This window comes from Tachypleus tridentatus, chromosome 1 (genome assembly GCF_004210375.1).
Source record: "Tachypleus tridentatus isolate NWPU-2018 chromosome 1, ASM421037v1, whole genome shotgun sequence".
In the NCBI taxonomy this organism is placed as follows: domain Eukaryota; kingdom Metazoa; phylum Arthropoda; class Merostomata; order Xiphosura; family Limulidae; genus Tachypleus; species Tachypleus tridentatus.
In genome coordinates, this window is record NC_134825.1 from 8,131,357 (window position 1) to 8,203,445 (window position 72,089).

The window sequence follows — 72,089 nt, forward strand, 5'->3', positions numbered from 1 at the left end:
GGCTGGATAGGGATAGGTTTGTAGGGTTCCCAAACTAAAATTTGGAATACAATTCAGTGTTTCTGACCCTCATTAGGATTCCAGGAGTGTTACTTTTGCAACTAACTAGCAGGACTGAACTTATCATGTATGGGTATTGTAGTGAATTTATGTTTTTGGATATGGACACCCATTGGAGAACCTATAGAAGAGATAACACAGGAGCTTCATTAGTGTAGTTGGGGGCTGTAAACACCATGAGAATCCTGCAGATTAAACAGGGAATATTGTATTAACAGATAATGAAAGGGTGTAGCAGTGTTAGAGGACAAGACAAAATGTTAATATTGCTAAGGTGATTTTCATAATGCAGTAGTATTAGACCAACTATCTCATAAGTGATGGTAGCAGCTTTATGGGTTTGAATTCATTCTGATCTGTTCATTTCTCTAACAATTTGAGTGATTATTTGGTGACACTTACACCTGCCTGGGAGTACTGACAGTGAAATATTGGTTCATTTATAATTCAAGTAAAATATACAACCTAAGAGAAAAAAAATGTCTATGGTTTCTTCTGGTGCAACTGTTTAATTAATAATAAATAATGGATGAAATTTCATTTTATGTAAAAGGCAGTAATTTATCACACTATTAACAAGGTTAAACATCTTTGAGTTAGTGTAGAATGCTTACTAATTAAAGCTGTGATAGTTCTTATAAAAATAATCTTAACTCTAGAAAACATTGTTAATGCAGATGTTAAACATATAATAATTTTTTAATTTTTGGTAAAGCAAAATATTTATGTAATCTGATGGTTTTAATGCTGTGTTACCCAAAACTAGTAATCATTTTAAGATAGAAAACCATTACAATGTCACCTCATGAAAAAAAACACACAAAACATTGTATAAAACTACTAGGTGTTTGTGGTTTATATTTCTTTTTACTTTCTATTGTGAACAGGATGAAGAATTCCATGAAATTATTTTCAGTGCTCACAAGATAGAGTTTTTGTATGGACACATGTGTGATGTTACTATTGTTAATGATGACATTGTTAAAGCCACAGAAGAGCTTATTGCTATAACAAAACGGGTTGAAATGGAACCACAGTGGGTTCCCGCAAGTTGGGTGGCTTCCAGTTAGTGATGGAAAGAGCAATATTTTTTCTAGCCACAATACTTACTGACCGACATGGATCAGTGAAGGGGTCATTTCCAGGATTTTAAAAGTATTTTAATATATATATATATATGTATGTATATATATCACTACCCTATGATTTAGTTTTAATTGTTAAGAATTAGGTTTATTTTGAACATATTAAAATAATTATTGTATATCAGTTTTCTTATATTTTTGTATATTCAGACTTCCTCTTGTGTCAATCTGAACGATTTTAAAAATCACTTTTTCAGTTTAATCATGGTGAAATTTCATACTGTTTAACTTTGATGTGATATCATTTGTTTATGTACAAAAGTCCAGATAATTTTTCATGAAACAAGTAAATGTGTCGTCATTATTAGTGTTATTCTGCACATAATTCAAAACAAACCACAAGTCCTATAAATAAACAGGGGAGTTTTCTAGTAAGATTATGTTTCCATTTATATAGTTTGTACCACTATAGTTACTAAATATAAAGCAACAATATAACATTAAGTTTGCTTAGTGACACTTTTGGTTTTCAAAGCACATATTGACTTTGTTGTAAGATATTTAACTTGAGAAGTGAATGATATTAATAAATTAGGTGAATAATAACTGCATTAGAGGCAGGTATAAAAAACATGAAGAAATGAAAAATTATTTGGCCCAAACATTGATTTGTTTTTACTAATTTTAATTGGTAGTAATTTTTCTGAAGTTATTTCCATGTGTCTTTTGAAGCACTTCATTGTTTACATATCAAAGATTCTCTTTAGGTATGTACAACAATTTGACAATCAACAAAGAAAATCACTCAGAGCTCCCTCTGGTGTTGAAATTTGAATTAAACATCTTTAGAAAATAAATTATTTCCAGACACATGAAAATCACTTTAACAGAAGCTCAAAAGTTGTTATTCATAATACAACAGTAAAGTCTGTCTAAAGTCTCATCCAATGCTTACTTAATTGTGAAATGAAACATTTCTTACACAACTTGAACTGTAAATACCTTTATGAGGTTGTTGATGTTAAAATCATTTTTGATTAGAAATTCTCTTTTTCTTAGTATTTTACATTACTGGTAATTAGTATGGCTTTTAGTATTTTTCACATCTAAACTTCATGGTCATGCTGTAGCCAGATGGTTAATATTAGTTAGGTGTACATCTTCTAATGTATTCTTTTCTTTAGTATTTACAATGATATGTTTGTTTCTGCAACATCATTTAATGTGCATGTTAACTGGACGTATGATGTTTATAGTGTTAAAAAACTAAACTGTGAAAGGTTAAGCTGTTCTATAAATTGTACAAACCTCTATCTGAGCAAGACAGTCCTGACGATGGAATAGTTGACCAAAGCAAAACCTAACAAGTTAGTACTACTACTTAGGTGTTCAGACAAAGTTCTGAAAGAAAAGGGTTTTATCCCAATAAGCCTTAGAGAGTTAAAAAAAACAACCTTCATTCTGAAGGGCTGTTTGTTTCTCTGAATGACACTGCCAAGCCATCTTACATGTGTTTTGTTTATATTTGTCTACTCTGGCCAAAATGGTCTCTGCTAGGTTACTCCCAAATTAATTCTTGCTATTAAAGTTATGTTTATCAGAATAACATATCCAGTATTTAAAATGATGTGAACTGACTGTTTATAAAATTTCCTTCTCAATGTTGAGATCAATTTTTAAACAAGTTTGATTGCTAGGCCATTTTTAATACCCAGTCTACAATCAGCGAGACATTTCTGATTGGTTGGTCTACAAACAAACCTTTCCGATACATTCTTTTTAGGTTCTGGAACTTTCTGTGATATCTGAAGTGTTCACTGGTGTAGCCAAGTTTGCACTAGTTTTCAGGACACAAGAGTAGAACATGATCTCCATCTAACAACTCATCACAATGAGATTTAGTTACTAATTCTATAATGCCATTTGTTTCCATAATTTTTGAGACATCTGTTAATTGACAGGAAGTCTCAGTGGAACTTATTGCTGTAAAACAAATTCAACACTTACCTGAAGTGTGTGCCAAGACAAACATTACTATCTTATGTAACAGCAATAGTGATGGCCAATCCCACAAGTTCTGCATTGTGAAAATTGCAACATTGCTATGAAATTCACTGTATTCCTCAAGAATGATCTAATTCATGTATAGACTGGGTTCTTTTCTGGTACTGTGAATATTTTTTGACAAATTTGCAAGTTAAGGGTATTGATTTTATATCACTATAGTTATAGTTTTCATGACATTGAGTTCCAACAAAACTTAAATGTTTAGTTTTTGTGCCAGAAATATTCCTTGATGTTTATTTAATACTGACCCATGAATTCTATTTTCTGTATACTTATGTTTATATGTATATTGCATAATGTGCCATTTCCTATTGAAATTATTTATTATTCCTATGTAACATGGTATTTGAATTTTATCTATTTATAGTTTTTGTTTTTTTTATAGTATTGATAAAAAATATATCAGAAGAGTCACTGGAGTTTTCTGTTTCTCACACAAAGTACAGTTACAAACATTTTAAGTTTGATATTTCACTTCTATTTTGAAAATATATGCGGACCGTGTAATTTATATTGAGAATTAGAAGTGCATTAAGATATTTCAGGTGTTTCTCTGGCCTCGAAGCTACTTGATGTAAGTCACGCTCAAGCAGGTGGCCACGACTATTCCTTACCACCACCTACTGAAAAACATTAAAGATACACTTCCTATCCACCCTAGGGCTTCTCATTAATGTCTAGCAACTTGAATCACAGAAATCCATTTAATGTAAAACAAAATCTCAATCCAGCTATTTTTATTTTCTGAAGTGTTTTGTGTGCAAATTAGTCTTAGACTTACGTAGCTGTAAACCCACCCACACATCAGCCTTTTGCAAATTTTTTTCTATTATTGCTAAGAACAAAGATGATCCTGTATATGTAATACTTCTGGGACTGTAGTAGAATCCTGTATGCAGAAGTCTTTCATAGTGTTAAGAACTGACCATGAATTCAGGTGTGGTGGGGACATGTTATTCTGTTATAATTCTTAAAAGGTGTTTTTTTTCTCTCCTTTATGAATGACTAAATTACATATGTATGCAAAAGTTCAGTCCAATTTTAGTTAAGTGCAAAAAAATAACCACAGAGAATAACAATGAAGTAAAATAGGTTCAGCAACAAAACAAAACCACAGAGAATAACAATGTCTGTGACAAGGTTCACAACAAAAATCCTCCTGTTGAATACCACGAATGTCTGTGACAAGGTTACTCTAGAATCCTCCCTGTTGAATACCACGAATGTCTGTGACAAGGTTACTCTAGAATCCTCCATGTTGAATACCCAAGTACTTGAATTTCATTTTAATACAGTTAGGGGTGAATAAACATTTACTTTCATAAAGTTATTGATCTGAGTGTATTAATATTTTTCCACCAATAAATTTCATGTAAACAGTTTTTGACTGTTAAATTAGTATACTTATTAAAAGGAAGGCAGGATGAATATATGATGATGAGAAGACCCATTTGTAGAGAAAAAAATGTAAAAACAGTTGCATAAACATTATCTCAACCCACACCAGAGGAATGAACATTTAGACCTTCTGATACTGACTGAAGAGTCAAGTTTATTATGGCATGGAACATTTAGACCTTCTGATACTGACTGAAGAGTCAAGTTTATTATGGCATGGAACATTTAGACCTTCTGATACTGACTGAAGAGTCAAGTTTATTATGGCATGGAACATTTAGACCTTCTGATACTGACTGAAGAGTCAAGTTTATTATGGCATGGAACATTTAGACCTTCTGATACTGACTGAAGAGTCAAGTTTATTATGGCATGGAACATTTAGACCTTCTGATACTGACTGAAGAGTCAAGTTTATTATGGCATGGAACATTTAGACCTTCTGATACTGACTGAAGAGTCAAGTTTATTATGGCATGGAACATTTAGACCTTCTGATACTGACTGAAGAGTCAAGTTTATTATGGCATGGAAAGTGCTGGTAAATGGTACAGTGAGGTTTGTTTTTATCAATACTTCAACTGATATCAATACTTCAACTGATATCAATACTTCAAGCCCCCCTTGAAGATGGTTTAATTGTTTTTCTCTGAAGAAGTTATTCTCCTTCCTGTGACCACTATTTACAAATTTGTAAGGCAAAAATTCTGTTTTAAAGACTTAACACTCCTACGAAAAGTGGGGCCAAATAGGCCCCAGAGCAACTTGAAAGGTTATTAATATTAAGCTAATAATTTTGTATTTAAATGAAATTGCCATTTAAATCCATTAATGAATGGATTAACAAGATTCCCACTGTCCCTATCTACTATCTAGCAAAACCACAGCCAGGGGAACTGTTTGGAGAAATCAGGACTAGAAATGTCTTTTCGTAGGAGTGTTAAATGATTGTTTTATATTTGTTTCTTAAGTCTTCTTACATTACAAAGTTAACTCTAACAAGTGCATGTAGACAATCTGACAACAGTTAATGCTTGGATTCAGTTTCTTCTAAAAATAAGAGTAAATTAAGATAATATGTAGCAAAGAAAATGACCTTAATGTTTTAAGTGAACTTTATTTAATACACCAAACCACATTAACATAACCAAACTTATGGGGCTAAACAACACAAACGAAGGGGTGCTGGTACATACTGTTTTCATAACAACTTTTATCATCATCTACAAACAAAATACACATTCACTATTTCCTGTTATCACAACATATATTAATTACTGACATACAGTTTTATATACTTTATTGGTTACTTATTGCAAACCTCCACAATAATGTTTATTAACAAAGAGCAATGTTAGTCTAACACTGCAAAAGAATAAAAATCAAGACGAGGGAAAAGAGAATCAATGATTCAAGTCTACTCAAGATTGTTGTAGACAAGAAACGTTTCTTACACCAAACATGAAGATTGTCTTCAGTCTCTTCTTCTTCTCTTGGATTCCTCCTAATAGAAGAACATAATCATTAACAGAATAGCTAATTCAGCTGATAGTTAGCTTTTAGTCTGAGCAAGTGTAGATTCTGTGTTAATGTTTGTTTAAGCTTCAAGAGAAATAACATGTAAATTTATATTAAAGTGCTGTATGGAATTCAAGTTAACATGTGGAAAGTAGATTTCTGAAAACAAACATCTCTGTATGAAGGGAAAGTGTGTTAATATATGGGGTGAAGAGTTGATAAAATGGATGCAATACAAAGTTTGTACAAAAAATTCCATTTAGTAATATGCTGTCTACCAAAGATTTATCCACAGTTGTATAATTTAGTACAGTCCAAATATTTAAATATCATCTGAACTTGAAGGGTATCCAGCAATTAATAATAGGAACTCTTGTGAAAGAGTTTTCATCTAACAAATAACATGCTCACAGCTGATTCCTGCAGGAAACATTATCCAAGGCAGTTGAAGTTTAAATGGTTCTTGTTGATTAGTTTGAAAAGCCAGAAAAATTGCAATAGTTAGAGAACATTGTCTGCCATTAGTATAAACAAAGTAGGGTTAAGTGTCATTGACAGTCAACAGAAAAAGTGGACAGCTCAATTCATTATTAGAAAAGTAATTAAAATAGGAAACCTTTTATGTTACAGTTAGATTAGTTAAAATAATTATCAGGTATACTCAACAATGTGATTTATAAGGGCATGAAATATAGTTAAACTGGGTTGAAAGGGCAACAGAATAATAAAACTTTCACTAGATGTATACTGTTAAGCAATTTAGAATAAAGTGGTTTCATATTACAATTTGTAGTAGAAAACTGTAACTTAGATTTTTTGGTGGTTACGAAGTCAGTCTAACCAATAAATCTTATATTTAGGGTAGAGGAAATAAAAGAAAATAGAATGTTTCACTGAAAATAACATTTGAAAGTTAGTTAGGAGGTTCTAAGGGTTACACAAATACGACTTAAATAATTTATTTCTGAATGTGGAAATTACTTTACGCTCAAACTAGTACATAAAATAATGTATTCAGAAACAAATATTTAGTAAAAAACTTAAATCTGATTGTTTTGTGTACAGAAGAGTTGTAATGTGTACTAGAATTCTGTGAAGATACACAAGTGTATTAAAAGTTATAGGACAAATTATAACAAGTCCAAAGTGATTACAAGTATCTAATTTTTCAAGTGATGGAGTTAAAGAATTAGTTACATCTAGAACCTCAATAAAAATTAGTTTCTAATTACTACTATACAACCTCATGGGAGAATAACAGATGGGTTGAATGTAACTGATTATCCAGCCTGAAGAGATAACAGTCCAACAGGATGTGAACAGTTGCATCAATTGTTGAAGTTCACTAACGTTTATACGGTAATCTCCATCAAGAACTTTCTAATGGAGTTTATACTGAAGTTATTATAGTAAGTATAAATGAAAATACATTTTACCTGCCGAGTCAGGAGAATCATGAGTTTACGAAACACTCCCACAAAGTCAATGAACAGGTTCACAGAGTGCCTGATAAAAATGGGAAAAATGAGTTAGAAAGGGTAAATAATATGGAATGCCTTCACTGAATGTGACTACTGTCAATTATACATTAACTCAATGGTATTAGACCAATACTATATGATTAAAATAATTTAGTTACAATTTTTTAAAATGTATAAACTTGTAGAAATGTAGATACAGCACTTTTTAAGAACCATAACAACATTTTACAGTGTTATATCAACTTTGAGTATACACATAGTTAGAATAAATGACTGTCATTAAGTTTAGTTTATGACCACTAACGGCATGCTAAACACGTATAGTTCTCAGAGTCTAGTTTAACAATGTTACAGTTTTACTGTCCTGTTTTGTGACATTTACACATTAAATTCAAGGGAGATAATTATACAAACCATTCTAAAAACGTACTTTTAAATTATATTTATACACTTTCATCAAATGGACATCACACTGTTAGCAATGTTCTTGTCCATAATCCCAATAATACCTTGCATGATTCAGTCAGCTAAGGAAATTTAAGTTTGTCCTAAATCCCAATATAAGGTTAATAATGAAAAATAAAACAAAAACACACATAACAAATACAAACAAAATATGAAGTACAAACTACCGGAACGTTTTTACCAAAAAAAACAACAGTTAAATAATGTTAAGTCGCATGATATATTCAAGTTAAATGTTTACATTTTCAGGCATGACAATTCCCTATCACTTTATATTTATTAAAACTGTATTAACCAATGCAAAAGAATATTATTTATTCAAAAATACAATAACAACTTTAAAGTAGAGAAATTTAGATTTTAATGAATATATTTTAGCCCATAATATAGGTCGTCATCAGATAACAGTTACATTCGATAAAGTAGTTTGATATTCAGAGTATGATGTTTATAGGGTGAGTTAGTCAACAGTTAACAAGTAAAGCATAAATGTATAATAGAATGGGCAAGTGGGGCTTAGCAAGCATTTAATAAGAAAATATTACACTATCATTTACAATTAAAAGTAGGGTGCCTTAGTAAGCAGTTGATAAAACATATAACAAAGTAGAAATTTATTTTCTGAACTGTTCACTTAGATTAAAGTTTAAAACATCCTTGGTACACACTAACCAGATAAAGTCACGGTCTCCCATGCGACACTTTTCAATGATAAGCTGGGTATCATACAGAATAAAGCCACACATGACAGCCAGTCCTAGGTAGAGGTGCATCTGTTGAGAAATCAACATGTGCTGATGAAAACAACTTATTTCTACTAGTTAATATCCATGAGGCTTTTATAAAATATATTAGTGTAAGTTTTAGCATTGGTTAAAACCTGTTGTACTTCCCCAACCAAGCTAATTAATTTGTAATTTTTAGGAGTACAAATATTTCTCCCGAGAAACGTTTAGCACTTAATACTGTGCTTCAGCTTTGAGAAGATTCAAGTTGTACAGTGATAAATACTTATTGTTCTGTACATGCTGGTTACGACACGATCTTTCGACAATGTCTTAATTTGAAAAATGCAGCACAGATCTGAACTTAACCAATATAAAATTAAGTTTAATAGTTCAAAAATATGCAACTTAAACCAGTAACCTATTTCTCTATTAACTCTGTTGAAATTTGTACCAGTACAAGGTGTAAATTGTAACATACATGTAGAACAGACCTCACAACATTTACACAAAACCCATTTTACACTACAAAATCTCAACCTGGAGACAAAGTACAAAAAAATAACAAATTACTTTTACAGTTTAGATACACTGAACAAATACTACAAATTGTAATTACAACCAATCCTAAATACTTGGGTGGAAACATGGACAAGCACATGTTGGCAGCTTCATATTGATAAAACCAACAGAAGAGGATAGAGGCAGCAGAGACTGAACAACATTAGAAAATTGTTTGGAGACAAGAAACATGAATTAGTAAAGCCAGTTCAGGCAGCAAGGAATAACAATCAATGGATATCCATAGTCACTATTTGTTAGAACCAAAGACATCATAACTCAAGCAGGGTGTACTTATGGGGTCAAAACAAACCTTCTCTGGCCAAGTGGTTTCTTTGTTATGTATTTATTTTTGTTAAATATCATGTTCTGTACTATTACACACACATTGGTGATGTTACTGATATATATTTAAAGATTATCATGTCGCTATGCCTTAACAGGTATTTTTATTATACTGTTGTTATATTTAAAGAATCTGAACACGTATCTCAGTTTATTCAATATTTAAGTAACAAACATGAAAATATTAATTTTCAAAACATCAATGGGTATTTTTATATAAAGTGATAAAACCCTATAATGAAGGATTTCAAAAGGACCTTTAGGGACAAATTGTACACATGTCTATTTTTGCTTTGAACATTATCAAACAGGATTTCAAGGTGAGCAGGATATAAACATTTTTCTTATCATTTGTCAGTACATTAACATTTTAAACAAATAACCTGCTTCTTTCTTTAAAATTATTAGTAACAATATTTTTTATTCTAAAGGTACAGGATCCCCAAACAGACAAGATGGGATATTCCAGTCTTCATCACATGTAACATTGACTTGTAAAGAAAACGAATTACAATCAAGTAATTTTGTTACACTGATGTTACTAAAAACAAATGTTGTATGGAAGGTTTCTGTAATAAAAATTATTTATGTTAAACATTATAACCCATATGCCTACATATTACAAAACTATGCAATATTTTAATACTGGAATGTATATTTGTTTTTTGGCTCAGAAGCAAAATTTCTTCAAAAAACAAATCACAACGATTCAGCTTATGATGCACTATTTAAAGATTTGTAAATAAGTAATATTATATATCTTAAGTGTAAAGTTGTGTGGATGATTGAATATCTGAAATTAACAGTGAATACACTGGCTAACAAAACAAGACCAATTCTACTGTTAATTTAATACTGACTTTGTAGTTTTTCAGCCTTGGAATTTTTGAAGTTCAAAACTTAACAGCTGATGAATGGGACTTCAAAAGGTGTATGAATGATATTATGTAGAAGTTAGAGCAACATGAGGCTTCAAGCTTTTATAAGTATGTATTAACTACCAATCAGAACAATCTACACACTTAAGAGTAATGGTTAAAGCTGGTTAAATATATTCTTATATTTTTACTTTTAAAGATTTGAAAGTATCATCTCATCAGCTGGATATCCTCACTGTTAACAGTAATGTCAGCTATAAACCAACAAGTAACAAGCAGCTAGCTCAGTTCAAAGTAGAGTTACTGCTACCAATGAATAACTCTCTCTAATAACAAAAACAAATAAAACTATTTATGTTAAACATTCTGACCAATACTGTTAATGAATGTACATTAAATCAGAGAGAATACCTTGAATGTTGGCAAATTAAGGTGCAGTAAGAACACAATGAAATAACAACAAGTTGAAGGACTTCGTCTGTACCTTTAAACACCAAGTATGTATTACAAAGGATCATATACTAAGTTCTAACTCGAACTCTTGATATTTGTTCATTTTTTTATAAATTTGGCCTTTAAAAGAAATGTTTGCATTTTAGTGTATAATACCATAAAGCAACTTTATATCAGTAGTTGTATTCAGAGTTTGTATAAAGAAATACACAATACAACATTTTATTTAGAACTCTGATCAAATATTCTCAACCACAATTTAGTATTTGTAATTTTATAAAGTGAAATCTAAAGTATTTATTTTAGACATCAGCACATAAACAATGAAGTATTATGCAATACTTATATATCCAGGAATAGTTTACAATGTCAGGACACTAACCATAGCATTATGCTACACTACCTTCATAACCTATATGTACTCTTTGTTTGTCTTATCGTGTACTTATTAAGAACAAACAAGAAATCAATTCAGATAGCCAAAACATTTGTGTATTATTATTTTTCTTATTTATCTAAAAAAACAAATTTATAATAGTGACAGAAAATGGGAAACATGCTCTGACAGACATGTATTACTTTCAAACTGATGAAGTGAGAGAAAAATGTTTTACATGAAGTTGAGGTTCTGTTTCTGTGGTCAGCAACAGATCAAACTTGTAGTTGGAGAGAAATGATACGACATTAAATGATGTTTTGTTGAACACCTCATTTCAATTTATCTAAGTCACTGTTGTTTTTATAAGCTGCAGGATCAGCTTCTACAGACAGACATTTAAAATATGGACAGGACAATGATCCACAAAATTACCAGGTTTGGGATGAGGTCCATTATGTTGGAAACTCCTACACAGAATTTAATACAAATACCTGTCAGAGATAAATAAGCCATCTATTACAAACCACATGAGGATTTCAGAAGTGAAGGTCTTTGTGATCAGCAGTAAGCTTAACAAGTCTACATTTTGATCAACAGCATGACCCAAACAATTCCATTACTCCAATGATGAGCAGTTTAGCTTTTGGTAAACAGCATAACTTAAACAGTTACATCACAGTGATGATGAGTTGTAAACTTAGAGAGAAACCACTCTAGGTTGTTGACAAACAACCTAACTTAGTTTCTTCACTAGTGGTAAGCAGTAAACTTAAAAACAAAAATAAACACCACTCTAGGTCTTGATACACAACTTGACTTAACCATTTCACAATAGGTTTACATCATAAGCCCTTCTATGGAAGGATGCATGTGCAATAACACAGCAACTGAACTTTTTAAAGTACATTAACAAAATGTTACCAATTGTTATAAGAAATTACAAGTATTTTGTACACAAAGAATCACATTGTTTTTAACAAAATCTTTCCACTAAAAATACATTATCTATCACAGTGATTCACACTCAAACTCTGAATAGTTCTTGTGCAAAATAATTTTAATATTAAGCATTAAGATACTATTTTTCATATTAGTTTTTGAATTTCATTTGCACAATTTTTAGAACCTCCTAAATGAATATCAAAAGATAAATATTTATAATTTATTTTCTATATGATATCACTAATTGTAAACATTACCATCAACATAAAGTAGAATGAAATGTTAAAAATTAAGAAACATAAAAATGTACAAACATTAATTTTTTTGTGTAGAATAATCTTAGATTTTTTTTGGTTATATTTTGGGTATCTTTTCACAAAAAAATTAATTTTTAATGTTTTATTTTCTTTTCCCATCCTTCCCCATTATTCATCTCAATGCAAGTCAATGGTAGCTTCAGGACTTGTTACACTATCTTAGGCAGATTTTCAAGCCTCAAAAACTGAGACAAAGTTTGAGATGTAAAAAAAAATGTTTACCTTTCAAACAAACATTTTAAAACACAAACACTACATAATACTAATACATATTTAGGTAAGAAGCAACTGAAAGTGCCATCATGGACAAAGCAACTAACAATTACTATTTGTAGTTACACATATGATAACAAAAACTGTATACCCATTTTAAAATAATCATTGGAAGGTTAAACTCTTTATTATAGACACACGCATCAAATAAGAACATGTGGTTTGTAAACCTCAAGTCGAAGTACAGAAAGTAAGCAGAACACCCATCAAGGATAGCAAAATGTATATCTTGTATCCACTCAACCAAATAACTTTTGAAGATATAAGTAAATAGCATAATAAATGTAGGTTTGGACTAAGTATACATGTACAAGCACTGTTTAGTTGTATGGCTTAAGTTAGAGAATCCAAAACTTCAGATTTGTGAATGTTTGTGTGTCATGCAAGAACAAAACTGTTTTTTTAAACATTTCTTCTGCAATAAAGTTTAAACTTAGATAATATAAAACTTCAAACTATAACAGATTACAACATTAGTTTCACTGACATACATTGATAGTAAAGTTGTTCAATTAAATTCTAAATGTAACTCTTGAAGGATACAAACATGGTATTAGGGACAAACTGAATATAAACAGCAAAAAATCAATCTATCAAGTGCAACAAATATTACTGAAACTGTCAAGACAGTTTAAGAAAGAATAAGATTTTATAAAAGTAAAGATAATTTGGGCCTAAATGACCATGCAATACTATCTTACTTCAGTGATTCTAAAAAAACTCTACAAAATTCACAATTCTATCCACTACAATCCATGATTTTAAAGGACATTAATAGCTGAAGTCTGGACCAATCTGTCAAATGTTGCATGGCCTACCACACATGGATTTTGTATCATGCTGTAGATTCATCTATGCAATACAGCTGCACACATTAAAAGACTAAACAATGACTACCTGATAGATGAACACAGATCTTGCAAACAAATTCATTATACCCATCAGGAACATGACAGAAAGAGCAGACATCAAAGATCCTGAAATAAAAAAAAATTTTAATAAAACACCATCTGCTTTATTAATAATAGGATATAATTACACAAAACACATTTTAAGATTCTGAAGTCTTTATTCTAATTATTATTCTTTCTAATTACAATCAAATATAAAAAAATTCTAGCTGTAAATAAACTTTGAAATCACACTCTAAACAAGATGTCAATGCTATATTTTGGTAGAGTTTGTTTGGCCTGAAGTAGTATGTTACATGGTTGTTGGTCACCATATTTACCCCCCTACTGTAAACAAGATAGTAATGTTATATTGTGGAATTGCGTTTGGCTTGAAATAGTATGTGTAATACACAGTCGTTGGTCACCATATTTACTTCTGTAAACTACACTGTAAACAAGATAAATGTTACATTTTGGGAGTGTTTGTTTGGCCTAAAGCAGTATTTATAATACATTTTAGCTATGTCTAAATTCAGATACACACATGTAACTTACCTCCAAGGAAAAGCCAACTTCCTCGTTTGCTGAAGAATGAGCACAGAGTGAAGCTTATAAAAATGACCGACGTTGCTAGAAACGCTAAAGAGATGATGCGTGGGTTGACCATGATCACAGATTCCATAAGAACACCCAGGCTTAATCCTAAAGAATCATCACAATCATTGTTAACTTTCATTGTTAACTGTGGGTCAACAATCTATGCTAAATCTCACACATATAAAGTCAGAGCTGGAATGTTGGTCAACCATTAGCATTTATACTCAAATATCCTAACAAAATATAACTCTGCAACATATATGTTATATTATATAACTAAAAGAAATTGTACATTAATACAACTATGAAAACCTTTGACAATAAGAGATCATGTAATTAATTTAATGACAGCTTTTACTCATGCCTCTCAATATTAGTGATAATGACTTGTTTACATCACAAGATCCACTAGAAGGTACACTCAATCACATCCTTATACCAATTTTAGTTTAATGAGAATCTAGTTACACTCAATGTTCCTACATGTAACATAACTCCACCCTCAGACAAATGGGTTTTAATAATAATATTCTATCAAATAATAATGTCCATTTATTAGTTTCATTTAATATTGATAACTAAGTTACAATGTAGATAAATTATATTCAGATGAAGATAAAGTTACTCATGATTAATTAAAGCATATAATGCTTATGACTGGAAAGAAGTTTACTCTAATTGTGACAATCATTAGAGTACACAAACAGTACTAAAGCCATTTTAGTTTTTGTAAATGTAAGGTGCTACAACTGACATTACCATGTTAACATTTGTTTAAACACTTGTGCCAACGAGCGACAATGATTTTTAGGTGATATTAAGCAACTTGCAATAGTAACAATCATTAAGAACCAAACACGACTTAATTTATGTTTCCTTTATATTTCTTAACGATATGATGGCCATCTAATGTGTTATCATGAATGAAATAATGCAGAATAATATACGGTAAAAGTAAGACATTATCAACCAATATATCTCTCTTCACACAAAGCAAGGAGACTCAAAATGACACATTTAGTTCAAACTGATAATTACACAGGCATACACAATCATGCAACATGCATCTACCAAGTGTTTTGATTATTCAATTACAAATATTTTGGTTCAGCACCTTATAATAATTAAATAAAAATTAGTTTATAGGTAACTTAAATAGCATCTTAATCAAATCACTCAAAAAGATTTAAACCACACTGTCCACATACATCTATCTGATACCTTGATAGGAGAAGTGTTTAACATCTTGGTAACAGGAGAATTGAGTGTAACACTTTGGTAAAATGAAGTACAAACAATTTTAACATCTTGTTTAAAGAAAAGTTAAATATTTGATATGTTTATAACAGCAGTATTATGCATTTAATATATAGTTTAATAAAAGAGGGTTAAGTGTCTATATTTGGCATTATGAGGGTTATGTGATGTGTTAATAAGATTTTAGTTTTTGAGGCCTTGCTAACAGGAGATTTAAATGTTAAGTGTCTGTATTATGTTTAGACACAATCCTTGGAACATTTTGACTTTAGTTCACGATAATAAACCAACAAGTACTTGAAGTTGCTGGAGTTGCAAACCACATGAATGAATTTCATCTCAAAATAGTCTTTACGAAACAGTGTAAGAAACTAAACATTTCTGAAAGTATATCTTTGATAAAAATGTTACTTGCATACTATTGCATGTGGCTCAAAGTACGTTCAATAACCTATATTTAATTAATATAAACGACTCTCAACATTTTAAGTTTCTTTAATCTCACTCTCAATTTCTCTCAAGAGTCAAATTCCAAATTTACGATGTCTCAAATCTGTATTTAACTCTCTCAACATGGGTTCAGTCTACATGACCATCCAACTGATCTCTGTACTTGTTTAAAGTCATTTTAGATTTAATACTCCAAACTTTCAATATAGTCTGTATATCTTCACAAAATTTGGTATTATTTAATATTATAAGTCCTTACACAACATACAAAAAAATTATGTTTCTTAGTGAAATATTTTTAATAAAGTATAGTATAAATTTGTTCACAAATATATTGAGTATTTGTTTTGAAAAGCCAAAAGTAAATTTCATGTGAGAATTAAAAATATTTTTCCTCGTCTCAAAAATCTCAAACTTCCTTTGTGTAATCCATAACACCTAAATACATAATCATTAAATCTGACTGGCCTTGCATCCACAGAACAAGCAACTAAATTACTTTACTTTCTAGAATGACTTCATATTGAATTTGAAACCATTCATCCTAACTGCCTCCAAGTTTGTAGACATCTATTTATAATTAAATTTTATTATTTTAATGTCCTTTGAACAGTGACTAACTAATTTCCAAGCCTTTATAAATCAAATCTCTTGGGCTTGTGTAGCTCGCATCTTGGTAATGAATTACGCTACTCACAAGCTACTGTGTACAAGTACAAGCAGCTCATGTATGCCTAATGAAATATTTATTATATTGTTCTTTATTTTACTGAATCCAATCTTAAATAACCTAAAACATCCTAATTTTTACATTTTAGTTGCTTTTATAATTATACATAGAGAGAGAATAAAAATTAAAAACAAGAAGTTAGATCCTTGTCAATCTCCTTTTTTCTTGGCCTTGGCTGTTGAAAAGGCTTAACTAATTTTTATATTACTTGTATTATTCAATCAATTTTTATTTGATTAAATAATTGTTTTGTTTATTTTTGAATTTTGCACAAAGCTACATGAAGGCTATCTGTGCTAGCCTCTCTAATTTAGCAGTGTAAGACTAGAGGGAAGGCAACTAGTCATCACCACCCACCTCCAACTCTTGAGCTACTTTTTTGCCAGCAAATAGTGGGATTGGCCATCACATTATAATGACTCCATGGCTGAAAGGGTGAGCACATTTGGTACAAGGGGGATTCAAACCCGTGACCCTCGGATTACATGTAGAACGCCTTAACCCACCTGACCATGCCGAACCTTAATTAAATAATGCTACAAACAATATGCAAAATGCAGACAAATTCCCTTACCCCTAAATATTTTCTGGTTTTCTAACTTTGTGACAGCAATTATTACAAATTCATACAAGCTAACTGTTAACTTTCTCGCTGGAACGCTGTTGGTACTCTGAATGAAAGTGACATTTAACGTTCAGAACATAACATTATACAACATGTCATTTGATAGATGAAAGCCTCAAGTTTATATTACTTATAAATAATATATATTTAAAAATAAGAATGAACTGTTCACAATTCTGAAGAATAGGATGTGACAAGTGGGCATGGCAGGAAGGGTCTGATTTTCTATTTGACAGCTCTGTAACCAAACAGGGTTGAAGGCCAATAAATGTGGCTTATTTGACCAATGACAATTTTTATAGAGAGTAATTTAAGTTTAATTTTATACTTTTTCAAGGGGTGGTGGATAAAATAGGGATGAGAATATGCTAAGAGAAAATGTGCGATACACTAAGAGAAAATGTGCGACACACTAGAAGAAATTCAAGCCTTTTTCAAATATTACTTTGTAAAATTAAGAACTTAAAACTTGTATATTATTAAAATATAGATTAGCAAAGATTTTATGCTATTCTAATTGGTATAACAAACAAACAAAAAGTTTAATAACATTTTGAATGTAAGACAAACTTTGTTATGTGTAGCAAAGAATACCAGGGGGTGACAGGGTGAAGGACATAGTGAAGAACAAAGCTGTTGCAAGTAGCCAGATGAATCACATGTTTACAAGTTACAGAACATACAAAGTATACACGCATTATTGTTAGCGAGTTACAAGATACTTGCATTGTTGTTGGCAAGTTAGAGAATATACAAATCACCCTATATGGTTTTCAAAAGATAACATCTCTGTTGATCTAATGGGTGCAAAAATATAAAGGCTTTAGCCACTGTTGGTAGATTAAGAGAATGCAAAACTATGACTTATGTCACTAACACTTTCAGTAAACTATAAATTAGTTTTATCAGAACTAGTCTAAAAATATTCAAAAACATTAATAATTACATAAAATCATGTGAAAACAACAATCACCTGTAGCAAAAGCAAATCCTACCAGGTAGCTCAAACGTTTTGAAGTATTTTTACCATCATGAGGAGTGAACATTAGAAGAACCAAGAAAACAAGACCAGCAAGTCCACTGAGGAGTCCTCCCTGAAAATCACAGTTTTAATTACATTTACTGATTATTTTAAATGAAAGAATTCATTCATCATCAAAACCAGTATTACAATATTTAACAAAACCATACAGCAGAAAATGTATCAATTAAGATATTGTTGAAGCTCTAAGATATGCAAGTTGTCTTTTAAAATCCAACAGGAGACATATCAGGTCAGTCCAATATTTATAAGAGTAGTTATTTTTAATATCATGCCAATGAAAAAGAATGTTGCAAGCCATAGGAAAGTTATTTTGATGAAGTTATTGAGTATTCATATTTTTTTGTCATTAACTTTCATGATTAAACCCACCTGATTAAATAGCACAAGTCTTCCATATTTGGAAAGACTGAAAGATGTACTTATATATTTTATATTTTGTTCTAAATCTAAATAGTCTATAATATCTGTTGTCTTCAAAAATTCACAATACATTACAAAGTACTGGTTATTACCTTCATTTCTTACACTATTACACAAAAAGTTACTAAATAAAACAGAATCTACCAAAAATCCACACACAGTCTCAAAATATCCACTAGTTCTTATACCTTTCACTGGCAGAGTTTTAAACTCAAATATCAAATTCAATAAAATAATCAAAACATGTTACCCATAATTTAAGCTATGTTTAGTATTTACATCAACATTTAGAATTAAACATGTTTAAAATCAAAGATGTTCTACCCATTCATGTGCTTGTGGTAGCTACATAACTACATATAATAGTAAAACTACACATCACCTAAAGATATGTGCATACAAGCACAAGGGAATTTCAGCAAGAAGCAGATATATGCTAAGTAACTCACCCAAGTTTTGTACTCAATCGTACAGTGAAAATAACAACCACCACACACTTCTAGAAAACTTTAAAATTCAGTCCTTGGAACCACAGATGAACTCTTTATTAAAGAAAGTTTCAATGATCACTCAAAACTAAATAATATTAATTCCTTCTTGTTGTCACTAATGTAATAAATTCCAGGTCCAAAGTGTTTTTTGTTATATATTTATTAGTGTTTACATTTAAGCCTCTCTACAAAAGTTTCTCTTAACAAAGTTATTAAACATGTGTAGGTTGCACATTCTATAATCATCATTTTAATCTGTTCTTTCCAAACTTCCAATTAAAACACACTTGATGCTAATGCTTTTTTTATTTGGAATATTATGAACTAACCTTGAAATATTAACACTGATTAAGTTTAAAGAACTTCTGAAACGTCCATAAAGTTTATTTGGTATTACTGCATTTTTAATATTTATTATATGACTCAGTGATGTCGAGAATACCCACTTGTAGAGAAATATATATGCAAAAACGGCTCGTTTGGGTTGATCTCAACCCAAATGAGCCGTTTTTGCATATATATTTATCATACGACTGTTTTCTACCTGTAGATGAAAGACTAAATAGAGCTTATGAAAATCAAAAGCTTTTATCATTTTAGCCTTAAAGCATTTAGTTTGTTCTTTATACTAAAATGAATTAATTATATTCAGTGGATTAATAAGGTACTTTTTGATAATATTACAGCATTTGTTTAAATGTTCTTCAATGTATTTCAAATCATTACCTACTATAATTAACCAAACTTCAACTGTAGCACCAGCAATAAAACTTGTATGGTGTTTTATACAGTTTGGAAATCCAAAATAATTTTAGTACACCATTGCATTTGCAGTTGTACAGTTGACAATATGGTGTTTGTGTGATATTGTTTCTATCTGTAGTGATATACATCTCATTACTTGAAAGTTTGTGTGTCCAAAGTAAATGTTAGTTCTTTGTTAAAAGTTTTATATTACAACAAAGTTACTTAGTTTGTCAGCTGGTGTATCTGCTACTTAAAGAACATAAACACTCAGTATCTACTTTTGTATTCAGAACTTGTTTAATGTTGTTATTGACTAAAGTATCTGATGTGTTTATGGACTATATATAAAACTTATTTTGCCATTTGTTGGGTTTGAGTCATTCAATTACTTCTAGCTTGGCAAAGTACATTTTGGATTCTCAAATTTTAAGACTTTTTCATTAAATTCAGCACACCATCATTAATTACAATATATTTAATATGAAATGACATTTCTCATTCTTCATGTTACCTAAAATGTTAATGCTATAAAAAATCCTTATGCCAGTAGCTTTTTTCCTGGAGTATCTAACAGTAGGGTGTTGAATTTTACAAATGTTAGGAAATAAATCCTATACAAAACAGTATCTAAATTCAAACATAACTAACCGGTGACCTTTGTCAGTTTGTGGAACTAAGATAAATCTAATATTTACATTCATTATCACTTGTTTAAGGTGTAACTGATAACAAATAGTAAGTAACAGCTGGTATACATAGCTAAAACTCCATCGTATTTGTATTCATGTTTGACTGAATAAATGCATTCCAGGCCTCAAAGTTCCCCACTGGTTATTGGAGAGTTTTGAAAAACTTATTAAAATCCTATGGCTTCATGACATGTATAGAGATTTTTTCTTTTTTGTAAAAAGAATGTTTGGAGTTTGGAAACTCTTGGCATTTTGAAAGAGGTCTTATTATATCTGCACTTTACTAAAATACATTTAGAATAACAGTGCACTTTAAATTTTCCTGCTTATATAATACAGAATTGATACCATACTGTAATGCGATATTCTTTAATTATATAGAGGTAACAGCTATTTAAACTTTCAATAAAACTTCATGACAATGTTATATTAAAAAAAGATGTTTGGTATAACAGGATTCACAAAAATGTGGTAGATGAAATTCAACAACTTCTTCAAAAGACAACAGTTTTCAAGGATATTAATTTTATCATCACATATGAAAAGCTGTAACAAATAACATTTCAAAACAAACAGTACTTGGCTATTTTTCATAGTTCTTAAGTGTTTTTTTTTAATCCTTTTTAAAAAGACTCAGGAAAGGTTCAAGGGACATGGAATGTAGTATTTTACTTTCAATTAAGGTTTAAAACTTTAGGTTCAGGGTGTGCAAAAATGTCTTTAAAAACAAAAAGCCAAAGATGAAACATTCACACAGACTGGCAGTTTAACTGCAGTATTTGTAAGACAAAGGACTTGTATTTGCTGTTCCTCTCCAAATAAGAAAACCTAAAGAGAAAAATATCTTTGTCAATGACAAATTCAAAACAACTATTATGAAATTTCTGGAAAAAATTCATTTTGATTTACTATGATTCTCTTCACACACCGTTTATCTCGGTTGTTTTTTTCAAAAAGCTTTTCTAAAATAATACAATTTGTTTTTCCTATCTTGCTAATTTCTTGACAAACATCACCTGATTCAGCCTTTCTTCCTCTGATTTCTGGAAACATTTCCATTTCATTGTATCTTGCTTATAAGATCTTTTAATATCAGCTTTCTTTACATTCACAAATTTCCTGAAATAGATCAATTTCATTTTTGAAGATCTTATGTATAATGTTGTAATGAAGCTTATTTTCTTCTAGTGATAACCTGAAACTTGTTTGATATTTTCCTTTCTAAACACTTGTCCAAACTCAGGTTTCATTGCTTTTGAGTATTTCATGAAACAGTTTTAAGGATCCATTCTCATAGTTTAAGGTTTTTCTGTTTCTGTAGACTTTTGTTTCCTCCTGCAAGAGCTCAATTCTTCCTTCAGTATTCTCTTCTTCAGTTCTACGATTGCTTGCCCACATGCTCATATCTTCGTTGAGAAGACTTGCAAATCAGAATCATGTTTGGGGTAATGTGTACATTCCCTATTCCTCCAGCTTTTGTGACTGTATCCTGGATTAGTTCTGAAAGATGCATGATGCCTTTCTTGTTAACCTCAATGAAATTTTAAATTACAGAAAATCTTCTTTCAACAATAGCTTATCAATGTGAAAGTACCAGCACCAGCTTCATAAAGAACTGCAGTTCCCTGCACTTTTCCTTCCAGTCATTCAGCAAAAAACAGGCATCAGATGCTACATTCTAACAGAAATGAATGTCATAATTAAGAAAGATTCTCTGTTTGCTGTAACATCATCTTTAAAAAGTGTTTGAATTACCTTTATACATCACACCTCTGTTCAGGGAAGTCCTTTAACCTAAAGTATGACTTTTTTTTTTTTTTTTTAGGAACTCTTCTAGGTTCTTTGCCATGGTAGGTATATTGTGGAAAGAATGTTTCACAAAACTGATGTCAATAGAAGTATTTTCCAATAAACTCTTCAGCAGATGAACAATGCATTTCCTTGTCTCCCCATGAAACTCTACAATTTGTCTCAGATTTTCTTGAGAAGCAGCAAACATTTCACAAATTTGTTGAAAAGCCAACATCCAGTATGTTAAAACTGAGTAGATACTCGTATTCCACTTCATACTTTAACTTTCAATGTGCCAGAAAATGGCTTGATAACTTCTAGTTTGGGAATTTTTTTCATAATCTCCTTTATCATATTTTATCAGTAAGTTGATATGGATGGTTTCACTGGGTCATTTGTTTCTTACTTTTCCAAATAGTCTGATGCAAATTGTTTGCTACAAATATAATTATCAACAAAAACATTGCATCTTTACAGGAAGGGAGAAATTCTCACATTTCTTTGACTAAAACAAATATTCTGCATTTGAGATTGTGAAACTTTTCACTTTTTCACAGAAGTGACAAGTCAATAAACCAAAGGCTCTAGTTGCTACAGGAATGTTCTCTACCCATCTACCCTGGAGCTTGTTTTCCAAGTTACGTTTCTGTCAATACACTAAGGAGGAAGAGAATCTTCTGCTGTATAATGACACAAAATGGCTGAATCATGTAATTGGTACCACCTTGTTTGAGAGACTATCCAGGAGTTGGATGGACAAATCAAATCTGCTTTAACTTCACTTGTTTAAAAAATCCAAATAATAGAAAATAACTCATTTGTGTATTTTGTCCAAAGGAAAATGATGGTCTTATCCCATATTTTGTTTAACTACGTATGATTATTTTCTCTGTCTCTCCATAGGTATAAAAGCAAGCAATTGCACTGTCATAAAACATTAGTTGGAAAAATTTAGAATTATCCTCTACACTTTTAAACTAGTAGTTGGAGGTGATGTTTTTGTCTCCACAATATTTCTGCACTTCATGTATTACTGTTCACTGTCCATGATGTAATGTCATTTGCTTGAAAAGTAGGTGGTTGTTTGAGAAAATGAAAAGAACTCCATTAATATATTTCATTAATTAAAATGGATGTATATATAAAGCTGATCCAAAAATTACATTACATATTTTTATTGTAAGAAAACATCAAGTATATATAAAATGTGAATTTGTCCAGACTTTGACACAAATACAAACTGTCTAAATTTGGGTTGTAGTACACTACAATATTACCAGACCTGAGAGAGGAATACAAACTGTAGTATTAACCTGGGTCTTGGTAGACTACAACATTACTAGACCTGAGAGAGGAATACAAACTGTAGTATTAACCTGGATCTTGGTAGACTACAACATTACCTGTTATTTAGTTCATCACACAGTTAAGGGAAATACTTTTAATCATTAGAAAGAGGTGAGGGCTCTTATAGTAAATGACCAAAACCTTTAAAACAAATAACACAACATAACTGTAATAACCTTTATGTAAATATAGTTTTAAATTAGCACAACTTAAAACCATACACAGAACCCAAGACATAACAAAGATAAATACTATATAAAAGTCAACAATTCAAACTCAAACATTTACTTATTACATTTACAAGATCAAAACATATGAGTAACAAAAAGCACTAGATGACAGTACAATAAAAATCACTCCTGATTTTTGTTAAGTGCACACTGTTGCATATACAATACTTATGAGTAACATCAATAATGACAGAGCAAACAAAATATATTTTACAAAACGTCTAACCAATATTTTCTTCAACTAAACCTTTGGCTTTGTTCTCAGTGTACAGATAATGTATAGTGTAGGTTATCAAAAGCCACCAAGACAAAAATTTCTTAGATATAGATACATGAAAATTTAACACATTACTGCACAGAACTATTTTTATATAAATTCAAACATTTCATTTATAGAGATAGACCACATTTTAATGTTTTTTTAACTTGGTATTCACCCTAAGTTACCAGAAAAGATGTGTTAGCCACTTTAATGTTCACTAGACACTTTAGTCCCTATACAGATTTATCTTTGGTAAACCTGTAGTTTCATCTAATCTCCATTGACAAATTCAGCACATACTTTGAACTTTTCTTGTACAAATTATATGTTAAGGTCTGTCCTCTTGATAACTAGTTCTAAACACAAATAGCCTCATGTGAAATGTTTCATTACACAGTTTTACTGCCATATTAGCCTTTGGTTGAGTCGTGGACACAAGAAAAAATAAAAGCTTGCCTGTTTAGTCTGTGTTGTGGTAGTTTATTGTGCTGCAGTAGAAGTTGTTGAAATGAAACCTCCTATGGAACTTTCTGCACTTCTCATTAAATATTTATGTTTTGCAGACTTCACGTGGTTTGAGTATCACTCTTCGATACTCCTGATGTCAGTCTTGTACACATTTTGCCAACCAGCAAACAAATGCATTTCCTGCCATGTAGCATTGAATTTACACTTTCCTAGTATTTCCTGTTTAAATAGGCCTATTTCTTTATTATTTTAATAAAATCAATGCACTAAAAATAGTAAAGAAAGTGTTTTACTCCTGAAACTTAGTTTATGCAAAAACAAAGCAAGCATTTAGCTGTTATTTGAAACAATACATTGATTATCATGCAGCTGGTTTATTTTGCATGAAAACGCTGAATGTAGTTTTCTGTAACAATTTGTAATTTTATACTACATGCTGTTAGAATGTGAAACAGTTCTTCCTAGTGAATTCTTCTACTGGAGAAAACAATGTTATGTAGTAACCAATGCTGCATAATTTTATACAGACTATAGCAGGCCTCTAAGTCTAAAGTACCAGTTTGCCATGGCAACTAAAATTTTCATTATGGCACCTAGTACTTTCTCCCATATTAATGTTTCACCAAGTTTTCTTCTCTTGTTTCAACCAATCTGTGCACAGGTTTAGGCTCAGACAGGACCAAAGACAGTTGATTCTGGCAATATTATCAAGCAGTTGTTGATATGTGATCCATTTGCATACAAGTGGGTTTTCTCGTCATCACTAAATATAGCCCTAGTTCCCATTAAAAGCAGGAGTGAAGTTAGATCAGACATTAAAACCTTTGCTCCTCATTGTGGTATTATAGTGATAAGCAGATTAGATCTACTCTGAAACATATTGGCATACTGATGTCATAGCAATTATTTTTATTTCACTTGCATTCATTGCACAAGTCCTCATAAGTTTGTTATTTAGTCTAATATTGCAATGACTGCACATAGTGATGTTTAATGTATGTTCTATAATAAAGTTTAATATTAATATTTTTTTAGTGCAAACTGTACGTCTCCTACCATAACCAGACAAATGATTCAAAAGATGTTTCATAACTTTTCTATACCACACGTAGCTCCTAGATCTACAAATTTTTGTTGAGGCCTGGACAACAGATGTGAGAATAGAATGAGTAGTAATGTATGACAGTAAATTTATAAATTTACTATTTATGATAGTTTGTAAAAATTTTGGTCAAACCTTTTTTCAAAGACTTTTCTGGACCTTTCCTAGAAAATCTTTGATTTTTCTGGTTTTCTAGTACTTAAATGTAATCAAACCAAATTAAAGGACTTTAAGGACCTGTGTTGACTAATTTTGAAAACTGATATTACCGGTCATTATATTAAACATAAAATTATGGCATAGTTGCACCTCCAACCTTGATGTTCTCAGAATCCTAGAGATAAACCATAAACTGGTTCTTCATTTTATGTAACTCTCACTTAATAAATAACGTGCTCTTAAATTATCTTCTATTCAGCAAATAATCTCTTAAAGCAAAGCCTTATTTTCAGACTAATATTTATTTTATATATTTGCTTTTATCACTAGGTTATTTTTTTATGATGCAAGACTTTGCAGTTAGTTTAACTGTTAAGACTAAACTATAATTTTAAAAACTAGTCTGTTTAATTTCAATTAGAAATATTAAATCACGTGTTGCTCTTACATTAAAAATTCTGTCTTGAGATAAAGTAGTTCAAGTATTTGGGTTACTTTTACAATACCTTCTGTATAACTCTATAGTTATTCACTTATCACATTTTATTAGTGCACTGTAAATGCCAAAGGAAAAAAAACACAGGTGACAATCAAAACCATTTTTTATGAAAAGTCAGAATAAGTGCTATTCTATGTGTAACTGCAGATAGAAATAAATTACCACTGTGTCATATTAAACAGAAAAAACATTGCCAAAAGAAAAGTTTATAAAAGATGTTATAATTTGTTCACAGAAAAATGCATGGAAGACAGACTTAATGAAATGTGAATGGGAACATTGGCCTGATACATTATTAAAGCAATGGAACATGCTTGTAATTTATGCATTTTATGGCCATCTATCCAATAAAATCAAGAGCAGGTTAAGAAACAAAAACAGTGATCTGGTGATAATTCCCTGCAGAATGGCACGTCAGTTGCAACCTCTTGATGTGTTTGTTAACAAGTCATTCAAAGATTGTATCATTATGATGCTTAGCTGAATAAAGACAATCATTCTTTGACACCAAGTGGCAAAATAAAATGTGCATCAGCATTAACAATAGTGGAGAGGATTTCAAAAGACAACATTATTGGAAAGTCATTTTTAAAATGTTGTTTATCCAATGCTGAAGATGGAAAGCAAGATGACCTTTGAGACAATAGTGAATCAAGTGAGGAAGATGTTTCAGCTTCAGAATATAACAGTCAGAAGCAACATTGGAGTAGCAATTTTATTAAACAAAGAAAGCAGGAAGAAACATTTATTATATTTCATTTTAAATACATTAACATTTTTAGTTCATTAATAAAAACTCTTAAAAAGATATTTACTCCTAATTATCATCCAATTTTTTTCCCCTGAAAATCCTTTTTTAAAAGTGGGGGTACATCTTAAATTCGAAGTAATAAGGTATCGAACTACACTCCCATTGAAATTCAAATTATAACCCTTTCTTCTAATTGAAAATGTGAAATACGCAAATTATATGCAAAAATTATATGGAATAAAGGTTTTCCGTGGAAACGTTTAACAATCCACTTTTCTAAACAGAAATCGTTTAGTCAAATAGAACAAGTTTTAAAATATGTTGTAGTGGTCTTACCCCCTTTTTATTTTTGTATAATTTAATGAATAATCAAATAATTGTTTATTAAATACAAAGTTAAGATAAAACAGCAGTTAGCTGCTTACATAATTTTGTTAACATTTTTTTATCAAAGAAACAACAAAAGTTAGATTTCACTTAACAGACAAGGGTACATCTACATATTTACAAGTATTATGCATTTTTGAATTGAATATGCCATATATTGGTTCAATCAATATTTTCTTGCATTTCATTTTGTGAAACATTCTAATTGAAAGCCTTACAATGCAAACTTCTTCACAATTACAGTTGTTTTTTTGGGGTCTTTTTTTGTAGAGCAAGGTTCATAGTATAACAAACCTGAAAGTACATACACTGGAGAACTTATGGGGTAACACTACTCACCAGAGTGAAACAAAACATAATAAACACTTGGTGTTGGGCTACAAAATGTTGAGAAGTGCATAGTTATTACTTTCTTAGTTATTTAACAATTATATTATAAAATAAAACTTTGGACCCTCCCGAGTACATGCATGTGTGTGTAGTTAAGGCTAAAGTTTATTATTAATAAATAAAACTGACATAAAAACTTACATGTTCCCTGCAACAACTCAGGAAAGATTTAGGTCTCACACTAGGTTGACTATTACTAGACGTTGCAGAGTAAGTTATGGGCAGTGTACTTAGGAAAACAGTTATAAATGTAACATACAAAATCACCACTATAACTAAATAATACTTAGTAATGTCAAACCTCAGTTTGGGATATACATATCTGTCAGATTTAAAGTAATAAAATAACATCACTCAACCAGTAATGCAGGATTGTGTGGAAATTTATTAGAAAGTTACCAATTACACAACTCACAATTCCACACACACACAATCATATTGTAATTATGAACAGTAGATAAACTATATACCAAACCAAAGATTTATTGGTGATACCAAATGAAGTATTCAAACAATTTTAAAATAATTACTTGTTTTTTTAATAGTTGTTTGTTAATTGTCTCATATTACATCTCACAAACTTTAAATGTAATTATAAATAGCCTACTAATAAAAACAATGGGATACTTGTTTAATTATAAATAGCCTACTAATAAAAACAATGGGATACTTGTTTAATTATAAATAGCCTACTAATAAAAACAATGGGATACTTGTTTAATTATAAATAGCCTACTAATAAAAACAATGGGATACTTGTTTAATTATAAATAGCCTACTAATAAAAACAATGGGATACTTGTTTTTTCAAACACATTTGCCAGTTTTAAAATAAACTAAAAACAGGCTATTTCATTTTATCAATTATAATTTTATAGTCACAACTAAATTTGTTTCATAGTAAAATCTGAGAACAATGCAAGACGGATGACACCGAGGCATACATACATGGTCACACAGTTGAAATTAATTCTTCAATGGCATTATTTAGGATAATCAACCATAATATACAGGATTTTTTCTTCAATATGCATTTCTAATACAAGTCATCCTATTTTCTTTAGCAAAAGAAAGTGCTTGTTATAAAATGTTATGTTTGAGATAAACAAGGTTCAATTGCAACAATTTGTTTTAGCATTTTCTAAAATTGTACTTAGAAAGTTATATAAAAATTATGTAACATGGAAACTGACTATCAATAAACAAACATATCTGTTGGAAAGTAAAGTTTAATGAATTACATTAAAAACAAGAGAAAATTAGCGTTATATGCACATACAGACTTCATTTAAAAGACGTGTCCTTTTGGAAATGCATATTTAATGTCCACTAAGTTTTAACGTCATACCTGAAATATGTTGGTAAAGAGATGAACATAACCACCTGCTGCTGCTGCTAAAGTTGAAATAGCCACACAGCTGTACACATTCTTCAAATGTTTTCTTACAGGTTCCTCACTATATAAGAAAATATTTTATTTCTATTGTTTACCCATAAGTAACTCAGAAACAGGTTAAATGACAAAGTTCTTTACTTCATCAAGGTCATCTTCCTTGAATAAAATATATAAGAATCCAACTAACTGCACTTCATGATAATGAGAAACCCTTTTTAAGTAAAAATGTATTCTCAACACAGCTGGTATGGGTATTAAATCTTTAATTAAAATAAAGTACAGAACAACATTTAGGCCTTAAGTCATCTTCAGGTTTAACAAAGAGTGCAACTAACTGTTGCTGGGCATGTCTTAGAGACAAGTGTATATGGGTACAAGACTGTAGGAGACATTACAATTTGATATTAAGTTAGTAATTAATATAGATATAAAGGTGTTCCCTTACAATGGTCAAATTTTGGTTTAAGTTTTTGAAGAGGTAGGGTTTCTTGATTTTGTATTTGTTTCCCTTCTTAGTATGTTGGTGTTTTCTATTTTAACTTGTCCCCATTTGATCTGCTTCGTTTAACTGGCTTGCTGTATTCAACCAGACATTTATGGACTTGTATACACAAAACAATCTAGTCAAAATTGAGAAGGACGTGAGAAATAAGATCCGCCACCACAAAAAAAAAACTAGATCAACTGAGGTGTCAACATGATGAACCACCAGCCAACTGACCTCTTGATTAACAAATACACCCAACAATTAACCACTGAAGAAATGCATCTGCTTAACAAATGAAAACTTTGCAGTAACACCAAGAAGTATTCCATCCATCAAAATGAAAACCTATCTGGAAGACTTAGCCAGAAGACAAGTGATCCATTCTGCAAATATTGATAAACACTAACAAAACAATAGAAGACAGCCACCAGAAAGAAGATAACTTCAACAATCCATCTTCCCAGGTAGAACTGAAAACATCTACTTCACCAAAACACATCAAACAGCATTTCAAGCAACTTTCTCAAAAGAATCCTCATACAAAACCATTAACATGATTTCACAGAAAGCTAAAAAATAACCTTACACAGAAAGATATTAATTCTATAAAAAAAAAACCTAAAATGGACAATATCAAAATCCTAAAAGCTGATAAAAGCAACACAACAGTAATAATGAACACAAATGAGTAAATTCAAAAACTGAGTAACATCTTATCAGATACAAATAAATTTAAGCCAATACACACAAATCCAACAAAAGCACATGAAAACCAACTAAACAAAATGCTGCTACTAATAAAAAAGAAACCAATACAATTTCAGCAAACCTTTATTCCTATCTAAAGACTGACTCATGCATACTACAATTATATGGCATCTCCACACTTCAAAAACCAGATTGTCCACAACGATCCATAATGTAAACCTATGAATCACTGAACCACAACCTCAGAAAATACACAGAGTGGACATTTTCCAAATATGCAACATTAGCCGCTCCTTTTTCAAAGACTTTTAACTTGATCAACTAAACCATAAAGCCTTAATGGCCAGTTTTGATGTAATCTCTCTCTTCACAGAAGAAGTCTTAACCACTGAAGCTTGCAAGACAGCTTTAAAACTTTATCCAAGACCCCATCCCATTGATACACACCCCCAGCAACTAGTTAGTAACCTTAAATAATTCATTACTGCCAACACTATGTTCAATGACCAAAACTACCTACAAAACTAACTTAAGTATGGGGAATCCCATGTCACCAGTTCTATCCAACATTTTTATAACACAGATTGAATCTCAAGTGATCAGTTCAGCCTTACACCCCCCACTATACTGGTACAGGTATGTTGACAATATAATTACTGAATTCACATCTACAGAATAGTTTTTTCAACCACATTAACTCTATACACCCCAACATTAGTAAAATTTGAAACAACAGTTCTTTTCATGCTCTACACAGTGGAATTTGATCCAGAAGCATTTTTTATTTGATAACAAACAAAACTTCAAAACTAAATACTTTTTTAGCCATTGAATTTGTAGAAACAAAGCCACACAATAACTGTGTAGTATGTATCACACAAAGCATAAAACAATATAGGTGTCCAAATCTAACCAAACCATTGTATCATCTATTTATCATTTCTTGACATGCTGTTAAGCAGCACATTGTAGCTTAGTTTGCTTCAAAACTAATGCAAGTACAATCTCTTTCCTTTACTTACATAGGTACAGATGTATGTTCATACTTGATTTTTAACTTTTGGTTGTTCACAGTTTTCTTGTTACTTATCAATATAATATGAATTCGTGGGTGCAAGTTTTCACATGATGTATTTTATTAAGACTACATTTTACCTCACCTTGTCAACAGGTTTCACACTGTTTCAGGTTATCAGGTAAATCAATTTTATAACAATCACAAACTACTACTCTCACAAGGTAGCCAAATGCCTTGGCATCTACTTAATGATGCACATAAATGGATTAACAAGATTCATGGTGTCCCCATCTACCATCTAGCAAATCATCACTAATTTAAGTGATAAGACTTCATACAAGGCAGCTAGTCAATACCAACCACAAACTCTGGAGTTACTTTTTACCAATGAAGAGCAGAAATAACCATCACATAATGCCTCCAGGACTGACAGAACAAACAGGTAATATGACAGGTTTTAATACCATAATCCCAACATTGCAAACTGACTGTTCCAACCACCAGGCCCCCTGTCCTCCAAATAAGGAACTAAAATTTCATTTCTCTTTATCTCCACATATAGCAAAATGAACCTAATTATGGAAGCTATTCTTCTCCAGTTTTAGCTTTAGGAACCATGTTTTCATAAGGATCAATGATAAGTCTAAAAAACACAACATATCTACTGATGATGACCAAACTTGTTTGAAATATTGTACATTTGTTAATAAAAGTTTCTTTCCTTGTCCATCTCCAAACTTTACTTTATAAAAGTGTATTCCACATTAAATTTCAGATAGTGTACTAGCATCTTTATGTATAATTTAAGTATTAAATACTTATTAGATCTTTGAAGGCACAACTGAAGAAAAAAGATGTTGAAGAGTTAAACTCTTACAGATTTCTGTATATTAATACTACAATTTGTAGTCATTTGGATTAAAAATGTAACAGTATAGTAAGATTGGTAAATAAAAGGAAGATGGTAAGAGTTCTAAATTAAATCTTAGATGTAAATTTTATGACAGTGTTATAGGCTTGGTACATGTAATGCCCATGTTACTTTAGACTTTGGTATATTTCAACTTTCTGATAAATCATAAAACAGAATAAATGCATTGTTTTATTTAATAAAATAATGTATTCATTGTCTCTTGGTTTTTCAATAACAAGCATGTTTACTTGAACTTAGATTAATTAGTTTAAAATTCAGATTACAGTAAAAGGTAGGTTATAAAATAAATCAGGCTAAAGACATTTTATTACTGTTACATATACTTAGTTTAGTATACTATAATGTCCTATTTCTAAGTTATAATTAAAGAATCTTTAGTGTGAATACAAAGTAGTCATCAAAAAATACAGATGGTTGTATTAGACTTAACAGTAACAGTGTTGACAACAGGTAAGTGGTATATTTATTTTCAAGCTATAAATACAATAATTAAGACTAGTGTTCAAGTTAAGCATTCATAGTTTGTTAGGCATAACAGGTGCAATACGTAGGTCTTATTTGGGAACTCAAGTCTGGGATGCACTTTTAAAGGAATCCAATAATGAAGATGTAAATTTTTATGTAGAACTTGGAGGTTATTATAATTAAAGTAGAGATAACAGATAAAAAGTGTAGATTGTGTAAGTTGGTAGTAGGATTTCACGAAGAGCATAAAAACTTTTATATACAAGGAATACATCAGTTAACAATGACATTCAGGAAGTTAGAAAGAATAATATTAGAGTTAAAACGTGGTGAATTTTGTTATTATGAAACTATTCTACTGAGTAACAAATATTAGCTCTTGACTTCTGCAGATGAGGAACTACTTGAGGGAAAGAAAACAAAAGGATGACACAGATGATAATGATGTCATAGTTACAGGCAATTTCTTGACAAGGTATGTAGACAGGATAGTCTGTGGGGTAAAGAATTATGTTACCCTACCCAGGGACACAGGTGAAGAATATAAATGATAGAGTAGGGAATGTATAAGCAGGCTAGCAGAGATGTAGTTTTTATGGTGCATGTTGAAGCTAATGATGTAGGGAAAGTTAGGTCAGAGGAGCTAATTAACAAGTACAATGGGTTGATAAAGGAATTTAAAGTAAAATTAAGTTTGTCAAAAATACCACCTAGAACTAACTGAGGAATAAGTTACAAATGGGTCACTAGAGTTAAATGTTTGTGTTTTCCTTATTGCAATGTGAGGGCCTAGAAAACTACATGCAAAAAGAATAAGCAAACAAAAATTTAACATAGGAAATGAGTACAGTAGTAGTTATAAAGATAGGCTTAATTGTTACTATTGTAATGCTAGAAGGATAAGAAAGAAAAGATGACTTTAGATCATTGGTGGGAATGGAAGATTTGATATAATGTGAATAACTGAAACATGGTTAAACAGATAGTTTTGATGACAAAAAAAAGATTCTTTAAAATACACAGTTGCAGGCTATCTAACAGGGATAAAGTATTAAAAGGGGTGGCTTTATATGTAAAACATAAGTTATATCTTGTGGGTTGAGGATATCAAAAGAGAATAGCAAGGAGTATGAAACAATTTGAGTTTCTGTTAGTAAATACAAAGGGAAAGTGTTTTTTTTAATGGGAATTTGCCACAGACCACCAAATGATATTGATTAAATTACCGAGAAACATTACAATAAGATTAAAATTCCAGCTACGTGTGAAGTCATAATTACAGGTGATTTTAATTTCAGACACACATACTGGGAAATCCTAGAGTCAGACCATGATGAAGATAGGTTTTAGGAAACTATTCAGATTGGCTTTATTCACCACTTAAGTCAAGCAACCTACTAAAAACAATGATATTTTAGATGTATTGCTAACTTTTAACATAAAATGATTGAGATGGCAGAAATTGGAGAACATTTGGGTGCAAGTGATCACTGCTCTATTAGGTTTGATGTTTTGCTTCATATGAGGATAAGAAATAATGATATTTTAGTTATAAATTTCAAAGCAAAGTTTGAAGGAATGCAACAAGAACTATTTATTATAAATTGGGCAGCTGAGTTATTTGGAGATGCTGATTAGATATAGAAAATTTTTAAAAGATAATTTTTGTAAATATTTTAGGGTAAACACTCATTACTAGAAAGAAAATAGAAGCTGCAAGTATAAAAACCAAGTTGGCTCACAAAAAGTTTAAGAGAAAATTGAAGAAAAGTATCATAAATTTAAGGTATTTAAATTGACAAGGAGACTTAGATTATAGAATGTTAAGAAAGTTGGTGAAACAGGAAGTTAGAACAAAGATGTAACAGAAAAGGTTGACTGAAAATTAACAGTAAGAATTTCTTTAAATAAATTAATAGATGCTGTTGATTAACAAAAGGATTTAAATCATTTAGTGAGCTGGGAAAATAAATGACAGATAGGTTTTAATTATAATAAATGTAAGATAATACATGTGGGTTATCATTATTTCAATTGTAATTTGGATAGAGATATCATTAACAGTGTCAGGAAAGAACAAGATGTTGCTGTAATAGTTCATCAAATCTCTAAAGCCATCCAAGCACTGTGCTGTTGTAGAACAAATATTGTATACAAGTCTAAATAGGTTATAACTTCATTGTACAGCCAGTTAGGTCACATTTGGAATATCGTGTTCAGTCTTGGGCTCCTTACCCAAGGAAAGGTAATGAACTGTTTGACAGGTGCAGAGAAAGAGTTACTATAATAGGGCTCATGATAGAGGGATTGTCCTATGATGAAATACTGAAACCTCTCAAACTATTTTCTCTTGAAACAAGAACAACTGGTAGGAAAATCTGATTGAGATGTTTATAAGTTTAAACAGAAGTAACAGTGTTGGTGTATTATATTCTTTCACAATGGAATAGTAAGACTAGGTAACAAATATAAATTTTGGCAAGGTAGGAATTATCTTCAGCTAAGACAGAATGGTTGGTCTACAGAATTGGTTGCCTTCAAATGTTGTGGTCAAAGTAAATTTAAGAAAAAGCTTGACAAGTATATGAAAAATGACTGGCTTTAAGTTTGTTTGTTTTTAATTAATTTAATTCAGAGAATAGAGGAGCCAAGATGGGCTGATACATACCATGTTGTCCCAAAACATTATGTTAGTAACTAAAATGTTATGCATAATTCCCCTAACATCTCCTACGCATTTCCCAATCACTATTCTAATACATCAAAATTCATACGTCAGCCAAAATAAAAGTGCCTATTTGTGTTTGGTAGAAACTATGACTGCAACAATACTTTCTTTTTGCATTTTATTTACAGTTTATTATTCAAATATCTAATGTTGTCTTACTAGTATTTTTTTACTTTCTCCTCTATGTATTATTAGGCTTAACACTTGATGTAAATTATGCAGTCCCGAGTCAGTGGCAATAGTATCAGTATTAAAGAGCGTAACATGTTTTTTGAGAGAAGTAAAATTATAAACAAATTCCTAAAACGAAAATCCGTTACTCACAGTTGATCGTAAAATGTGTTAATGAAATTTTCCACCCGAAACGTCGCCATCTTTTGTTATATAAAACCTTACGCAATTTCCTTAAAACAGTCGAATATCGTCCTCACCGTATCACCTTATTTCTATTGATCGCTCTACTATAGCTGTTGACGTGTATTTAAACAACAAATATTACGTCATAATATTTCTGTAACATTAAGAAACATCTCTGTGAAGACTCTAAAGAGTGAAATATTTCTTAAAAAAAACACACAAAAACTGTATATATTATGCAGATTATTCATCCATTACATTTATTAGGATATATTTCTTAAATTGTTTCATTGCATCGTTTTCTCATTCTTACTGTAGAATAGAATATTTGTTAACTCTTTCTGACAAGTATTAAATGGGAAGAATTTAATCATAAATAATAACAGTTTGCTCGTCTGTTTGTTTGTACTTAAGCACAACGCTACACAATGGCTATCTTTATTGAATCCACCACATGTACCGGAACGCAATCTTTAACGTTGTAAAATTTATATGCAAAAACGGCTCGTTTGGGTTGAGAAAATATTTTACGACATCACTGATTTAACGTTGTAAGCCCACAAACTTATCGTTGAGCCAATGAAGGGCAAAAAATAGAAAGTACAATTATTATCAGAAAGTTTCACAATTCAGCGCGAAATATCTCACAGACTATATGGTAGAGGAAGGTGAAATAGCACAGAGGTGTTAAAATGATCATGCTGTTGCTAATGCAGCAATTGTCACATATTGTCCCTACTCCCCAGGAGCACTACTGCGACACTGTTCAAAATACAGTACTGTGCAAAAGTGTTAGAATAGGTGAATACTTTGTCGTTCTTCCCATTTTATAGGACTAATTCTTCCATGCCACTACAGAATGCAAATGCCAACACTATAGTAACATTTCATTGATCCTTGTTGACAACTGAATGAGTCAGGATGAGAATACTTATCATTCTTTAGAATTCCAGCATACTTGTACCAAACACATGTCATAAGGATTCTGCTTGAATTAACGTACTGATAAAATCTATGGTCTGAAATGACCATTATGGTACTCCATGCAGTACCTTACCTATATAGAAAGAAGCTACAAGGAGATAGCATACAGTACCGATATATACTAGAAGTAAATTTAACAGCACTCCACAAATAAACCTTGATAACAACAGTGTTTAACACTATATATTAAATTTTTTTTATCATGCTATGGCCCAAAAAGCGTAAAGAATTGTCAATAGAGCAGAGAGTTCGCATAAACACTTTACGTGATGCTGGTTGGACTTTGTGGTCTGGCATGGCCAAATATTTAGGACACTCGACTTGTAATCTGAGGGTCGCGAATTCGAATCCCGTCACACCAAACGTGCACCCTCTATCAGCTGTGGGGTTGGGGGTATAATGTGACGGTCAATTCCACTATTCGTTGGTAAATGAGTAGCCCAAGAGTTGGCGGTGGGTGGTGATGACTAGCTGCCTTCCCTCTAGTCTTAGACTGCTAAATTAGGGACGGCGAGCGCAGATAGCCCTCGAATAGCTTTGTGCGAAATTCAAAAAGAAATTTGTTTGGGACAGCAAGCCTTCCGAGTTACAATGCTCAAATCAGGGGTTCAGTTAGCCTCGGGGGACACAAGAGATAGCCCGATGTGGCCTCGTAATAGTAAAACCCACACATGTGGTATTTTTTAGGGGAATGGTATTCTAATTTCTGTGAATGAATACGGCACTGAGTTGTTGTCTTTTAACAGAATGGTAATCTTGGCTCCACGGTTTAATATGTATTGTATTTGTCCGTTTTATTACGTCTATGAATTTTGGTTATTTTTGGGAAAAGGACATTCAACTGCTATAGGAAATTATTATACATTCTGCATTAATATTTTGCTGTTGCATGGTTATGGTCACTAATGATTTGTTTGTTTGTTTTTTTTAATTTCGCACAAAACTACTCGAGGACTATCTGTGCTAGTCATCCCTAATTTAGCAGTGTAAGACTAGAGGGAAGGAAGCTAGTCATCACCACCCATCGTGAACTATTGGGCTACTCTTTTACCAACAAATATTGGAATTGACTAAAACATTATAACGCCCCCACGGCTGAAATGGCTAGCATGTTTGGCGTGACCGGGATGCGAACCCGCGATCCTCACATTACGGGTCGCACGCCTTAATACGCTTGACCATGCCGGGCCGTCAAAAATCACACAAACAATTTCTTTGTAGTTGAGTCAAAAAATATAATACAGTAACACGTCAGTATAATCATGTAGAATTTACAAAGGATAAAAATTTCGACTAGTTTCGAAAGGTATAGCTTGTTATTCTCAATGGTAAGAGTAAAAACGTTCTCTTTTTCACATTCATTTTAAAAACAGCCTCAGTAATGTCGATGGTCACTAAAGTGCAATACACTAGAAGAAAAAAAGAATTCAATATAGAATAAAGTGCAAGTTTTATTTCATGTAGAAGTAAGTTTTCTCCATTTTTTAAACATCTTTGTCGGCTTTCTTATAAATTAAGTCATTTTGGCTTAGCAATTATATTTTATTGATCAAATTTAAGGCCAATTTTCAACTTCCTTACAACAATACTGGTTTTATCTTTATGTTCCTTTATTCTTGATATAAACTATATTTTTGATATATCAATTCAGTTGTTTAGTTAGATTGTTCTAGATCAGGGGTGTGCAACAGGCGGCCCGCGGGCCACAACCCGGCCCGCTAAGCCATTTAGTGTGGCCCTAGTTGTTGTAATCTAACCATGTGGCCTGATCTGTAATCCAACGCAAATGGAATATTTTTAAAAGCATCGATCCTACGGGATTCCCAGGCTTCGACTCGACAAACTTCTAAAATTATCTTTGCTAGAGAGGAGCAGGCCGAATTCGATTGGTCGGCCTCCTTAGGGCATGAATAGGTGACGTGCACTAGCACTATTGTCTACGACTCAACGTCATGTCCTGAACCTCGCCTTCGCCCGCTGGCGACAATTTTCCCTAACCTCTGCTGTCCGTCGTTCATTATTGGTGAAAATTTTATTACCTTTTACAGTTACTACAAGAGATTGAAGGTAAATTGATTATTATTTAGCATATTGTTGTGACTTTACTGAATTTATTAAAATTTTTGCTTTCAGATGCATCTGATTCTATGTACAGTGTGACCTCGTTATTCGCGGGGTTACGTTCTTTACCCTCCGCGAATATTGGACGCAGTTTTAAAACGTATATGTATGCGATTATATACTATATGAAATGCTTCCCAAACACTAATGATACTTATACTCATTGATGCAGTAATAATGTAGCAATATTGCATACTGTTATGTATTTCACTAAATTGTACCGTGCGTTACCGGGCTGTGCTTTGCCGTTTGCGTTGTTGGGGAAGCTGAGGCAGTCAGCCAATAGCAGTCCAATCTTGTTTGGTGAAGACGACAATTGATAAAACGGCTTGATTGAGTAAATACAACAGAAATCTCCTCGAAAAGCCCTTTCAGTCTCTGTGACCTACAAAACGCAGTTCGCGCATAACCCGCGAATATGCGGGGCCGCGAATGGCGAACCGCGAATAGGCGAGGTCACACTGTATTTTGCTATTCTCAATTAATTTAAGTACCGGAAGGCTATGATCGGGATGCCAATTTAGAAACATGTGTTTCTGTCCATAAGAGGTTCCATGTGTAAATAAATTCTATGTTTTTTTCTACTTTGCTATTTTCGTGAGAATATTTTTTGTTTTGATTTCAGGGCTAGTAAAATGTCAGCAGTTAAGGAACGAAAAATTGATGATGAGGGAAGGTTATTCAACAGTGAATGGTGCACAAAATATCTTGTTGTCCCACATAATCAAGGTGTTGTCTGCCTCGTCTGTCAAACTACAATTGCAGTCATGAAAGAGTACAATATTAAGCGACATTACGCAACTAAGCACTCCTCCCAGTTTGATGAAATTGTTGGTCAGGCACGAAAGGACAAAATTGAACATTTAAAACATCCATTGAAAAGCAACAAGGTGTTTTACCACTTTCAAGAAAAATTCAGAACTGGTGACAAAACTGAGTTTTAAGCTTTGTGAATGTATGGCAGAAAAGGGAAAGCCTTTCAGTGATGGAGAATTTATTAAAATTGTTTAACAATATTCACAGAATATGCATGTCCAGAGAAAAATATTTGGTGGAGCAAACTCGCCTTTCCCTTTACTGTCTCACGCAGGACAAAAGATCTTTCAGAGGACATCAAAGAAACTTTGAAAGAGAGATTGAATTCGTGTGAAGCTTTCAGTCTGGCTTTGGATGAAAGCACTGATATCAATAACACATCCCAACTTGTCATTTTCATCAGAGCTGTTACTGCAGGCTTTGATGTTTTCGAAGAGTTTTAGATATGGCAAGCCTTTCCTCCACAACCACAGGACAGGATATTTGTGAACAAGTGCTTGAGGTTGTAGAAAAGTTTGAACTGAATCCTTATAAATTATGTGGTGTTACAACAGATGGTGCTCCTTCCATGACAGGTAGGACAAATGGATTCACCAAGAAATTTCTAACTGCAATTGGAGCACAAGACGTAGTTGTCAGCCATTGCATTATTCACCAAGAGAGCTTGTGCGCCAAAGTTCTGGATTTTGCAGAAGTCATGAAAAATGTCGTCCAATGCGTAAATTATATTCGAACACGAGGATTAAATCATCGACAATTTAAAACTTTTTTAGATGAGCTGGACAGTGAGTATTCAGATGTTTTGTACTTCTCTGCTGTACGTTGGCTTAGTAGAGCTGCTACTTTGAAGAGATTCTGGAATCTGCGAGAGGAGATTAAGTTCTTCATGGAGAGCAAACGTCAGAATGTGGACTTCTTGAGCAATGAGAACTGGCTGAATGACTTAGCATTCCTCACAGACATTACACAGCATCTGTCTGATTTAAACTTAAAACTACAAGGGAAAAGTCAACTTGTGAATAAGTTGTTTGAGCATATTTGTGCTTTTGAGAAGAAATTGGAACTTTTCCAGGTTCAGTTGAGAAGAGCCATATTGACCCATTTTACATGTCTTGCAACCAGGAAACTGGAATTTCCTAATCTGGATTGCACCAAATATGGAACCAGTGTACAAAAGCTGCGTGATGAGTTTGCAAACAGATTTCCAGATTTCAGACAAACTGAAATTAGATTGAAATTGTTCACTCAACCTTTTGATTTAGCAGTGGAAGACAGTCCTGATGATTGCCAAATGGAACTCATTGAACTGCAGGCTGACATGGACACTAAAAGGAAATTCTCTGAAAACAGTTTGCTAGACTTTTACAAACTCTGTGTACGTGAAAAGTTTCCAATTTGTCCCGTCATGCACAAAGAATTGCCTCCCTTTTTGGTAGCACCTACTGCTGTGAGCAATTTTTCTCCAAAATGAAGCTCATCAAAACCAAATGTAGAAGTCAGCTGACTGATGAACATTTGACCAGTCAGTTAAGAGTGGCAACCACTTCTGTCAAAGCTGATATTGACAAGCTCTGCAAGGACTCTAAATTTCAAGTGTCGCACTAAAATGATCACTCATGCAAAAAATATAAAATATTATTGCTTGCATTTTGAGATTTTTTTAATTTATTGTGCATGTACACGAATAAGCTTTGTTTTTAAGTGGCCCCGCTTGATTGATGAAGTTGGTTATATGGCCCACCGACGAAAAATGTTGCACACCCCTGTTCTAGATGATATCTCAAAAATCTAGTAATTTTGACGAATTTCTAGAAAACAGACATCAGATATAAATAGAGTTGGTCAATGAGTAGGCTAGCAGTGGCTCAGTGAAGCATTATTTAAGTAGTTTTAATTTTTAGATAGTAGAGTGCTAGTTATTCAGTGAAGTATTTAGTTTTAGTGAATTGTTTTGACCAGTGTTAATCATCACGCATATTAAACTAGTTGAATTATTTGTTCTGAAATTGTGCAACTAGATATATTTTTAACTTAATCATACTACCATTAACGAGGTCCATATATTTGAATGACATTTGTAAACTTAGTAGACCGTAAGTGAAAGCAGCTTGTAAGGATTTAAAGAAGAAATAAACTAATCTTTTATTGTTACGTGGACTGGAGTTCAAGCAGTTTTCACCATGTAATTTAGAAGAGCCCGGCTAATGATAAAACAATGTTAGAACACTGGTTTCAAGTTTGAGATAGTTTTAGTATTTTTGTTTGAATTTCGTGCAAAAAGCTACTCAAAGGTTATCTGTGTTAACTGTCACTGAGTTAACTTCTTGACTGTAGTTTCTTTAAACACGTGCGGAATTTTTGCGAGCCGTACACTGTATACAATGAACTCACATTCAATTGCCGGAGGCGAATCAGGAGCCAAAGAGTTAAATTGATAGACTAGAGGGAAGCAAGTCTTCAAGCTACTCTTTTATGTCCCTCACGGATAAAATGGCGCTCTGACTACAACGCCATGTCAGACATGTTGGTGAAAATGTAATATAACACTGAGTAAACTTGAACTTTCGATAAGACCTCTCTAGAGGATACTGGAGATTTTTCAGGGTTATAGAAATAGTTAAAGTCAAGAAAAGCAAAATATAAGATAATGTTTTGGAATAGCAAGGGATCTATTGGTCCATCTCAGCTCTTTCAGTCTCTAAACTAAGCTAAAATATTAAATATATATATATATATTTTAAATCTTAAACCGACTTACCATTCATATAGTTATCAATCTCTCTCTTAAACTCACTTAAATTTTATGTTTTCAAAAATTATAAAAAGAATAAAAGGAGGAGAAAGAGGCAGAAAATGTGAAGAATGAGACAAATGTCGAGATGAAAAATATATTTAAATATAGCCATTTAAAAATAAATGTATAGAAATTTGAAAGTTGTTTAAAATATAAGACACGAGAATTTAAGAGAGTAGTTCAAAGATAAATGCATAATATTTAAAAAGATTTAAATAAAAATCACACTATAACACCTCTGCAGTTGAAAGTGCAAGTATGTTGAATGATGAGGATTCGAACCCAGAGCCAAAACATTAAAAGCTGAGGGCCTTACCCACCAGGCTATACCAGGTCCAAAACAGTATTGTTGCAATAGGAAAGGTCATTAATGAAGTTCAGGAATAAACTAACAAAGTATGGAAAATCTGTAATGGCAAAAATAAAAAAGTATGAAATGATATAATTGAGATATAAGAAAATGAGCGATAAAATAAAACATTGAAAACGAATTCATCGATTGAATTAGTTTAATAATTCCAACCTACAACATCATTTGCTACAACACATGGAACAGGAAAACTTATTCTATTATCACTATCGGTGTGCCACATGTTTTGTAAAATATATCAAGACTACTTCAGCCATAACACTAAAAACCAAAGTTACAGAATACAGCTGGACAGTTCAACATCATCCAACCCAGAAACCAATGATCTGGGAAAGAAATGTTCCAATGGAGTCATGTAAGACTTAGTTCGAAATAATTTCTTCTAGAATAAATGGGTGGAATAAGGAAGAACAAACTATTTTTCTTGCTGACCACTTAAAAGGACTAGCTCTGACAATATGAAGTAGCCTTCCAGCTGAGAGTTTTAACAACTATAAAGCACTGTTTAGAATGACACACCAGAAGGAATTATCCAGAATAATGTCCCAGAACAAGGTAGAAAGGAAACAAGATAACTCAGTTGAACTTGTGGAATACTTGCAAAGGCTTATATAGTTACCCAGATCTTTTACATGAACTTGTAGATTTGCTGGTACATGATAATTTTATAAACACCATAAAATGTGGAGATTATAGAGTTAGATTAAAACAAACTAATTATACATATTTAAAGAAAACTCTGTAGTTGGAATTGTAACCAGAATTCATTAAAGTCATAAATAAGCAACTAAATACACCATCTCAAAGTCATATGATTGTCAAATCGAATATTTTGGAAACAAACATTCCCATTCATGGAAATTTAAAAAAGAAAAACACTAAAAGACCTAATATAGAAACTAAACTTCGAGACAACGAGTGTTTCAATTGTAGCTTGAAAATACATACTGCTAAGTACTACAGGCAAAAATTGATAAAAAGTAAAAGCTCCTCTCCAAGAATATTAGAAAATATTAAAAATATTGGAAGCCAGGCAACAACAGCCAAAACTTTGAGAAATAAAGTACTAGTAGTGCATCAATGAGACAACACCTTGAGGATGAGTCTTGAAGCTCACCCATGTTGAAGGAATAACAAAAGGATAGTCAGTCATCAGGAAACAGAAATTAGCTGGATTTAAAAAGCAAAGTTCAGTTAAGAATAATCCATCTGCCCCATATAAAATGAAAAGATCATTATTTTAAAAAAAATATTCTATAGGTCCATGAATTCAGTGATGGGAAATACTGCAGTATGCTAAATGACATTGACCATACTGCTATAATAATTCTACTTGATTTGATAATGATATATGATAAATTGCCTCTAGGGATGAAGAAAGATTAAAAAGTGATGCAAGCAGGCAGTGACATAAAATGGCAACAAGAGGAATCATAGAAATTACCATTACTGTGGAGCATGTCTCTATGATTTATGAACTGTTAGTGATTAACACTGAGAAAGAATGCATACTGAAAAGTGACTTATTGCAGAGACTTAGATGCAAGTTAATCTAGATCCACAATCTATGACAAAGGAATCACTAAATACTACATGAAAACTAGTGCACTAGAGGATGTTGAACTTTCTGTAACCAAAAAGAGCAGTGTTTATATCACCAACAAGTTAAATATGTATACCAGAATCTGTTAAAAGTAAATTTAAATTTTGACCATAATAAAACCAAATACCCTCAGCATGTCCTGATGGATATAAGGGTTGTTAAAACTTTTGTGGATTTGAAGAATAAGAATGTCATAATTAGGACCTTGAATACAGCAAATACTAAAACTGGAGACAAATCTGGATGGAACATAGCAAGATCTGAGGCTTTACAAGTAGCATACACTCATTAAAGAACCTAAAGACTAGTCGTATTTAAGGAAATATGTTGAATATCTGATTTTAATTTCTTACATAAGAATAGTTTACCACCTTACATCTTGAGATGTATGATTGGAACTGTGAGGGTCTTACAGCTGCTCACTATCAGAGATTACATAATTTTCTCATTGTATATCAAAATATATTCTCCAGTAAACCCTATGACATTAACAAAACAAATACAATATCTCTCAGATGAATACTGAAGATGTAACACAAATACCTCGCTCAGCATGATGACTCTTCAAGATTCCGCATGTACCCATGAAAGGTGAATGAAACCCTCAAAAAGGATACCTGTTTATTGTCAAAGACTGGCTTTACATTGTGTGTTCTATCTGGATCAAAGTGGCTTTTAACATTGGATCTCAAAAGTGGATACTGGGAAACATAAGTGAACAAAGTATGCAACAAGAAAACAATTTTTATTGCAAAACAATGTTGTGACAATTTTTGATGCCATTATTTGGATTACGTAGTGCTCCTGTCACATTTCATGATTAATGGATTATGCTCTGTCTGTCTTTCTCTGAAACATCAGATTCATCTACTTAAATGATACAATCACACATGGAAAGTTATTTGATAATGCTCATGATGAGCTAAGACAAGTTCTAGATTCGTTGAGGAAAAACAATCTTAAGCTGAATTGCATGAAGAGTATTTTTCTATCAACTGATAATATTCTTGAAATAAATAGTCAGCAGAGAAGGAGTAACTACAGACCACTAAATATTAACTCTGTCCACAATTAGCTAACAACAAAGAATGTTTATGAGGTAAGAGGATTTCTTGTATTGTGATCTTACTATTGTTCTTTTGTAAAATCATTGTATGACATAGCTTGTCCTATACACAAATTACTTGAAAAGTGAAGTAAGGTCTGTTGGATTGCCAACTTTGTACAAGTATTCAACAAATTGAAGAAATAATTTGCCAATACTCCTGCATTAGCATAACAAAGTCTTCAAGATTCACTTCTCTTAGATACTGATGTCAGTGAGTTTGTAATGAGAGTATTGTTATCACAAATACAATACATAAAATAATATGTAACTGTTCACTATAGTAAGAAAATAAATACTACAGAAAGAAGCTATTATACAATTGGAAAGATACTGAGAGTTGTTCAAGTACCCTGAATTATTTCCATTATAACGTGTACAGACAGAACTTTTAAATTCAGATTTATTTTTTAACAATGAAGTGGCTAGCAAATTTTAGAAATCCTGAAGGCTGGAGAACAGGTTGATTCTGAAAACTTCAAGGGTAATTTTAATATTGCACATCACTTTGGCTGGAGCCACGGAATGCCGGTCCATTATTCCAAAGACCACGTGTTAATGAAAAATGTGAATATGGTGAAAAGAGAAAAGCAGTAGATAGTAGTGATGGCCAGCTTAAAATACAACATAAAATAATAAAAGAAATGACATCAACAAGTGATGATTAAGAACTAAACTGAAAGCTCCATATATATCATAGACATAGAAACAATGCTGTGCTGAGACACTAGGATTAATTATATATACAAGAGGACTTTTATGTCTGCAACTCAAAGTTATTATTGTATAGACAATGCTGTGCTGAGACACTAGGATTAATTATATATACAAGAGGACTTTTATGTCTGCAACTCAAAGTTATTATTGTATAGACAATGCTGTGCTGAGACACTGGGATTAATTACATATATAAGAGGACTTTTATGTCTGCAACTCAAAGTTATTATTGTACAGACAAACTTAGAATCAGGGTTGTTTGGGGAAATGTGTCAACTCCTTAGAATAAAAAAGACCAGGACAACAGTTCTTTATCCATCTTCTGATAGTATGGTGGATATATACACTATTAAACTAATTAATCATGTATGGGAATGAGCATCAGAAAACTTTTATTGTACAGCAATGCTTGAAGTAACAGACAATACATCATCATCATTGATTTTTTAAAAAGCGTTTAGAGTACCTTTGGATATTTTGTACCCGCACCCATTGGATAGTCACGTAGAAGGCTATATAAAGAGTACATCTCAGAATTGCTGGTATGGGTATTAACACTTTTACTGATAAGGAGAGAACAACGTTTCGACCTTCCTAGGTCATCTTCAGGTAAAGAAAAAGAGAGTGTTTGAATGTGACCGTTCATGGACACATGACTTATAGACGAGAGTATAAACAGGTACCGGATTGCAGGGGGGCTGCAGGTGAATGTTAGGTTATTAATCAGTATAGGTATAAAGCTGTTCATTTATATTGGTTTAAGTTTGGCTTTAGTTGCTGTATAAGTAGGGCTTCTTTGATTATGCATTTGTTTATATTTGTTTCCCTACTTAGTATTTGAGTGTTTTCTATGGTTATGTTGTGCTTATTTGATTTGCAGTGTTCAAAAACGTGTGAAGATGTTTTGGTGTTCTTTGAATCTAGTTTCCATTTTTCTGCTTGTTTCTCCAATATAGAAGTCGTGATAGTTGTTGCATTGTATTTTATAAATTATGTTGGTGTCGTGTTTGTCAGTGTAATTTTACATTGTATGGACTTTAGTTTTGTACCTGGTTTTTAAATAAATTTAGTGTTTACTGGACTGTTGTGTTTTGTTACAAGTTTTTATGAAATGTTGGTTATTTTTTTACTGACGTCTGGAACATATGGTATGCAGCAGTATAAGGTTTTGTAGTTTATTGTGTCTTGGGATTTACTTTTGTTTGTTTGTTGTTGGTCTCTGTGTGTATGTATAATTTTTTCCATGATATACAAAGAATATGTATTGTTTTTAATATACCACTATGCCTATGGAAGATATAAATAATTCAGCAATAAAATGAAAATGATCTATTATTTTAGTGCTAATAAGACTGGATTCCATCAAAATAAAATCCCATGGCTGTGAAATTCCCGTCATTAGAGAGGATGAGCTCCAAAGTTAAACAGAGACTAGGAGGGGTCATATGTTGTATTCAAAAGAATCAATAATGTGGCCAATTCAGAAGAATAGGTGATCCAAATGAAATGTTATCCTTGTGATTATGTTTGAAAGTACATTGGAGAAAGAATAGCCAACTGGGTAACTTCAGAGAATAATTTGTCAATAGAAATTTAACCTTTTCAGGAGACTTGGATTCCTGTTGAGGTTATTTTCAGAGGATCAACAAGAGTGCAGCCTCCATTGGGTTTCTTCAACCATCTAACTAGGAAGAAACCCCCAATGATAGGATAACTAGTAATGACAAGGGACAAGAGGCCATGCCATCTGTACACCATTGCCCTCAGAAGAGAAACTTGTCTGATTGACAGTTCAGTGTAATGTTTTATCTTTAAATTAGGAATGTTCAAGTGAATTCATAATCCAGAAAGATGCAATAGTCTAAACTATATCTTTTATGTTTTGATCAATTTAGATGTTAGTTATAGGGCACATGATGTTAAAGTAGACTCGGAATATCATCAATGCCCTAGATGGTGCCACAAAAATGTGGTAGCTTCGACAAATATTTAGAAATGAAACACCAACTGTAAATATGAGTAGGACAATCAGTTAGTAACACAGCAGTGAAGCACTGAGTAGTTTGAGTTGTAGATAACGGAGTGAGAGTCATTCAGTTAAATATTTACTTTTTGAGAAACATTTGAATTGGTGTTATCGCTTATATTTAGTTGCTTGATCAGATTAATCGTGAAGTTGTACAAGTAAATTTATTTTATGTTGGTCGTGATATTACTACTGAGGTATTTCTTTTTGAATCTCGTTTGTAATCTTAAGGCAGGTGAAGGCAGGTTGTGGAAACATAAAGGAAGAAATAAACTAAGATGTTACTGTTACGTGGACTGGACTTTGAATAATAAAAGATGCGATCACAGGGGTGCTTAGAGTTAAACCTTAAATGCTACAGAAAAGAAGCAGATTAATTAATTTGCAATGAATACTACTGTTAACTAAATATTACATATACAGCAAAGTGAGAAACTTTGGAACTGAAGCTGAACTTCACCAGGGTTGCGTTAGTCAGTTTTAATAGCTTATTACTCATCAATTCATAAAGAAAAGCTTAGCTTCCGGTATTAATCAAATAAGTATTTATTATAACACATTTAAATACTTACTTATTGTTTGTAATCTTCCCCTAACATTTATAACACGAAAAATGCTTTTTCCTCTCCCCATGGTTCAACAATATGTCTGCCGACTTACAACGCTAAAACTGGGATTAGATACTTGTGGTGGATACAGCATAGATAGTCCCTTGTGTAACTTGTGCTGAATTACAAAGAAACAAAGGGGTCAGGCCACTATGCACAAATGGAGAACAAAACAGCTTTCTTAAAGCTTCAGATAGCTCTGATTATTTGTACAAATGGAGAACAAAACAACTTTCTTAAACCTTCAGATAGCTCTGATTATTTGTACAAATGGAGAACAAAACAACTTTCTTAAAGCTTCAGATAGCTCTGATTATTTGTACAAATGGAGAACAAAACAACTTTCTTAAAGCTTCAGATAGCTCTGATTATTTGTACAAATGAAGAACAAAACAGCTTTCTTAAAGCTTCAGATAGCTCTGATTATTTGTACAAATGGAGAACAAAACAGCTTTCTTAAAGCTTCAGATAGCTCTGATTATTTGTACAAATGGAGAACAAAACAGCTTTCTTAAAGCTTCAGATAGCTCTGATTATTTGTACAAATGGAGAACAAAACAGCTTTCTTAAAGCTTCAGATAGCTCTGATTATTTGTACAAATGGAGAACAAAACAACTTTCTTAAAGCTTCAGATAGATCTGATTATTTGTACAAATGGAGAACAAAACAGCTTTCTTAAAGCTTCAGATAGCTCTGATTATTTGTACAAATGGAGAACAAAACAACTTTCTTAAAGCTTCAGATAGCTCTGATTATTTGTACAAATGGAGAACAAAACGGCTTTCTTAAACCTTCAGATAGCTCTGATTATTTGTTCAAATGGAGAACAAAACAGCTTTCTTAAAGCTTCAGATAGCTCTGATTATTTGTACAAATGGAGAACAAAACAGCTTTCTTAAAGCTTCAGATAGCTCTGATTATTTGTACAAATGGAGAACAAAACAGCTTTCTTAAAGCTTCAGATAGCTCTGATTATTTGTACAAATGGAGAACAAAACAGCTTTCTTAAAGCTTCAGATAGCTCTGATTATTTGTACAAATGGAGAACAAAACAGCTTTCTTAAAGCTTCAGATAGCTCTGATTATTTGTACAAATGGAGAACAAAACAACTTTCTTACACCTTCAGATAGCTCTGATTATTTGTACAAATGGAGAACAAAACAGCTTTCTTAAAGCTTCAGATAGCTCTGATTATTTGTACAAATGGAGAACAAAACAGCTTTCTTAAAGCTTCAGATAGCTCTGACTATTTGTACAAATGGAGAACAAAACGACTTTCTTAAGCTTCAGATAGCTCTGATTATTTGTACAAATGGAGAACAAAACAACTTTCTTAAAGCTTCAGATAGCTCTGATTATTTGTACAAATGGAGAACAAAACAACTTTCTTAAAGCTTCAGATAGCTCTGATTATTTGTACAAATGGAGAACAAAATAGCTTTCTTAAAGCTTCAGATAGCTCTGATTATTTGTGCAAATGGAGAACAAAACGGCTTTCTTAAAGCTTGAGAAAGCTCTGATTATTTGTACAAATGGAGAACAAAATAGCTTTCTTAAAGCTTCAGATAGCTCTGATTATTTGTACAAATGGAGAACAAAACAGCTTTCTTAAAGCTTCAGATAGCTCTGAATATCTGTACAAATGGAGAACAAAACAGCTTTCTTAAAGCTTCAGATAGATCTGATTATTTGTACAAATGGAGAACAAAACAGCTTTCTTAAAGCTTCAGATAGCTCTGATTATTTGTACAAATGGAGAACAAAACAGCTTTCTTAAAGCTTCAGATAGATCTGATTATTTGTACAAATGGAGAACAAAACAACTTTCTTAAAGCTTCAGATACCTCTGATTATTTGTACAAATGGAGAACAAAACAGCTTTCTTAAAGCTTCAGATAGCTCTGATTATTTGTACAAATGGAGAACAAAACAACTTTCTTAAAGCTTCAGATACCTCTGATTATTTGTACAAATGGAGAACAAAACAACTTTCTTAACACTTCAGAATAGGCCCCAGGGCAACTCTTATTAGTGATTTGTTAACGATCTTGTAGAAATGGAGAACAAAAATGGAGAACAACTTTCTTAAAGCTTCAGATAGATCTGATTATTTGTACAAATGGAGAACAAAACAACTTTCTTAAAGCTTCAGATAGATCTGTTTATTTGTACAAATGGAGAACAAAACAACTTTCTTAAAGCTTCAGATAGATCTGATTATTTGTACAAATGGAGAACAAAACAGCTTTCTTAAAGCTTCAGATAGCTCTGATTATTTGTACAAATGGAGAACAAAACAGCTTTCTTAAAGCTTCAGATAGCTCTTATTATTTGTACAAATGGAGAACAAAACAGCTTTCTTAAAGCTTCAGATAGATCTGATTATTTGTACAAATGGAGAACAAAACAACTTTCTTAAAGCTTCAGATAGATCTGATTATTTGTACAAATGGAGAACAAAACAACTTTCATAAAGCTTCAGATAGATCTGATTATTTGTACAAATGGAGAACAAAACAGCTTTCTTAAAGCTTCAGATAGCTCTTATTATTTGTACAAATGGAGAACAAAACAGTCTTCTTAAATCTTCAGAAAACTCTGATTATTTGTACAAATGGAGAACAAAACAGCTTTCTTAAACCTTCAGATAGCTCTTATTATTTGTACAAATGGAGAACAAAACAGCTTTCTTAAAGCTTCAGATAGCTCTGAATATCTGTACAAATGGAGAACAAAATAGCTTTCTTAAAGCTTCAGATAACTCTGATTATTTGTACAAATGGAGAACAGAACAGCTTTCTTAAAGCTTCAGATAGATCTGATTATTTGTACAAATGGAGAACAAAACAACTTTCTTAAAGCTTCAGATACCTCTGATTATTTGTACTAAATGGAGAACAAAACAGCTTTCTTAAAGCTTCAGATAGCTCTGATTATTTGTACAAATGGAGAACAAAACAGCTTTCTTAAAGCTTCAGATACCTCTGATTATTTGTACAAATGGAGAACAAAACGGCTTTCTTAAACCTTCAGATAGCTCTTATTATTTGTACAAATGGAGAACAAAACAGCTTTCTTAAAGCTTCAGATAGATCTGATTATTTGTACAAATGGAGAACAAAACAACTTTCTTAAAGCTTCAGATAGATCTGATTATTTGTACAAATGGAGAACAAAACAACTTTCTTAAAGCTTCAGATAGATCTGATTATTTGTACAAATGGAGAACAAAACAGCTTTCTTAAAGCTTCAGATAGCTCTGAATATTTGTACAAATGGAGAACAAAACAGCTTTCTTAAAGCTTCAGATAGCTCTGATTATTTGTACAAATGGAGAACAAAACAGCTTTCTTAAAGCTTCAGATAGCTCTGATTATTTGTACAAATGGAGAACAAAACAACTTTCTTAAACCTTCAGATAGCTCTTATTATTTGTACAAATGGAGAACAAAACAGTCTTCTTAAAGCTTCAGAAAGCTCTGATTATTTGTACAAATGGAGAACAAAATAGCTTTCTTAAAGCTTCAGATAGCTCTGATTATTTGTCTTGAAAGTTCAGGATTCCATGCTCATTTACAGGACAAAAAGGATTCTTAGATTTTTAAAATGACTCTTCTGATCACAAATGCAAACAGTGCATGTCATTCACTTAGAACCAGAAACTTTATTGTATTTTGTTTATTCCTAATATAAGTAACTGGAATGAGTAACACAATTCATCTATACAAGGAAGACTGGGTTCACATTGATCTGATCTATTTCTGTTGATGAGATTCAATTCTTAACGTTTCTTGTTAACCGCAGAGTTAATGTATTTTTTAGCAATTTCTCTTTCTTCCACAGTTACTAAAAATGAAATATTGTATATGAAGTCAACTTTTCCAAGTTAGATTGTTTGACACTGTAAAATGCCACAATCTAACCAAATTCAGTACAGTTTCTGATAATATATGATAGTTTAAGCTAATTTAAACTAAAACGTGTTCATGATATGTAACTAATTTGTCTAATGAGTAATTAATAACTGACACATAAAGTGTAATTTAAGTTGAACCAGCGAGAAGGTTATTTTCTAATCTAAAATATACATACATATATATATATCACTAATATAGCTGTCACTTCATAACTGTACAATCTTCATCTCACGGTAACCAGTATCTAGTCATACCCCCGAGCTTTACGAGTCTCCATCTACTGTTCACTGCGGTGGTCATCAGAGATCTGATTTACGTACATTCTCCTTATCTTGACTGTTTTTACACTTTATTGTTGAAGACGGGAGTTGTATGTGACCTAGTGATCAGCATGATCTGACTGTGAGCTCGAGTTTTCTTGGTTCGCGATCTATTACCCCATAAACAAGTTTAGCTTTCTGCGGTCATGGGTGTACTATTAGAGCAACGGGCAAATTAGGTTTAACAAAATAGTCCAATAGCTGACTGACATCTTTCACTGGTTTCAAATTAAAGTAACCATTTGAAGGATATTTTTCCTGTTCTTTCCTGTTTTTGACCCATCATTAGAGTGAATGATTTTGTCATAGGTTTGGGTTGTTATAGGCTTAAGTTCTTTGCTGATAACAAAGCTGATTTTGCTGGATGTATTACAATGATACTAATTATGTTAATCATTCATTCAGTATAACGTATTTTTATATGTCGTGTGTACACAGTTTTGAGGAATCCAAGCTATTTTGCAATTGCTGCCATCTGTTGAATGGCACATTTATTATATATTTGTTAAAGTTCAAAATTTGGGAAACACTTGCTTCGTATGATAATATCGTTTCAGCAGCTTGCTTCCAAAGTTGCATGTTTCGTTGGCAGTTGAGAAGAAATATTTGTAAAAACTTGATTTATTAATTCTCTTTCTAACGATTCAGATCAGTAGATTATTAATATAGAAGGCTAGAGTGAAGTTCGTTTTTTTTTTTATTTAGAACTATTGGATAAATGTAATTAAACATATTTTATTGCTTGTTTAGAATTTCACGCAATGATACTTGAGATTTATCTGTTCTAGCCGTCCCTACTATTGAAGGTTAAAACTAAAGGGTAAGCAGTTAATGAACGCCACCAATTACTAACTCTTGGATTCGTAATGACGAGAAATCCACTTGAAATAAAAATGTATTCCAAAGACGAGTTGTATGGGTATTAAAACTTTTATTAAAATAAAGTAGAGAATAACATTTTGACCATAATTGAAGTAAAGGACAGAAAAATGTTTCAACCTTTCTTGGTCATTTTCAGGTTAACAAAGAGTTTGCAATTGACCATTGCTGGACACATGTCTTAGGGATAAAAGTGTAAATGGTTATGAGATTGTAGGGGGCATGACAGATAGATGGTGGGTTATTAATTAATATAGGTATGTAAGGGGCATGACAGATAGATGGTGGGTTATTAATTAATATAGGTATGTAAGGGGCATGACAGTTAGATGGTGGGTTATTAATTAATATAGGTTTGTAAGGAGCATGACAGTCAGATGGTGGGTTATTAATTAATATAGGTTTGTAAGGGGCATGACAGTTAGATGATAGGTTATTAATTAATATAGGTATAAAGGTATTCCTTTATTTTGGATTGAGTTCTTGTGTAAGTAGGGCTTCTTTGATTTTGTGTTTGTTTATATTTGTTTCCCTACTTAGTATTTGGGTATTTTCTGGAGTTATGTGGTGTTTATTTGGTTTGCAGTGTCCAAAACAGGTGCAGGTGGGTTTTTTTCTTCTTCTTTCAACCTGGTTTTCATTTTTCTACTTGTTTCTCCAATATAAAAGTCATGGCAGTTATCACATTCTATTTTACAAATAATGTTAGTGTTATGTTTGTCAGTGTAGTTTTCATATAGTATGGATTTTAGTTTTGTACCTGGTTATGAATAAATTTAGTGGTTACTGAAATGTTACATTTTGTAACAAGTTTTTCAAAATTTTGCTAATATTTAGAAAATATGAGATGCAGCAGTATAAGGTTTTTTTTAGTTTGTGGTTTCTTTAAATTTATTATTGTTTCTTTGCTGTTAACTGTATTGCTGGTTTTGGTGTGTACAGTCTTGGATTAACCATTAAGCAAAATAAGCATATGCTTAGGGCGCCAAGGGAAGGGGGGCAGAGCACCACATAGTTTTTCTCCTAGCTGTCAAGCCCTTAACTATTTCACTACTACACTTAGTTGTCCTTACCTGCCGTGTTCGACTTTACTCTGCATTGTTAAAGAAACGTTTTCTTTAGCTCGGTGAGTGACTAAAGTTTCTAGAAACTACTCAACTGTATATCTTAAGTAAGAAGTCATTGAGTTGCGAAAGATTATTGTAAAGAGTGGTACAAATTGTTGATAAAACTTCAGGTAAAAGCTGATCGAATGTTATGATGTCTGACTTTGAAGGTAAAATATTTTTTCAATCGTTCATTTTGTTGTGGCTATGTATAAGAAATTATAGGTAGTGCAACTGTTTTATTTTACCTTTTATTGCTTTATTCAGTCACATCTACAGAAGAATAAGAGCATGATACTACAGAAACATAAGTCAAACGAAATGGTGACAGATGTGTACAGAAATATGGCTAATTGTATGTTTTTTTCGGCTTCTGTTTTCGTACGTTATATTTGGGTTATTGTTCTCGTTTGTTTTAGTTTTATTTGCCTTAGTATTACATGTGATTTAAGCCCAGGCATCCTTGTTTTTATCATCATTTATAAATAGCCAACAAAATTTTGTTAAATGTGCCATTTTCAGACCCAAAATGGAGATCACAATTATATTCTCCTTATTTCTTCCTTGATCCTATCCTGACGTCATAATGCCCCGACCCGACCCGACCCGACCCTCTGGTGATATCTTTTATGAGACGAACGAACAATCCGAGACAGAAACACAGAGACAACGACAACAAACTTTTAGGTGTAATTCAACTATTTTGAAACAATAAATTCAAATCAGTATGTTGTCTATTAAATTTCTGAAAAGCTGGGAAAGCAATTGACTGATCGGAGCAGTCTAAAGGCGATAATTCGGCCTTTTAGGTCAAATTGCGTAAGACTACGACGTGTACGACATGATTCTTAACGTTGTTATGTATACACTATACTACTAGTAGTAGTACAGTACTGTGGTACCGTGGTCATACAAAGATACTGTAAAGAAACGATTAATCAATAAAATAAATTTAGGACTGTCTGTAAAGGTGCATGAATTGCACAAGTTCATGTGAGCAAGGTTAATAGTGAGTACTAGACTTAACGTTAGTGGCCTCAGTTGCAATGTATCAGCGTTAGGCCTAACGTTATTGTCACTCAATTCTCAGATAACAACACTTAAGTTAGGCCTGGAATAATGAAATGGACTATTCCCAATTTAAGGCCGTCGTTTTGAATTTGCCTTTGCATCCAGACATGCAGATAAAGTTTCAGACATATGCCTATTTAGTTGATGTATGGTTTGTTGGCTCATCTGAAGTCCCCAGGTCAAAACTGAGCTCAAAGTTGAGGTTGCAACTCATTCTTCAGATATTTGATTAGGATTAAGGTACTCTAGTCTAGGCCTAACCCAGTATTTAGTAGTTCAATGTGCAGTACAGTTTACAATTGATTATATGTTATGTATGTGTACCAGTACAGAATGATCATTGTGTATATAGGCTACTGCAGTATGTGTTGTCGATCACAAATTGTTTTGGAATATTTTTTTAACCAATCAGAGTGCAGCAAATCAATAAAAATATTTATGAATTCATGATTATGTGCTGATGCACCAAGGTCCTAGGATAACTTTCTGATAATCTTTGTCTAAATGTGAACCTAGAGTTTAGTATGTTTGACTGTTTTACCAACGTTTTTATTTATGAATTTCAGTGTTTTTCTAATCATTATAACTATATATAATCCATACTCTTTTGTGTTTTTTATTCTTGTTTCTGTATTTTTATAACTATATATGATCCATGCTCTTTTGTGTTTTTTATTTCTGTATTTTTCAGATTGCAAGATGAAACGTGTTCAATTAAGTTGTGCACAAAAGTGAAAACTGGCAAAAAAGAACCAACAAAAGGCTTTGGATTTAGTGGCCAAGACTGGAAAGCTGACTAATTTTCTCATTCAACTTACACAACATGATCTTCCAAATAAAAACCCATCTCTGCCATCAGAAGTCACTTGTACTGTATCTGACTGGCAAGATTGAAGTTGAACCAAGCTCCACACCTGCAAGTACCATTTTGTCCACTTCAAGGCCAGAACGTCATGATCACGTTGAGGTGTCACAGGCTGGCTCAACTGGCACAAGTCTCACAACTGATCTTAATTGCCTGTAAATTTTCCTGATACATCTAGTGTTAATGTTGATGCAAGTTGCTCTACAAGACAGTCTGGAGTTGAAATAATTACAGAAAATGAAAACCTACTGGACTATTGTATAATGCTTCAGTCTACACAAGATGAAGAAACTACAGCAAAAGATCCAGAGTTGTGGCTCGATTTCTCTGCTGATGATGTGGTTTATTTGATTGCTTGTGGACCCATTGCATTGACTCTCAACTCCACAATGGGCCATTTGGCAAATCTTGCCGGACTTTAAATAGTGACAAGCCAACGAGATACTGTTCGTAAAAACGTTTCATTGGGGTAAAAGCCAATGGTGAGCAATACAAGAGAGAGTGGTTATTGTATGCACCATCAACAGGGTCAGTTACTGCTTTGTTTGTAAACCTTTTGCACCTAAATTTTCCCCATGTTTTGTTGAAAGAGAATGGTTTAGTGACTGACGAAATACTATTGTAATTGATCATCATGAATGAAGTACTACTCACCGAGACTCTATGTTAACATACTTAACTTACAGACAAGGTTTAGGCTTGCGACAAGAGTTGGAAAAACAAATTAAAGAAGAGTGCAATTACTAGGAACATGTCTTGGAGCGTGTAATAACTGTTATTTGTACGTTAGCTGAACGTGGCCTGGCTTTTTGTGAAACAGATGAAAAATGTGGTTCACTGCAGAAAGGGAATTTTTTAGAGCTGCTTGAGCTCATAAGTCAGTTTGATCCATTTTTAGTAGGACACATTTATAAAATGGAAATTCTGGTAAAGGAAATCCTTGTCACTTGTTCAAAACCACCTATGAAGAACTCATTGAACCAATGGATCAGAAGGTCCACGTATTCATTGCTGATGAAGTAAATTATTCTGGTTATTTGAACTTGTCAATTGACTAGACGCCAAATCTATCACATATAGATCAGTTAAATGTTGTACTTCGATACTTAAAAGATGGGCAGCCTAGTGAATGCTTTCTAACCTAACTGGAACTGAAAGGCTATATCAGTGAGGAAATGGCAAATCAGGTATTGCAGTACTTACGTGAGGTTTGCAAACTTAATTTTTCAAAATGTAGGGCCCAGTCTTACGACAATACTGCTAACATGTCTGGGCGTTATAGGGGGATGTAGCTAAAGATTTTAGAAGAAAATATGTTTGCCATATATGTGCCCTGTGTAGCCCATTCACTGAATCTGGTAGGCCAAAGTGCTGTTGTTTGCTGTCAAGTGGCAGTTAATTTTTTCTCTACAATGCATTTGCTCTATACACTGTTTTCAGCCTCAACCAGCCAATAGGAAATCCTTAAAGCTTGTCTTGAAAATGAAAGTGTGTTAAAATCTCTCTCTGATACCAGATGGGAGGCACATGCTGTGGCAACAACAGCAATTTTGAAGTCTTTCTTTAAGATTTTGGAAGCTTTAAAATGTGTAGTTGATCATATGAGATGAGATTTTGCAAAAGTTTCATGAAGCAAGTCAAGTTCTGCAAAATGAGGATGTGAACTTAAAAACATGTGCAGATCTGTACGGGTCATTAGTTGACTAACTATGCACTTTAATGGATGACTTTGAAAGATTTGAAGCAGTTGTAATATAAATATTACCAGATGTTGATTACAATGCAGCTCAAATTCGCAAATGTGTCAGAAAGAAAGTAGTCGCTGATGCAGTAACACAAGAAGTAGCTCTGAATACCAGAGATAAATTTCATATCACCACCTTCTACACAATTGTTGACAAACTAGAAACCCAGATGAGAAGAAGAGGAGAGGTGTACAAAGACATATCAAACAGGTTTTCTTTCCTAAGTGATGTGACAAATGACGTCACTTCATCTGCTGAAGCTGAAAGGTACTCTCAGTGTTCCCAAAAGTTAATTGATGCTTACTAAGAGGACTTGAACACTAATCTCTCTGCCGAGCCTCAGCAGTTTTACTCATATGTGCGCCATAAGTTCAGAGCAACAAAAATTGTAAAAGCCAGATTCTGTCATGCTGAACTTTATAAAATAATTTCAGAAGACAAAACTGAGTGTATGTTTCCAAACGTAGACATTGCATTGCGTATATTTTTAACATTAATGGTCACAAAGTGCACAGATTAGTGTTTACTTTCTCAACTCAAGCATATTAAAAATCCCAACAGAACAACTATGTGACAAGACAGGCTGGATGTCTTGTCTCTGCTAAGTATAGACACAGATTTGTTTCGCCAAATTACTTTTGAGGACTTTATCAAATATTTTGCAATTAAAAAATTTAGAAGAAAACCTTTTAAAATTTAAATAAATACTAAGGTATAAGTAAATAATTTGCTTACAGGGTTTTAAGTTCAAAGTGATAAATTGTTAACATCAAAGTGAGAATTGTTTAACTAAGAGTGAAAACAAATATACAGTAAAAATAATTCTTTTTAATTATCATTAATCAAAGAAGTGATTTCTCTCATCATTACTTAATAAAAGTCCTCAGTCATCCTTTGATTTTGATCCATGCTCAATGTGTTAAATAAATAAAATAAAAAAGTTTTTATTTAATATAGTTGTGGAATCTGGTCTGGAAGTAAACTGAAGAAGGGTTATAAATTTTCAAACTTTTATTTCACTTTCAGAACTTATTGAGTCTTAATACATTGTCAGTTAAGCAATGGAGTGACCGAGGAGGGCATCATTGTTGGGCTGTGCTTTGGACATCAGTTGCCCTTAATCCGGCCCTGGTGTATGGGTATACTTTTTTTCAATGGTTTTTGAAAGAAATTTGTTGATCTTGATGAAGTGTTATTTTATTTTGTTGATTTCATCGTTAATTTTATCAGGTGAACATAGTTTTGTGACTGTGTTTACTTGTTTTTTTAATATGTTGAGTTTTTGTTTTGTTTCGTGTGCTGAGTCCCAATAGTAACTGTATAGCCCAGTAACTATCAAAACTTTGAAATACATTAAGCCCAGTTAAATAAACAAACGCTTCGGCAAGACTTCACATCAATACTGATCATTAACTTATCATAGGTATTAAAAAATCAATAATAATGCAACCAGAAATAAGTTTGTTTGTTTAGAATTAAGCTACACAATGGGCTATCCGTGCTCTGCACACTCGGGTATCAAAACCCTGTTTCTCAAGGTGTGAATCCGCAGACATACTACTGTGTCACTTGGGTGCACCAGGATAATAACGAATAAGAAAACAATATAATTTCCCGTCCATAAATGCAGCAAATAGTTTTCAATATCGAATGATGAACAACAGTAACTATACCCTTCAATGAATAAGTGAATGGCTCTCTCTCTCTCTTAGTAACGCTTCGTGCTGGTTACTAATTCATAGGGTAGGCCGAGAGAGTTCGCCTCATGTGTTAATAAATTTACATACTCTTTCTGTTAACCTGAAGATGACCTAAGAAGGTCGAAACGTTGTTCTCTGCTTTAACAGCAAAAGTGTTAATACCAATACCAGCCTTTCTGAGATACATATTTACCTACTATTCTGCTAATCAATAGAATCTTTACGTCACCGCTAGGGAAGCTGGTGTCAACTTCATCATGCACACATATATATTTCCTCGAAATACGAAATTGTATTAAAGGTGAGTTTGTGTTTTAATGTAACTAAAGCTTCATAGATGAACCACACAATAAAAGGAAATAATAAATGCACGATAAACAGAATCATAACCACAATAAAATCTCACACTACCAGTCGATGCATATTGTGCTTTCCAGTATTTTCACCTAAAAGAACCACACTGATGATGTTTACAATACATCTGTGTCAGAAGGAAAACTGCTCTTCACCACTTCTTCTTTGGTAGTACCATACTCAACCATATGTACACATATAATTCCATCTTCATTCTCAAGGTGGTTGAAACAGTTGTGAGTTACCAAGGTAAGCTGCTGTTGAAATGAACAACGTTTTTATGTCTTCGTCAAAGGAAATGTTCTTTTTTTATTGTTTCCATCTTCTTCTTCCAAACACTTTACAGTCGACTGCCATTCCTTCACTCCATACTTGGTCCAATACCATGGTCAAACAATCCACAATACCCTGGTCAAACAACCCACAATACTATACGTGAAACAATCCACAATACCATACTCAAACAACCCACAATACTATACGTCAAACAATCCACAATACTATACGTCAAGCAATCCACAATACCATACTCAAACAACCCACAATACTATACTTCAAACAATCCACAATACTATACGTCAAACAGCCCACAATACTATACGTCAAACAATCCACAATACCACGGTCAAACAGCCCACAATACTATACGTCAAACAATCCACAATACCCTGGTCAAACAACCCACAATGCATATTTTGTGCTCCTGTACGGTCATATTTACAGCAATCAATACGAAAATTAGCAGAAATATAAATGTTCATGTGCCCAACGCATTGATATGTAAAATCATTCAATTTACCCATTTTGATTCTCTTCAGAGAGTTGGGAAAGGGTCAGAGCTCACAAAAAAGCTCAACGTTGGAGTTTAGGGTTAGCTACGCGGCCATAGTTTGACCAATTTATATAGAATTTGGCACAAATATACTTTTCTACAGGTAAATACACTGGCAAACATAATTTAAAGGTTTTTGACAGTCTGTCGTAGTTTGGTCACGGAACTTGGCACAATGATACTTTCTTACAGGTACAATACATATACATACAAAAAATGTACGATATGTCTATTTATTTGGTCATTTTAGAAGGGTCAAAAGGTTAGATAACCTATAATTTAGGGGTTTTGGTCAATTGCAAAGCTATTTATACCAATTTACATGGTATTTGGTCAAGTAATAACTTTCTACAGGGAACACGCATTGAGAAATAAAAATGTTCGACTTGTTGGGTTTTAGTAATCATATGGGGAGGGCAAGATGCTACAAAAACATAATTTTAGATGTCTTTTTACAATTACTCCGTGGTATTTCGATCAATTGACGTGGGATTCAATAAAAAGATACTTTTTATAGGTTAAAAACAGAGATATATACAATTTTAAAAGGTTTGATTTGAAAAATGTTTCTTCTCAGTATTTCAGCGAGAAGAATACAAGTTAGGGTTTTCGCAAACTGCTCTTGTGTGTGTCAATCGACTTATATGAGATTTGGTACAAATTTTAGCGAAAAGAATACAAGTTGGGGTTTTCGCAAACTGCTCTTGTGTATGTCAACCAACTTATATGAGATTTGGTTGAAATTTTAGCGAGAAGAATACAAGTTGGGGTTTTCGCAAACTGCTCTTGTGTATGTCAACCAACTTATATGAGATTTGGTTCAAATTTTAGCGAGAAGAATACAAGTTGGGGTTTTCGCAAACTGCTCTTGTGTGTGTCAATCAACTTATATGGGATTTGGTACAAATATACATTCTCGTAGGTCCTAAGTATTGATAAGATACTTTTGGATTTTCTGCGTTTTTCACGATTTTTCTGGTGTCAAAATTAGTTGGTATTGCATGATAATGCATGTTGTATTGGTCTGCAAATATAGGCCCATTTTTTTATTTTCATTATATTTCATGTTTACCACATTTAATCACTCGTTCTGAAACAAGGGCCCTTAGTAAATACTCTGTGCCTCTCTTTTATTTTAATAACTGTAGACACTTTTTAGTCATTGCTGTAACATATTGAATCAAAGTATTTTTTGATATTATACTCCAATGTCTTTAATACACTCCCATAAAGTTTCCTTAGAAGTAACTTTTGATTTGTCAAGTTTTTGATCTATCAAATCCTTGATCTGCTCAGTTGGGTTTAGATCAGGGCTCTGTTTAGGCCATTGCATCATTCGAATGATTCTATCAACTTTTTTCTTAGTTAAGTAATTTCTACCTGAGTTGTATAAATGTTTGGGGCCATTATCTTCTTTATAGTAGAATCCTTTACCAACAATACACAAACCACTGGATATACAATAAATGATCAGTATCTGATGATACTTGCACTGGTCCCATATTCCATCTCTTTCACTAATATCTCTTGTTGTTTCAGCAGAAAAACACCTCAAACCTTCACACTACCTCCCCAATACTTTATGGTAGGTGCTATGTATTGGGGCAAGTATCTTTCACCTTTCTTCCGCTGAACGTACAACTCACACCTTCAACCAAATATTTCAAACTTGGACTCACCTATCCATGACGCCCTTTTTCAATCGTCAACAGTTCAGTTTTATACGTTTTAGCAAATGTTAGTTTCTTGATAATATTTATAGATCAAGGTAAATATGTTTAATTTTTTTGCTGCTACTCGACTAAATATTCCATTTTAATTGTGTCTTCTTCATACTGTAAATATGGACACTTTTCAGTCGTTTGATACATGGTCGTTTATCTCATGCTTGAGATCAGTGGCAGTCTTTATTCTGTTCCAAAAGCTGCATAACTTTTGTATACTTAACATCAGTGTTATTGAGTTTACGTTTTCTGTCTCTTCCTTTCCTATTTTCAAATGTACTTGTCTCGGTCTCATAGTCTTGGATGTACTTGACATTGTTGGGGAGCATTTCAAGTCTGTAGTAATTTGTTGGAGAGTCAAACCAGCATTACGTAAAGCTTTTATGTAAACTCTCTTCTCTCCGGACAATTCTCTATGCTTTTTCGTCTGTGGCATCACAATAAAACTTAATATATAGTGTTAAACATTTTTTTTTTTAAATCAAGGTTTATTTGTAGAGTGCCATTAAATTTATTTCTTCTAGCATATATCGGTACCATATGCTAGCTTTACCATATGCTAGCTCCTTACCAGCTTCTTTCTATGTAATTATGATACTGCATCGGGTACCATGACAATTATTTGATCAGACAATAAATTTGATTAGTATGTTCATTCAAGCAGAACCCTTATAGTACGTCATTAATACAAGTATATGGGAATTCTATGAAAATTAAGTATTCTTACATCGGCTTATTCAGTTGTCAACAATGTTGAAACTTACATTCTGTAATGACATGGAAGAATTAGCGCCATCAAATGGAAAGAATGATAAAATATTGTCTTATCTTCACACTCTTGTACACTGCTGTACGTTCTATTTTCTTATGTTGTTAAATGCAAGTGCTTCCATTTAACACTCCTACGAAAAGTGGGGCCTAATAGGCCCCAGAGCAACTTGAAAGGTTATTAATATTAGGCTAATAATTTTGTATTTAAATAAAATTGCCATTTAAATCCATTAATGAATGGATTAACGAGATTCCCACTGTCCCTATCTACTATCTAGCGAAACCACAGCCAGGGGAATGGGCTTGGAGAAATCAGGACTAGAAACGTCTTTTCGTAGGAGTGTTAAATAAATAAACCTGCATAAAATTTTCTTCAATTTCACTAAAAAAAATCACAGTATTTTTCATACAAGTGATAACTAGCAAATTTCAACATTTTTTTCAGGTATTTATTCATATGGAATTACACTTTAATTGGATCGTAATTACACTGCTAAATTAGGGACGGCTAGCGTAGATAGCCCTCGTGTAGCTTTGCGCCAGGGCCCGGCATGGCCAAGCGCGTTAAGGCGTTCGACTCGTAATCCGAAGGTCGCGGATTCGAATCCTGGTCGCATCAAACATGCTCGCCCTTTCAGCCGTGGGGGCGTTATAATGTTCGATCAATCCTACTATTCGTTGGCAAAATAGTAGCCCAAGAGTTGGCGGTGGGTGGTGATGACTAGCTGCCTTCCCTATAGTCTTACACTGCTAAATTATGGACGGCTAGCGCAGATAGCCCTTGAGTAGCTTTGCGCGAAATTCAAAACAAACAAAACAAGCTTTGCGCCAAATTCAAAACCTTAGCTACCTCGTATATGTCAGGTCATCCCATAAATAATCTAATACAGAAAGTGCATCATCATTTCTTTCCTTGTAGAAGGCTTTAATAACTAAAATATGTAGTAGGACGTGTATAAAAATGTTTAGAGAAATAAAAGAAACTGACCCAACTCCATTCGGGCTTTTAGGATATTAGTGGCACAAATTCTTGGATCCTAGCCAGAATTCTAGTTTTCTTTATTCATTTACATAAGTTTTTTATTATTATTATTTGAAAGGGATTGAAGTATCTGTGTTATTTACCCAATTCAACTTAAAAATAATAATAATGCGAACAAAGAAAACTGGTAAAACTTAAAGTACTTGTACAAACGGACTTGTTTGGATGTCTTTTACATGTATCGCCATAATCCAGCAAGAAATTAAACGTGAGAAGAAGCAGTTTTCTACCAGCTTTCAATGAATTTAATCAAAGACTAAGTACTGTCGCTGCGATAAAAAAATCATGTTATATCAGTGATAGTCTTTCAACCAGAAAATAATTTAATATAATGTATGTTTTGTTTGTTGTTTTTGGAATTTCGCACAAAGCTACTCGAGGGCTATCTGTGCTAGCCGTCCCTAATTTAGCAGTGTAAGACTAGAGGGAAGGCAGCTAGTCATCACCACCCACCGCCAACTCTTGGGTTACAATTTTGCCAACGAATAATGGGATTGACCGTCACATTATACAACCCCATGGCTGGGTGAGCGAGCGTGTTTAGCGCGACGCGGGCGCGAACCCGCGACCCTCGAGTCGCACGCCTTACGCGTTTGGCCATGCCAGGCCATTAATATAATGTAATAAAATTATAATTGTTGTTTGTTTTGTAAAAAGTTGACAATGGAAAACAAAATTAATCTCACCGAATTAACAGTAATAAAACAGTATCATTCAAGCACAAAAATCTAGTTTTTTAAAGAAATATTTCAAAATTATTTTCAGTAGTGAATAAAATTTAAAATACTAAATGGATATAAATGCTAAAATATAACATTTTTACGAAATATACGTTAGACTTTTCTCAGTAATTAAAATATGTATGTTTTAATACGTAGTTACATCGTTTTACCGCAAGGTGTTAGTTTACATTAAGTGTGACATGATCTATACACACGTTGTGTAAAACTATCGTTAAATTTCGCATCGCGAGGCATGAAAAAATTATGTGCTAACCACATAATCGTTCACTGTTGCTTGTTTCTGTGAACTTCATTCACCAAGCTCTTATGTTACGTTCTGTGTTCGTTTAATAAATTATTACTCATGAAAAGTATTCTGCGGCTTTATAGAAGATTTATATATTAAAGTATACATTTCTTACGAATTGAAATAATGCTGAAAAACAAAAATGCGTTTAGTGTGATTAAATAACTCTGTTTCGACGTGACAAAGAGTGAATTTCTTAGAAACAACATTTTCTGGATGCAGAAATTCCAAGTTGTTTTAATATTGTAAAATACATATCTGCGCTTTTCAACTCAAATAATTACAGGCGATTTACTATGTAGCGATCGAATGTTGGCGGAATATAACGTCAAAATTATTCGGGATTGTAGTTTGGGTGAAATTAGACTGCAATAATTTTGTTTATTTGTTTTTTGAGTTTAGCGTAAAGCTGCACGAGTGCTATCTACACTAGCCGTCCTTAATCTAGCAGTGTAAGACTACAGGGAAGGCAGCTAGTCATCACTACCCACTGCCAGCTCTTGGGCTACTCCTTTACCAACGAATAATGGGATTGACCGTCACATTATAACGTCCCCACGGTTGAAAGGGTGATCATGTTTGGTGTGACTCTGAGATTACGAGTCGAGCGTCCTAACCACCTGTCCGTGCCGGACCACCAATAATTATGAGCCATATTTCTCACAAATTTCCCATCTAAAAACGTGCTTTTCCCTTTTAAAACAATATTTATAATTATGAAATAAAATTATGGGAGCGCACAGTTAGTCCCTTGTGTAGCTTTGTGCTTAATTTAAAACAACAACAACAATTTAGTTTATTTCTTCCTTTGAAGTTTATAGCTGTACATTGTTGTGTATTGTTGAAAGCTAGTGCGTCAAATAGCGTTCAGATCAATCTAACAATCTACATAAATTCACAAAGTAACCGCGATTTACCCTCCTATGTTAATATCAATTGAAATGGATATCAATTTCGGATTCAACATACAGGAGTTTGCATAGAACATATTAAAAATTCAACATGCAGGAGTTTCTGTAGAACATATTAAAAATTCAAGATAATAAAACCTTCGCAGGCCTGTGTTATTGTTGTAACGTGTTCTATCGTTGGGTAAGTTACTATTTTGACATAAACAGTGCCAAGTTCACTCTAACTAAAAATAGCAAATTTATTTATAACTTTTCAATAAACGATTTACTAGAACCACTTTTACTGGTATTTAGAAACACTTTTAAACATAAACTCCGAAATCAATCTAGGCCTAACTTCAAATAAATCGTTTCTATATAAAGTGCGAGATATATGCTGATATTACCATAACAATTTTTGCTATAACAAATGGCTTACATAAATAGTGTTCCAAGCTACTACTGTGATTGTTGTGTTCGCTCACTTAGCTCTGGACCGAGCGAAATGCGTCGTCAACAATGGATATGGTAGACACAATGTGTTTTAAATCTATTATAAATTGCTTTTCTTTTTGAAAAATCCTCAGGAGCTGAAATAAAAATGAAGTGTGAAAATATAATAAACCTGACACTAATTTCATAGGACAAGAATAATCACATTAAAGACTTTACTTTCACACTATGACGATAAATAGTGCTATAGTAATATAAAACATCTTTATCAAAACAACAAAACGAACGCTGTGTAGAGCCTATTAGTGTTATATTTTGGATAGCTCATTTCGATAGACAGGTAAGTCATACCACTGTAATAAAAAGAGAACACATTTATTACCAAAAGTACTAGGTGCACGTTACTATGTTACTTAAATTACGTTTTAACACAGCATATTAATGGAGCTATATTAAATCACATTACGTTATCTCTTTCGGTCTAGTGTTTATACAAACAACTGAATAACACATGCTACGCTATTTCCTCACCTCTAGTATTTGTATAGACATTATTTAATATATACTATACTATTTCCTTGCTTTAGTAATCGTATAAGGGCGTCCAAAGCTGGAACAGCGGTAAGCCTACTGATTTACAAAGCTACAATCAGGGATTCGATTCCTTTCAATGGACACAATGATATCCTGATGTAGCTTTGCTATAAGAAAACATATACATTTGTATAAAAGTTCCAATGAGAAAAAAATTACAATTTCATGTGATTATGAGAAACGGGTTAAAAAACGATTAACCACATGAATCTAACGCATCTAGGTTCTTTTTCTTTCAAGTAAGACCCACACGACCCACGAATGAGTCGTGCTCTGTTTTCTTTTTGAAGGTCCACTTATTGGCTGGGACACAACGGCTACATATACACTTTTCCTATAAAAAGTAATTATAAAATGACTAGTGGGACTCTGGAAAGTAAGGGCAAAATAGGCTTGGCAGCAACGTGTTAGTACACATACCACTCGTATTCAAGTGGGTTTCTCGCCATCACGAATAATTTTTACTTTGTCCTAGCACTTTTCCACATGGTATTTTTAAGGACTAAATTTAGATAAACAAAAATTTCAATGCTGTAAGAGTTGAGTCTTGGTATTTACACAAAATAAAAATACGAAATTAGAAAATAAGGAAGATTTCGTTTATTTACAAATTTAGGGCTATCATTAGTTATGTAAACCTTTAGAATATACAACATAAGAAGTGAAAGGCTTTCGTTGTCATTAACTAGAATTGACTTTGAATTTTTCATTCATTTTTACCAATTAATCCAAAAGAGAACCCATTACAACTATAGTTTTTAAAACGTGATCAGGTGAGAGCAAAATGCTAAAGTTTTAAAGAGAAACAAAATAACTAAAAATAGATAACATACAAATTTCCTTCGCCCAAGAACAAATTGAAACTTCAAGAGACATATGTTGGCGTATAGCTATTTGTATATATATTTTTTACACAGATATAAATTTCGCGTATTTGAAATGAAATTCTAGATTACAAATTAAAGGAGCGCTTGAGTGCTTTAGTTTCAGGATTTGTACTGAGGACCTCCTTAAGAGTCCTTCTAGTGACTAACCAGAAGTATGCCATAAAACCTATAGTTCTAAAATACTTGTTTTTTATCACCCTCTGGTGTCATATTGTGTTCTTAAAGTTACGAGTGAAAGTGATAAACATGGTAGGACCCCACAGTACTCCTACACCTATTTAAAGCATCTCTTGTGATGTCATAGGCCATTGAGGGCTTTTGACTACGAAAACCAAGTATTGGAGGAAATATGATTTATTTTATAAATATATCAGCCACCTGTAACATTTTATAAAACCGTGTGCCTCTTCAAGTAGACATTTATTACATTTTTGAAAGATTCAGAATAGGAAAAAAGTAATATTAATATATAATCAACTTTTCCGAACTAAGGTTTCTTCTAGCAAAGTCCACCTATAATAGCGATTGACTGCTTGCTTAAACGTCTTCATTGACTTGAGTCACTTTTGTTTGTTTACTTGTTTGTTTTTTTAATTTTGCGAAAAGCTACACGAGAGCTATCTGCCCTAGCCGTCCTTAATTTAGCAACGTAAGAATAGAGGGAAGGCAACTAGTGATCACCACCCATCACCAACTCTTGGACTATTCTTTTACCAACGAATAGTGGGATTGACACTCACATTATAACGCCCCCACGGCTGGGAGAGCGAGCATGTTTAGTGCGACCGGGATTCGAACCCGTAACCCTCAGATTACGATTCGAGTGCCTTAACCACCTAGTCATGGCAGGCCCTAGTAACTTTTGAAGAACCATGAAGAAATAAAATATAAAATCTCGTCATTTAAGACAATTTCTGTGATTCTTTAAAAACTACATATTCTTAAACTTCGCACCAGTAAGTTGGAAGATATTACATAAAACAATTATACTTTTATTTTTAAAAAACCTCCTTTAGCACTTGATTCAAGAGGAAGTTATTTCGGGGCTAATCTCACGTCCTAGCAATACTTACACTCCTTTTCTGTATTGTATGTTTTATTTAAGTAAAGCCACACCAGGCTATCTTCTGTGCCTACCGAGGGGAATCGAACCCCTGATTTTAGCGTTAGAAATCCAAAGACTTAGCGGGGGGGCTTTTTTTGTATAAATTCATTTTATCCTCTCATTACAGATTTTATTTAAGAAGTATTTAAAATAACATTTTTTCAACAGTTTTTTATAAATTTCAGTTTAAATCTTTATTTTATAAATAAGAGGTACATATTCAGGCTCTAGAAACGTTTATAGAATTTATTGAAATGTTTTATTTTAAGCTATATTTTTAACATAGCAATTTTATTTGTAAGCTACAAGGTGTGAAAAGCTTTAAGTTGGCATCAAGTTTTTCGTGGATTCAGTGCGAGATTATAAATACAAAGTAGTTTTGAAAATCATATAACTATTTCATGAATAGTTCAAGGTTAGAGTTACTTGAAAGATAGTTGCTCAAGTAAATAGATGAAAAATTGTCAAGACAGAGAATAAGAAACGTCAGTGCGCTTTCATGAAGTACTTATTTCTTTGCTATCGAGTTTGTCTAGTTACTTTATTCAAATAAACAAGTTGATTTGTTTTACTTTAGTTAACGAAATTCTTAACATCAGCCTACAACGATTTACGACATTGTACAAGTGTTCAAGCTTGTATAAACTAAACAAGGAAATAAAATAATTTTTATCGTTACTTAGACTGGGCGTTGAATTATTCACTTTTCACCAGAAAATTTAAAAATAACATCTTTGCAACATTATGCTATAACATGTAAAAAGCCAGTTAATCCAGTTACAAAAAATTAAGTTTTTGTTTTGTTTTTTGAGAATTGTAGAGATGGATAACAATAATATGTTTTTCAATTTATGACTTTTCTTACTCCCGGCTGTTTCGGATTGAAGAAGATATTCCCATTTATACTAGTCGTTGGCTGAAGATCACCATCAAATATATATATCAATTTTCAAACAGTGAACAGAGGTATCATTTTTATTTTAAGTCATAAATAATGCTAAACGTATGTCTAATCAAATATTTATTACGTATTTCATGCAGCGTGTTGAAGAAGATGAAGACGGTTGTGAAATTACTTAGTCAGAACACTTATATTCTGCTAGTGACATATGATGTAAAATTTATGTAAACTCGAAACTTTTTCGAATTTTCTTTAAGACATTTTGTTCTTACTATCGGCTGGGCATGGCTTGGTAGTTACATTTTGTTCTTACTATCGGCTGGGCATGGCTTGGTAGTTACATTTTGTTCTTACTATCGGCTGGGCATGGCTTGGTAGTTACATTTTG

At 32.5% G+C, this 72,089-nt stretch overlaps 2 protein-coding genes across 4 annotated transcripts in view; one reads left to right on the top strand and one right to left on the bottom strand.

Annotated features, from left to right (window-relative positions):
• metro (membrane palmitoylated protein 7-like protein metro) overlaps window positions 1–3,626 on the top strand; it is a 59,613-nt gene extending 55,987 nt beyond the window's left edge. For all 3 annotated transcript variants that reach the window (XM_076479048.1, XM_076479125.1, XM_076479207.1), the window contains exon 16: window positions 948–3,626. In XM_076479048.1, the coding sequence (XP_076335163.1) occupies window positions 948–1,130 (183 nt within the window). In that variant the 3' untranslated portion in view covers window positions 1,131–3,626. The remainder of the gene's footprint in view (window positions 1–947) is intronic.
• Window positions 3,627–5,707: 2,081 nt separating this feature from the next.
• LOC143238765 (putative Bax inhibitor 1) lies at window positions 5,708–36,588 on the bottom strand. The gene is made up of 8 exons (XM_076479329.1): window positions 36,338–36,588; window positions 29,626–29,734; window positions 18,473–18,593; window positions 14,396–14,542; window positions 13,845–13,924; window positions 8,747–8,847; window positions 7,565–7,634; window positions 5,708–6,114 (listed from the first exon to the last, which is right to left on the bottom strand). The coding sequence occupies exons 1-8, from the start codon at window positions 36,385–36,387 to the stop codon at window positions 6,085–6,087; spliced, it is 708 nt and encodes a 235-aa protein (XP_076335444.1). The 5' UTR covers window positions 36,388–36,588; the 3' UTR covers window positions 5,708–6,084.
• Window positions 36,589–72,089: the final 35,501 nt, after the last annotated feature.

Excerpts from the sequence above, each read along its gene's own strand:
- LOC143238765 (XM_076479329.1), bottom strand. The coding sequence starts at position 36,387 with ATGGCGACGTTTCGGGTGGAAAATTTCATTAACACATTTTACGATCAA. Across the intron at positions 18,594-29,625 it reads TCTTTACCAACATATTTCAG|GGAGGACTCCTCAGTGGACT; the intron begins GTATGACGTTAA and ends TGTGATTTTCAG. Across the intron at positions 13,925-14,395 it reads AAGTTGGCTTTTCCTTGGAG|GATCTTTGATGTCTGCTCTT; the intron begins GTAAGTTACATG and ends TTTTTATTTCAG.